General features: G+C 36.2%; 5 protein-coding genes across 6 annotated transcripts in view; 2 read left to right on the forward strand and 3 right to left on the reverse strand.

Annotated features, from left to right (window-relative positions):
- Positions 1-16,120: 16,120 nt before the first annotated feature.
- Positions 16,121-35,104, forward strand: LOC122023929 (DDB1- and CUL4-associated factor homolog 1-like). Of its 2 annotated transcripts, none has more exons than XM_042582369.1 (14): positions 16,121-16,457; positions 23,592-23,673; positions 23,781-23,897; positions 24,000-24,175; positions 24,262-25,132; positions 25,215-25,312; positions 25,417-25,837; positions 25,969-26,568; positions 26,655-26,834; positions 26,939-27,454; positions 27,654-27,764; positions 28,010-28,128; positions 28,210-29,827; positions 34,308-35,104. In XM_042582369.1, exons 1-14 carry the CDS (start codon positions 16,246-16,248, stop codon positions 35,007-35,009), a joined length of 5,823 nt encoding a protein of 1,940 aa, XP_042438303.1. In that variant the 5' UTR covers positions 16,121-16,245; the 3' UTR covers positions 35,010-35,104. The 2 variants fall into 2 exon arrangements, with proteins under 2 accessions (XP_042438303.1, XP_042438304.1); XM_042582370.1 differs by having other exon boundaries at positions 24,268-25,132.
- Positions 35,105-37,111: 2,007 nt separating this feature from the next.
- Positions 37,112-38,925, reverse strand: LOC122022587 (subtilisin-like protease SBT3.1). Its single transcript, XM_042580621.1, has 3 exons — positions 38,714-38,925; positions 38,485-38,582; positions 37,112-37,253 (listed from the first exon to the last, which is right to left on the reverse strand). Exons 1-3 carry the CDS (start codon positions 38,902-38,904, stop codon positions 37,162-37,164), a joined length of 381 nt encoding a protein of 126 aa, XP_042436555.1. The 5' UTR covers positions 38,905-38,925; the 3' UTR covers positions 37,112-37,161.
- A 2,801-nt stretch (positions 38,926-41,726) lies between these two features.
- LOC122022548 (ammonium transporter 3 member 1-like) lies at positions 41,727-43,434 on the reverse strand. The gene is made up of 2 exons (XM_042580579.1): positions 42,752-43,434; positions 41,727-42,684 (listed from the first exon to the last, which is right to left on the reverse strand). Exons 1-2 carry the CDS (start codon positions 43,403-43,405, stop codon positions 41,866-41,868), a joined length of 1,473 nt encoding a protein of 490 aa, XP_042436513.1. The 5' UTR covers positions 43,406-43,434; the 3' UTR covers positions 41,727-41,865.
- Positions 43,435-53,546: 10,112 nt separating this feature from the next.
- On the reverse strand, positions 53,547-54,702 carry LOC122024815. Its single transcript, XM_042583529.1, has 2 exons — positions 54,171-54,702; positions 53,547-54,003 (listed from the first exon to the last, which is right to left on the reverse strand). The coding sequence occupies exons 1-2, from the start codon at positions 54,472-54,474 to the stop codon at positions 53,669-53,671; spliced, it is 639 nt and encodes a 212-aa protein (XP_042439463.1). The 5' UTR covers positions 54,475-54,702; the 3' UTR covers positions 53,547-53,668.
- Positions 54,703-68,776: 14,074 nt separating this feature from the next.
- LOC122023294 (DNA mismatch repair protein MSH4-like) overlaps positions 68,777-72,089 on the forward strand; it is a 33,790-nt gene continuing 30,477 nt past the window's right edge. Inside the window, exon 1 of the mRNA XM_042581353.1 lies at positions 68,777-68,983. Coding sequence (XP_042437287.1) covers positions 68,918-68,983 — 66 coding nt within the window. The 5' untranslated portion in view covers positions 68,777-68,917. The remainder of the gene's footprint in view (positions 68,984-72,089) is intronic.

Raw genomic sequence — 72,089 nt, forward strand, 5'->3', positions numbered from 1 at the left:
GAGGGCATCCCTCTTCTAGTGATTCCGACATTAGCCCCTCCGCAACCGCTACAACCGTCGTCCACTCGCGAGTTTGGGTCAACCTCTTTGTGTGTGTTTATATATGTTTCTTGTTGGATTGTTTCTTAAGTATTGATTGTTCATTTGCGTGTTAATACTTGTGTTGAATTGATCTACCATGATTAATTTGTACACACTTTAGTTTATTTGATTTATACCCACAATGTGTTCGACAACATATCTCTTTACTTAGTTAGAATTTAATTGTTACAACTAGTCTAGTTTAATTTTGTGCAATGCTTTTCTTTTTAAATTTAGTTAGGATGTTTATTATTGTTCTTAATTTTGGAGCAATTATGTAAGATTTGATTAGATTTCGTTCCATGTCAAGTTCATGGCATGCTTACTTTATGTTTTTGTAAATTTTCTTACAATTATAGTTTAGGATATATTATATTTTACTTTTTTGGGGGGAAGATAAATATATTATACTCCCAAAATAATAAGATACAATCATATGATGTCTACAAAAGTGCATAACATATTTATGACTTTGTAAGACAATCATTAAACCAAACAACATATCCAAAACATCTCACATCAGGCCTCACCTTATGTCTACAAAGTACCAAACATGACTTGGACTATTTAAGACGTCCAAACATGTTATAAGCCATTGCTGCACTGTGCAGCCGAAACCTATTATAGCACAATCAAGCTCCAAAATGCCAAGCCAAAATGACACCTCACATTACAAAAAGGATCACTTGATATCTGCAAAGCGCCAAACATGAACTTGGACTGTGTGAAATATCTTGTCAAAATAAGATAAAATATTCTCAAATCGACTCGTATTATGTGCACTCCATACGAGATAAATCATGGAAGTTAGAGCAAGATTTCTTACTTTCATTTGCCACCCTCACCCTTATAGTGTTATCGAAATGTATCAATAAAAGAAGTCATGTTGGTGATCTCAAAAGTGAAGTTCATCCATGTCTTGACTTTATTAAATAGGGGCTCGACAGTGTCACAATCAAAGAAAATATGAGCATTGGATTCATCTTATTGACATCATAACACACATGCCTTGTTTAATTCATATGAGATGGTGTCCGCCGTTCTTAGTATTCCATGAGCAAATAATCAAGTTGTAAATCTATGTTTAGGCAGAATATATGATTTCCATATCACTGAAAACCATTTAACTTTGGGCATCCTTGGTCGGAAAAATTCGTATGCCAAAGCCGACCCTTTTTCTCCTCCGCAAACCAATTGATCATCTTCATGTTTGCCTCACCAATGAAAATTTTCATCACAAATATGTAGTAAACATTTAATAAGTGGAGAGTTCGAAGGCTTACTCCTCATTGCCAAATCCACATTCCAAAGGTAGTGCTGATGAACCCATTGCACCCAAAGAGACTCCCTTCGGTTTTGAAATATTCTATAGAATCCGAGAAAGGAGAGCCATATTCTATGTTTGCAAATCACGTAAACTATATCCTCCTTCCTCTTTGGGTAGACACATTATAGCCCAAGAGATCAGGAGATATTTTGTTAACCATACAAAAGAGCGGGAGATGCCATAAATTTTATCAATAGCCCCACTTGGTATCAGTAGGATAAACAACCAAAAACATTTAACTCCTTGAAGCACCGCTCTTACAAGTTCCAACCTTCTGCCATGAGAAAGAGTGTGATTCGGTCAAGATACAACCTTCCTTGTAATTGAGTCAAGAAGTGCCCCATAATTTGCAATCCTCAATTTTTTCGTTGCCAATGGAATACCAAGATGTCAAAAGGGAAAAGTGGCTGGTTGAAAATCGATTATGTGTACTAGCTTTTTCTTTAGTTGACCATTGATCCCGACCATGTAAATGTTGGATTTTATAGGATTTGCTCGAAGGTCCGTTTTATCACCAAAAATTGTTAGACAATCTATAATGAGGTTAAGAGTAGAAACATCCGTCCTCGCAAACAACAAAAGGTCATCAGCATATGCAAGATGTGTGAGTTCTACTTCTTGGCATTTTGGATGATAATAAAAAACATCTAACCGTGAGATATCTTTCATAGAGTGTGAGAAAACTTCTAAGCATAGTTCAAACAACAAAGGGGAAAGGGGGCCACCTTGTCTCAAGCCTCTTCTTTCGTTAAAGAAACCATGCAATCATGAAAGAAGAGGTTGCATTCGTTACTAACGGAGTAAGGAATTGTAGTTACACATTCCCTTATTCATCCATAAAATTGTTGGGGAAAACCAAAATCAACAAGTGTAGACATAAGAAAATCTCAATAAACTATATCAAAAGTCTTGCGTAAATCAACTTTGATCATACACCTTGGAGAAATCTGTTTGCGAGTATACTTTCTCAATAATTCTTGGGCTAGGAAAATGTTATCACCTATGGATCGGCCTTTATGAAAACCATTTGTGTCGGATCCAACAAGATATCTATAACTTTCGCTAATCTTGCCTCAATACTTTGGAGATGATCTTATAGAAAATCGTACAATATGAAATAGATCTAAAATATGTAACCCTTGGAGTATGATTAGATTTAGGGATGAAGGCTATCAACATATGATTCCATTGCTTGAGAAGATGACCATTAACAAAAAATTCCTTCACCGTTATGATGAAATCAGTCTCTATTGTGTCTCAAGCCGCCATGAAAAATTTTGCATTGTAGCCATTTAGACTGGAGGCTTTATCAGCACCAATATCAAATAAGGCCTTCTTTATTTCTTCCTCCATGATTGGGGACTCTAGGGTTGAGACTTGAGCTTGAGACAACTGATTTCCATTCAAGAAAGAAACATCAATGGGTGAGCTTCGACCAACCTCACCCAAGAGGTCTTGAAAAAATTCCACAAACTCTTTGGCAACTTCATCCAAACTAGTTGTTTGTTCCCTGGATTATTTAGTGAGTGTAATAATAGCATTTCTTTTGTTGTTGCACTTCACCAAGTCATGATAAAATTTGATGCATCGATCTCTATTTTTGAGGTAAATGCTCTTGGCACGTTGTTGATAGAAAAGTTTTTCCGCCTCCACTAGCATAATTACTTTTTTTTTCTTATTGTGTCATAATCACTTGGGGGCTCTTTGCCATTAAGAAGGGCTCTTTGAACATCCTCTAACACTGATTGCGAGTATACTTTCATAAAATCAATGGTTTCTTTAACGGAGTAAGGAATTGTAGTTACACATTCCCTTATTCATCCATAAAATTGTTGGGGAAAACCAAAATCAACAAGTGTAGACATAAGAAAATCTCAATAAACTATATCAAAAGTCTTGCGTAAATCAACTTTGATCATACACCTTGGAGAAATCCGTTTGCGAGTATACTTTCTCAATAATTCTTGGGCTAGGAAAATGTTATCACCTATGGATCGTCCTTTATGAAAACCATTTGTGTCGGATCCAACAAGATATCTATAACTTTCGCTAATCTTGCCTCAATACTTTGGAGATGATCTTATAGAAAATCGTACAATATGAAATAGATCTAAAATATGTAACCCTTGGAGTATGATTAGATTTAGGGATGAAGGCTATCAACATATGATTCCATTGCTTGAGAAGACGACCATTAACAAAAAATTCCTTCACCGTTATGATGAAATCAGTCTCTATTGTGTCTCAAGCCGTCATGAAATTTTTTGCATTGTAGCCATTTAGACTGGAGGCTTTATCAGCACCAATATCAAATAAGGCCTTCTTTATTTCTTCCTCCATGATTGGGGACTCTAGGGTTGAGACTTGAGCTTGAGACAACTGATTTCCATTCAAGAAAGAAACATCAATGGGTGAGCTTCGACCAACCTCACCCAAGAGGTCTTGAAAAAATTCCACAAACTCTTTGGCAACTTCATCCAAACTAGTTGTTTGTTCCCTGGATTATTTAGTGAGTGTAATAATAGCATTTCTTTTGTTGTTGCACTTCACCAAGTCATGATAAAATTTGATGCATCGATCTCTATTTTTGAGGTAAATGCTCTTGGCACGTTGTTGATAGAAAAGTTTTTCCGCCTCCACTAGCATAATTACTTTTTTTTCTTATTGTGTCATAATCACTTGGGGGCTCTTTGCCATTAAGAAGGGCTCTTTGAACATCCTCTAACACTGATTTTACTCTTGAGGCTTGCTCCTTAATATGTTGAAAGTGAAGCTTATCAAGTTCCCTTAGCTTATATTTCAATCGTGAAAGTTTTGTCTTGAGAGAGAATTGTGCATTGCCATAGGCCGGTTCCTCCTATGTATTTGTCACCAAGTCTTTAAAACCATCATATAATGTCCACATATTGTAAAATTTCAAAGACCTATTGGATCCTCTCTCCCTTGCATGTGTCAAAACTATGCTACAAGAGCGATTTGATAGACATCTGGGAGGAGTAAATTTCATATAACTGTCATAATCCGTAACAAGTCATTATGAATTCACCATAGCACGATCTAGCTTGCAAGAAATCCTTCCATTCGTCGATGTCAAACGATACTCAATAGAGCGAAGATCAACCAAACGACAAGTGTGAACAAAACACTCCAAGTCATATATCTCATAATTAGAAACCGATTTCCCATCTTCTTTGTCTTGAAGTGCAAAAGATGACTTAAAATCTCCCATAATGAGCTAAGGTTCTGTAATCATTTCTTCAAGGAGTGTGAGATAAGTCCATAAAGGTTGCCTTGTCATGATAGAATGAAAACCATATACAAATACCATCAAAGAAACCTAAGCGCAATAGAGCAACGAACATGACAATGTATATATTGATCCGTTGTAGCAAGAGTATCCAAAGTGGCTCTGTGCATATCCCATAGAAGCAAAATATGACATCTATTAGAATAAATGAAATTGTTTGTCATCCTCATACTTGAGAACTTTCTTTGTATGATGATATATAGAAAATCTTCATTGAGTTTGATTTTGATAAGTGTCATAACTTGAATATCTTTCTGTTTGAGGAGGTGATGCACCCCCTATGTTTTAGGGACTTGTAAAAGCCCCTAATGTTTTTATGTGGCTACCTTCATTTGACACCTCTCGGTCGGATTGCTAGGACCCATAATTATTGTCCACTTTGTAGGGGCATTGTGACACCAATCGCTTCCTTGATCTTCCCTTTATTGCTCAGAGAATCAGCCTGAGACGAAATTGAAGAACTCGATCCCAGTGTTAATGATGCAGTCGAAGATGATTGTGCCGAGGATCGAGTGACACCACTACTAGCTTTTTGGGATTGATGGTCCGTTGAAGAGGAAGAGACCTTCTTGCTACTTGAAACCTCTGGTATAGCAGACAACTCTTATGCATTTTGGCGCCTCTTCATGATGTACATGCTGTGTGTCCTCCTCTTCATGATCTAGGGGATGCTCAACCGTCACAGGCTTAGGACTATGCACCATCACCATTGTCAATCAATTCTGTGTCATCAGATCCTCCATATTCTACGATTGTTGATTGGTTCACCTTGCCCCACTTTTGTACCTCAATCTCGATCTCCTTCTCCCCCAGTAACTTGTTGATTTAGACCTCGACCTTCCTGCGTGAGGCACATTCATATTTGATTGAGACGTACCGCCACAATCTTCCTTTCAATGACCAATCTTCTTACAAATCTCACAATATTCGAGCACCATTTCATAAATAATTCTGAGATCAATCTGCACTCCAGTAGATAACGTAATTAGTACCTCATAAATTCTATCCCCATTGATTGAAACCTCTGCCAAAAGACGAGCATACTCTAGTCACTCCATTGATTGTGGTAAGCTATCAGTGTATACAGATTTCCCTACCTCCGAACCAATCAAACTCAATACTTTCTGTGACCAACAATCCGATGGTAAACTATAGATTTGGATCCAAGCTGGGATTAGTCAGCCATCCTCATAGAAGAAAAAACACCTTGACATAATCTTCAAAAAAATGGGAACTCCAAAAGTAAAATAAGACCCTCCTTATAAAACTCTATCTCGATCCTCTTTTATATCAAAATGATAGACCACCCATCCACTTTTCTGTATAAAAAATTAATAGTGAACCTTTCATTAATTTGCTATCACATAGACTTCGTTTCTTCTTTGATGTTGGCTCATGAAACAACCAATAAGACAAAAACCCATGGTGTCTTCAATGTCATTAATATCGTCAAAATCGAAAGATTGAAAAATAGTCTCTTGCCTGTAGCTTCATATTGTTCCAAAGACACTCCTGATGTTGGCTTCCGATTATCCAATAATAGGCTTGCCTAAGTCTTCTTTCGTGTTGGTTGTGCTGGTTGGGTAGGTGGAACATCAACCGACGACCCTTCCTTCTGATTATCACCTTCTTCGGCCACAGTCATTTGCTCCGGCATCACCACCTCCATTAGTGTAGTCTCGTTCACGTTGTTATTCTCACCAACAGTTTCTGGTTTGCCTTATTCGTCCACCTCAGCAACAGTTGTGGAATTAGATGTTTTATCATCAAACACATCCCGCATAGATTGAGTCGCCTCAACATTTCGGGAGTCCACTCCAACCCCGTCATCCTCTTGAGGAATTCCATTGGATGCCATTTTGACCGCCTCCAAATTGCTAAATCGGTGCTCTCCAAATGAAGCGCTTGAAATTATCATGCTTGGCTCAAGGGTGAGTACTTCAGTCCCTTCTTTTTTTCCCATTAGATGGAGGAGACCACGTATCAATCCACAATTGGAATGTTAACACCTAAGCACACTTCAAGAAAACTAGTTTCCTAATTAAAAGATTAGAATCAAAATAATTCAAAAGCCACCCAATGAAAAAAAAAACATGGAGAAGAATTTGCTATCCAAGCTAGAAATGTGGTTCCATCCAAGATTTCAAAAGCCACCCAAGCAAATAAAGGAACAGCTGGCCAATCAACGTAAAAATATTTGACAATTAATGTAATGAATGTAAATTAATGACCGATGAAACCTTCCTTCTTTGGGAAACTTGGCTAGAGAACTGCCATCCACCTGAGTTCACTGTCGAAAAATGGAAAACTGCTCCACTGAGAACCACTAGAAAGCACCAACCACTTTTAATATTGTCTGTAGAACTCGGAGAGGCCAACAAACTCAGAGAGAAAACCAAAAAGAGAAATGGGGGGGTGCAAACGAGGGAAAGACCTCCATTTTACACAAATGACGGAGGGAGAAAGAGGAGGGAGAAGACATGAAAGCGCCGACACAGGTCGTCAGAGAGTGAATCCGGTGTTCCTACGACCTCCAATCAACTTCTCTCTAGAATTTTAAAGAGAAGGGAGAGCTTCTCTCTCTAGACCAAAGGGGAGCAACATGACTGAGAGCTCGACTAAGAGCTCTTTCACAAAGACGATAACCCTCGTCCCCAGGGCCCCCGTCAGTCGGCCCCACGACCAACACGAAGCAGGTAAATCATGATAACTATTGAGGCAAATGGGTAGTGGGGACGAATGTTTCCACCACAGGGTGTAAGAGTATTATTCCTTGGCAACCATTTGAATTGAACCCACGACATGTTTTGGTATACTATCGACCCACTTCCCACAACAGTTGAACCCATAGGGGCGACTGATAGCTCTTTCACGGTGGCAATAAGGTGACTACGCTTGGCTCTAATGCCCCAGCTAACCCGTCCTAGGGCCAATACGGAAAAGGTAAATCACAGTTGCCTACAAGTATTTGGAATAGTGATTGGCGCATGAGGGAGACATTTATCTCGACTATGCCGAGATTCGAACCCTAGACCTCATGGTCATAACACCTCATGCGCTAGTCACTAGACCGTCCCGAGGGGACAACTGAGAGCTCTTTCACAAATGATAACTGCCACATCAGTGGCCCCCCTAAAGTTAGCCTGACGAATATGGAGTGAGGTAAATACATGTACACAATTGAAAGTGCATGACAGAGACGTTAACCCCAGGCCGTGACACCCCGAGGTTGAACCCTGGACCTCTCGACTACAAGACCATGCACCCCCAACTGTGTTACGCCTTAGGGACAACTGAGAACTCTATTCACAAAAATATGAAATCGTCACATCAGTGACCTTCTAGAGCCGGTCCCTCGAATATGAAGGGAGGTAAATGCAGGTACACAACTGAAAGCGACTGAAAACTCTTTCACAAAAATATGAAATCGCCACATCAGCGACCTCCTTAAAGCTAGTCCCACAGATATTGAGGGAGATAAATGCAGGTACATAATTGAAAGTGCATTACAGAGACGTTAACTCTAGGTCGTGACACCCCGAGCATCGAACCCTAGACCTCTCATCCACAAGATCATGCACCCTCAATTGTGCTATGCCCTGGGGACAACTGAGAGTTTTTTCACGAAAATAAATACATATGTATAAAAATTGGTTTGAGAGGTAAAGACTCTCAAACTGCATGTCAGTCTATACAAGCATCAAGAGTTTAATCCTCTGTAGTTGAGGTAAACTCCAAATCAAATCCTCTCCTTTGCCACAAGACCAACACCAAATGAGCACATGACACCCAATGTTGTGGACACACAACTCCCATGTAGGAAATTAAAAGACAAACTCACTCATGGCATTACATGAACATTAGCCCACACTTGGACTTTGCATTCACACTTACATCAAGCAATTACATTCACACTCACATTCAGCAAACCACATAAAAACGTACAATGTCAAACACCATGACCCTTACACAGCCATCCATAGATGCAAGCCAAGGCCACTAAGCCATCCTCGAACAGTAAGCCACGGTGAACTCCAAGCAACAACATCAGCAACCTTGGATAGACCAAGGTCACACGGACGCAACACATCAAAATCGAACAGCACTTGCAAAGCATCCTACCATAGATCATCGTCCAACTTTTAGCAAGTGGTCAACTATTAACAGATTTATCATGTCTTTATCGTTAGTCGTTTGCTATGGATTAGATAGATCCTTATAGTGGATCTATGAACCCTTTTGGACCTTTTGACAAAGTCTCAGCCATCAACGAATTTAGCGCTGTTCTTACCGCGAGCCGTTTACTACGGACTAGATAGATCATTATGGTGGATCTATTCATCCTCTTGGATTTTTTGGCAAAGTCCTAGCCATCAATGGATTTGGCGTTGTATTTATCGTGAACCGTTTGCTGCAGACTAGATAGATCAATTATGATGGATCTATTAATCATCCTCTCTCATGCCTCCCAACTCACATCCCCTCAACCATAGGAAATGTGTACAAAAGAAAAACCCTCACCACACACAGTAGGCTTCCTCACTGTACAAGTTCATCTCACCACCAATCACAAGACACACAAGTCCACATTTTGACTTGCATGCACACACCCAAGTCCACATCTTGATTTGCATGTACACACACAAGTCCACAATTGCATCACACAGACATAAAGAACACTGTGATGCTTACAAAAATTCAAACGGCCCGAAACCAATCAACACACGGAACCAATTCCAGCAAACAGACCTAAATCAAAACACGAGCAACAATTTCAACAATCGGACGTCAGTTAAAACACGGATAGCAATTTCAATAAATGGATAACAATCATCATGGAATGGATGAGTCGCAAACCGATGGACATAGATTTGAATCTTGCGAAACATTCTCCCAACATCAGGAGCTATCCTCTTATATCTGCATTTATTACGGGCTTCCCATAGAGTATAAATCATACAGGAAATGCCAAGATATTGAGCCTTCATTTTACGATTGCCTCCTTTATAATATTGTCCAAAAACTTACAGCAACTCCCCTACTGATATGAAATAATGTTGAAGCTCCAATTAAGGCTTTACCTTCCTCCATAGCTCACACGTTATGGGGCAGTCAAAGAACAAATGCCCATTTGACTCAACTTGTTGTTGCCAAAGCATATACTTCTTGTTTGATTCATAGAGCATCCTATCCGCAGTTCGTAACTTTTCATATACAAGTAGCCAAACAATGAATCGATGCTTTAGTAAAATTTTTGACCTCCAAATCAAGGATCCCCAAGTTACTGAAACCCCTCTCAGTCTAAAGAAATCATAGATATTTGCTACCCCTTTTTTCTTCACCGCAAACCACTCAATCAACTTCATATTTGCTACCCCATTTTCATTTATAGTGACTTGAATCTTATCCTGAATTTGCACAAGTCTCTTGATAAGTGGTAAATCTGAAGCCTTAGTCTTCCATTGCCAAAAATCAACCCCTTTAACATAGTGATGATGAATCCATCTTACCCAAAGTGAGTCCGTCTTTGATTGGATTTCCCAAAGGGTTTTGCTTAAAAGAGTTTCATTCCACGCACTTAGATCTCAGAGGTCATATTCACCATCATGCTTAGGAAGACAAAAAGTATCCCATGCAATTGGAGGGAACTTAGTAGACCATACAAACATCCGACATATTGCTTTAATTTTTTCAATAACTCCTTCAGGTATAGGAAGCAAAGAAAATCAATAACATCCCATACCTTGTAGCACCGATCTCACCAATTCAAGCTGCCTTGCATTTGATAATGTATGTTTTGACCAAGAGTTTATCTTCTTTGCAATAGCCTTAAGGAGGGGGTCATAGTTGGCAATCGACAATTTCTCTGCCGCTAGTGGAATACCCAAATACTGGAACTGAGAGCTCTTTCACGAAAATAGGTACATATATATTAAAACTAGTTTCAGAAGTAAAACTCTCAAACCACATAACAAACCATACAAACATCACGAGTTTTAATCCTCAACAGTGGAGGTAAAACTCCACAATCAGCTCTCTCTCATGTCACAAGACTAACACCACATGAGCACATGACACTCAATGTGGTGAACACACCTTTACACTTGTATACAATCAAACACAAATCTCACATGACATTACACGTTCTTTAAGCCCACATTGGACTTTGCATTCACACTTTATTAAGAAAAATTACAAAATCAAACACCATGTAATTACCAAGTCATGGACGGATGTAATCCACAGCCACAAGCAAAGTTTGGATAGTAAGCAAAAGCCATGGATGCAAGCCAAATCCAAATGCAATCTTCGGACAACATGCACAGTGAGCTCCAAAACAGCAACATCAGCATTGTAGCTTCCGTTTCCTTCATGTTCAGTCAACATTACACCTTCAAAACCATCCAACAGCGGCCTTCAGCCTGCAAATGATGAGCTCTAAGGAGGTTTCAAGTCCACAAACTGGTGAGTATGTATTTGGACCTTCCAAAATAGTAAATCCACATCCGGTGCAATGCCTTGGTAACGACACCTATTTCTAGCTTCCCATATATAATAGATTGAGCTAAAGATGGCAAGATGTAGGACATTCATCTTTCCACCACCACCCTTGTAATATCATCCAAAAATTTGATGCAACTCCTCAAAAGATTTGAAGTTGTGCTTGATCTCCAACTATTGCTTCACCTTGCACCAAAATTCACGAACCGTCGGGCATTCAAAGAAAACATGTTGATTTGGTTTTTCTTGTTGTTGACACATGACACAATCCTTGTTTGGCTCATACTCCATTCTATCCTTTGTTCTCAAGTTTCCATTTGTCAACATCCATAAGGTAAACCGGTGCTTTGGCATAATTTCTGGTCTCCACACTACCGAGTTCCAAGCCACCTCGGAATCCCTTGGCGTGAAAAATTGATAAGCATTCCCAACACCTTTTGTTTTATCAACTAACCAATCCATAAATGACATGTTTGCTCTTCCGACTCCATTTGAAGTTCTCAAGATCTTGTTTCGAATTTCTATAAGCTTCTTGATCAACAGGGAGTCTGAAGCTTTGCTTTCCCATGCCCAAAAAATTGCACCTTTTACATAAAGAATATGTTTTGAACTTTATATCCCCTAAGATTTTACTCAACAATGTCTCATTCCATATAAGTAAGTCTCTAAGGCCATATGCCCCATCTTGCTTTAGTAGACAAATTTTTCTCCAAAATATAGGAGGGTATTTGGAGGACCAAACAAACATACGACAAGTGACTTTAATTTTATCTACAACTCTACTAGGAATTAGAAGTATTGAAAGCCAAAAACATTCCATGCCTTGTAGAACTGTACCTATCAATTCCAATCTTCTGGCATATGACAAAGTATACTTGGGTCAAACATTTATCTTTCTTGTAATATCATCTAGGAGCGACCTATAATTAGCAATTCTCAATTTTTCCGCCGCTAATGGAATGTCCAAATATCGGAAAGGGAAAAAACATTCTCGAAAACCTAAAAGATCAAGAATTTGAGCCTTCACTCTTGCTTCTACACCGACCATGAAAATCTACATTTTTTGTAGATTTGCCTTTAGTCCCGAAGTCTTTCCAAAGAAATCCAAGCAATCCGTAAGTGTTGTGTAGAAGATGTATCCGCTCAGTAAAATAACATAAGATCATCCGCATAAAAAAAGTGTGTGATGCCCACCTCCTTGCACATTCGATGAAAATGAAATGATGGCAATCTAGAGGTGGCTTTGAGTTTTCTTGATAACACCTAATACATAATCCAAACAATAGGGGAAAAAGTGAATCCCCTTGCATAAGCCCTCTTTGTCCATTGAAGAAACCATAAACTCCACCATTAAGAGAGATTGAGTAAGAGACCGTTGTGACACATTTCTTGATCCAATTGCAATATCGTTGGGAAAAACCAAAACCAACGAGTGCTGACATTAGGAAATCCTAATCCAATATGTTAAAGGTTTTTTTCAAATCAACTTTGATCATGCATCTAGGAGAAACCCTTTTCCTTGCATACTTCCGGAGTAGTTCTTGGGTCAAATATATATTGTCACCTATGGAACGCCCTTTATGAACGCTACTTGAGTCAGATCTAATAAGAAATCCATAACTTCCGATAATCGACCAGCAAGTATCTTCGAAATAACTTTATAGAATACATTAATGTATGAAATTGGCCTATAATCCGCTACCCCTACCGCATGGCCTCCTTTCAACACAAGTGAGATTAAAAGTGGTTCCATTTCTTTAGTAGCTTGCCACTTTGAAAAAAAATATCTGCAATAAAATTGTTACCAATAATATCCCAAGATGAGGTAAAGAATTTTGAACCGTAGCCATCCGAACCCGTGACTTTTCCACACCCAATATCATGCAAACGACTTTTATTTCTTCTAGCATGACCAACTTGCTTAGATTCTCAGTTACCCCAAGGTGAGGTTCCTTTCGATGATCTGATTGTTATCCAAAAATGTGAATGTCTCTTTTTTACCAAGTAAGTTATGAAAGTAGTCAACAAATTCCTCCGTTACTTCACCTACACTTGTGATCTGGTCCCCATTCCATTTCTTGAGTGTGATGATTGCATTCCTCTTGTTGTTCCTCTTCACCATATCATGGAAAAACTTTGCGCATTTATCTGCACTCTTCATGTATACATTTTTGGCTCTTTGTTGGTAGAATTGTTTTTCCGCTTCAGCTAATAGATTGACTTTCTTCCTTATGTGAGTGTACTCTATAGGAGTTGGGCCACCATCTAGAATGCTTCTTTGGACCTCCTCTACTTCTTCTTTTGCTCTCTTTGCCTTCTTCGAGATGTGCCCAAAGTTATTCTTGTTTAGCTCCCTCAAGCACCTTGTCAAGAAGAACATCTTTGCCTTGAGAACATATTGAGCGTTTCCTTGTATAGGGGTTACCTATGAGTCCTTCACAATCTTCTCAAAGTCTTGATGCAATGCCCACATGTTGATAAATTTAAAAACTCTATTTGGAGGTCGGTCTTTGGACAATGTGTGCACAATAGTACATGAATGGTCAGAGAGACAACCCGGTGTCGTAAACTCCGCATATGCATCAAATTCTGCCATTAACCAAAAAGAATTAACTAAAGCTCTATCTAGCTTACAAGAAACGTTACCATTAAATCATGTAAAGTGACATCCAATGGAATGGAGACCCAACCAATCCACAAGCTTGTGTAAAAATCTGCATATCTCTCATCTCATGATTTGTGATCGAAGAACCACCTTTCTTTTAATCAATAGTCAAGAATGAGTTGAAATCACTCATAACTATCTAAGCATCAGTAGTATTATTTCCCAAATCTGCAAGTGTCTCCCATAAAGATCTTCTTGTAACAATTGAATGGAGTCCATAGGTAAAAGTTACAAAAAAGCTCCTGCTAGAGATGCGACGTCGAATATGGCAATGTATATATTGATTGGTAATCATAATAATATCCAAATCAACCTTATGCAAATCCCAAAGTAGTATACGACCATGATTAGAAAGATTAAAATTATGTGCATGCCTCATTCCTGAGAACCTCCTTTGTAATATAAAACTTAGTGACTCTTCCTTGAGTTTTATTTCCATTAATGTCATGACTTGAATGTCTTTTTGTTGAAGGAGATGTTGCACCCCTCCATGCTTTAGGGGCTTGTACCAATTGTAGGGGCAGGTGTACTACTTCTTGTATCCTCACTTGTAGATGATGTGGCTGTGGGCAATGAGGAAGATATTGATGCTTCCGACACTGTATGAATAGTCTCACTTGCTGCCATATCTTCTTATGATGCCGTGGAGGAAGAAGTAGAGGAGGAGGTAAGGTTTCAACTATTTGAGCTATTTTACTATTCGTTGTCCTCCCCTTTGCCAACGTAAACATGGCTTGAGTGTTGGCGAGGTTTTATAGAGATTCCCCTTACACCCCTCCCCTCTCTAATATTTCTTATAAGTGTAATATTCTGGTTGTTAAGGCTGAGCAATCGATTAATAACAACCGAACTGATTAAATTGAAATCATTTTTTTTTTGAAAAACTGAACCGATCATACTCCCCTATGAAAATCAAACAAATCGAATTGATTAAAAAAATCAACTAATTTGATAAAAAAATATCAAAATAATCAAATTTTCAAACGATCAAATTCACCATTGAGCTACTTTTCAGGCGTGATTAATGAGCGTGAGTTATGAATTTAAATTCCGGTTCAAGTATAATGTCAATTGCTATGTATTTATCAATCAACTGTTAATAACATAGCAGTAGATTGATATATTCGATTTAATTGAATTTAAAATTTTAAAATCAAGACTGACCCAATTAAATTGAACGTAGCCAATTTTATTTTATTTTTTAAAATGAACTTCTGAATTAAATGAATTAAAATTTCAAATTTGATCAGTTTGGTCGGTTAATTCTATTTAACCGATTTTTTACTCATCTTATTTATTGTCCATCCATTCCCATACGACTAAGGAGAAGACTCAACTCGACCACGACAACCACTGCCAACCCGTTCGACAACAATTTGATAAGACATCCTATTCGATACTAGACTGACTGATAGACATCCAATCCGCATACCCACCGACATGCGACAAGTTCTCTTTCTGGAGTCAGTCCGTTGCCTGATCTCAGCCGGATCACACAAGATCGATAATGATGATCAACAAGTGGAGGAGGACGAGAAAATTTAGGAAAAGACGATGGGTACATAAAAAGTGGCAAAAGGCGAAGTGTTCGTCCCAACGCTCCTGTCAGAACATCTCAAGATCAATACGAAGAAAGTAAATCATAATAATTGAGGAAACAAGTGGATGAGGGTAAGTTATAGAGATTGCAAGCAATGACGGAGCTCAGAATTATAACTCGTTCATGCTAAAAATGTCCTCCGAATGGGTGCTCAGGCTGAAAGATATGTCTATTTTATTTGGAAATTCAAAGTCAATAGGATTACATTTTGCGTAGTTGGGCCCGGGCTACAGCCCGGATAAACTTATACCCGACTCTACCATTGGGTGCAAAAATTTATACCCTGTCAACTCCAAAATTTAATCCTTCCAGCTACCCATCTTCATTTATTTACCATGTCTGTTATACCCTGGAGGCTGGAGCTACGGGTATAAAAAAAGGGTAGAGCACAGGGGGTTGCAACGTACTGTCCAACGGCGCAACCTCATTGTTAATTTTTCAAAACTATTCCAGTAAAGTGGTCGACAAGCTACGTTCGAAGCTTGATCCGGTTCAACCAGATCGATCTCAGCCTTCCGTTCCAACCGGTGAGTCCCAAACTAAATCTGAACCACTCGCAGCCGGGTACCTGCTTTGCCCTGGCGAACGGTTTGGGAAAACTAGGTTTTATAAATTCGTAAGCCAGAGGAAATCGACCCTTTCGGATTCTCCCCGACACCTCGCTCTAGTGTCTTCGCTCTGCTGTAGACAGGCTCCTGCTGCGCGCAATTCCTCCCCGTCTCTCGCCATCTCTGACGTCCGCGGTGGAAGGGGGAATCGCATCGATGGCGGAGGAGCGGGCGGCAGCGGCTGCGGTCGCGGTTGCGGCGGCAGCAGCGGATACGCCTGCGGAAGCGCCTAAGGTGGACGGGAAGGAGGACGAGGCGATCCTCGCTCGAGCGCAGAAGCTGATATCCAAGATTGTCGAGACGCAGGTCAACCCCAACCCTAGGCACCTCCATGCGCTGGCCACGATTCTCGAGGCCCAGGAATCCAGGTGCCCTTTCGTCTTTTGTTCTAGCTTCGCCTTTTGTTCACCGGCTCGTTTATAGGTAGCCATTCAATAAGCATGTTATAAAACTGCCCTTGCAAGTATTTATTTTATACTAAGAAGTTTGCAGGAGCTGTTTCGTCGTTGAGTATAATCTCAGTTTTACAGAATTAATCCGTTCTTTTCATCTAGTTTTGAGAAAGGAAAACCACCACTTTTACTGTCGCTGGGACTTTGAAGTTTTATATTAAATATTTCTCCTATTTAGTGCGCTGAAACACAATGTGCTGTTTCCTCATACCAAGCACATGTAATGACTTCTAATCACCCATCTGTATAATCAGACAAATACTTAATTCCAAGAAGCAAGTGCTTGTTCAATTTAATTCCACAATGCACTTAATGAGGTTCTCATGATAAATGATGTTTCCATAGGATGCTTGAAATTATAGTCAAATTACAATTTTTTTTTTGTCCTGTGCGAAGCCAACAAGCGGATGCTACAGGAACGTTAGATCTAAGTGATATGTAGCTATGGAAACAATAAAAATTATGGATTTGAGCTGTTGGTGATTTGGATAATTGACCTATAGCTAATCTTAAAAAAGTAACTAAAATGAAAAATGAATTATGTTAATTCTGATATAATGTAAAACAACACTGAAGCCAAAGACTGGAAACACATTCACATTCTATGCGCCTTTCTCTTACCTATACATATCACTCCATGAATTTTTGGTTGAAACAATATGCTGTGCTTTTGGCACATGATTCTTATTAGCATTTAATAATGAAACTGTAAAGAATATTGACATTTAATAATAGAATTGTAAATCATATTGTTGTAATTTCAGTATATAACTGCAGGCATATTAAGACAGAATATGCCCATAAACATTCTCCGTTGATTCTTACTGGACAAAAAATCTTTCTTGATAATCTGAAGAATGTAAATCAAAATTTCAAGTGAGTTATCTCAATTCTGAAATTAGGTAATTCATCACTGACAAAGATGCCCTAGGGTTTATAATACTTGTACTTACAGGCTATGCTCTTTTCTTGACCACTGTACATCAACAACAATAGATCCGAGTCCCAACTATTTGTGGTTTGTTATATAGATCTTATTCTACCTCTAATAGCTCTCTTCCGTGCAAATGGTATCTTCAGCTCTCCTCTTAGTATGGACTTCTACATTAACCTGACATTTTAACCATCTGAGATTTACTTGCAATGTTTGAATTCTGATAAGAAACATATTAAAATTTCTAATCTTATTGGATTTGACATTTGTTTTGAGTAACTAGCACAACAACAACAACCAAGCCTTTTCTCACTAGGTGGGGTCGGCTGTATGAATCCTTTTACGCCATTGAGCTCTTTTTCCTATTATGTCATCATCTATATTTAAATAAATTTTATCTTGTTTTATTATTGCTAACCAAGTCTTTTTTGGTCTTCCTCTTCCTCGTTTGATATGTATGTTTATCATAGTTTCACATCGCCTAACTGGAGCATTTATTAGTCGTCTAAGTACATGTTCGTACCATCTTAAACGTCTCTCGGAGTTTTTCCTCAATAGATGCAACTCCGATTTTTTCTCTAATACTTTCATTTCTTATTTTATCCATCCTCGTATGTCTACACATCCACCTTAACATCCTCATCTCTACAACTCTCATCTTCTACTCATGTGCTCGAGTCATAGCCCAACATTCAGCTCCATATAACATAGTAGATCTAACTGCGATTTATAAAACTTACCTTTAAGTTTAAGAGGTATTTTGCAGTCGCATAAAACACTTGATGCTCCTCTCTATTTCACCCATCTTGCTTGTATTCTATGTAAGACATCTCTCTCAATCCCTTCATTGTTTTGCAAAAATTATCCTAAATATTTAAATCTCTCGGTTCCGGGCAACTCGTCCTCCTATCTTAACAATTGTTTCATTACTTCTAATATTGCTAAACTTAAATTTCATATATTTTGTCTTTAATCTACTAAACTTAAAACCTTTCCCTTCTTCTAGTGTTTCCCTCCAAGATTCTAGTTTAACATTTACTCCTTCACGTATTTCATCTACCAAAATAATGTCATCTGCAAACAACATGCACCACAGTATTGTATTTTGAGTAACTAGCATTAAACAAAATTAATTTTGCTCAAGCTTCAATAGTCACAACCACATGTTTGACATAGCAGAAATTTGTGGAATAAACTGTGTCTTAGGAATTGTTCTTAGGTGAAATGTTTAGTATCAACATTGTGGCCTAGCTCTGCTTCCAAGTTCAATTTCAAATATTATAATTTACTGTGGATCTTTCCCTTTTCTAATACAATATACTTGGATAACTTTTGAAATTTTGGGATTATAAGAATTGCAGATTATTCATCGTCCAGTTTAGGTGCATTTCTTTCTGGAATAATGAATTTTGAATTTTCTAGATGTTTATTGCCTATAATAGGCCGAATGCATTTGTAATTTAAATTTCGACCTGATTCAGGACCACTAGTAGAATTCATCCAGTTGTTGCCATAACAACTATTATGGTTGTTGTTTGATTGAAGTTCTAGGAACTGACTTCACTAAAGTAAGTGAAGGCGTCTTTAATGGGTTAGAAATTGCCTTCGACACTGTTCATGGAAGACGCCTTCCAAAACATTGTAGACGCCTTCCTTGAGGTAGATTAACTCTTTAGCTGATCTTCTTTGCATGGGTGATGCTCCTACCAACCGGAGTTGAGTTCACCAGAACCCAACTCTGACCTTTTCCTTGAGCAGCCTTCTTCCACGGCTTCTCGCCCCTCAGACTGCCGTGCGTGTCCTTCTCGTCAGCCGGTGTACTCTTCTGTAACACCTCACCCTTCAGATGCACTGAGCCCATCGACTCCCTTCCCGTGCCATCCTTCTCGTTGGCTGTGCCTTTCGCTCGACTTCTTGTGTTCCTAAGCTCCTATACACTTAGACACAAGGATCAAATACATATGACCTAACTTAACCTGGTTGATCACATCAAAACTAACTTGGGGTACTTGCAATCTCTCTCTTTTTGATGTGCATAATCCAAGTTAAGTTAGGGTTAAATTATAATGAAATAACATAGAAATTGCAATTATAACAAAAATTTGCAATGAAATGAGTTAATTAAGTTAATAAAATTGCAAAATAAGTACAAGAATAAAAAGTTTCAATTATCCTATCCCCCTTAACTTTTACCTATGTCTCCCCCTTTGATCATATAAAAAAACTCGGGAAAAATATAAAAAGTAGTTATAAAAATTTGAGAAATTCTCTTAGGGTTTATTAAGAGAATATCCACTAAAGTAACATTTTCAGAAATTATTTTCAAAAATATTTGAATTGTACCTATTAATCTTTTGTTTTGACTAAAATAATGTTAAAAATTACTTCTCGGTTTTTAAAAATCCTGAAAAATTTAGTTATACTCAATTAGAGAACGTCAGATCTGAATGAAATTTTCATGAAAAAAATATTTTGTACTTTAACAGAAATAAATCATTTTAGTACAGCAACCTGTTTTTAGAAAACTAATATTTAAAAATATATTTTTATGTCTAAAAATTTTGTTAATTTGAGTAGAGCGGTTGGAAAAATTAAAATTCTTAAATTTCATTTTTTCGTGAATTTTTAGTATTAAAAATAACTTTTTGGTAATTAATTCATAATAAATTTATTATAGATCAAACAAATTTGAAAATATTTAGTTTAACTAAAAGTTTACTATTTTATCAGTATAAAAATTTTGAATAAGTAATTCGAACAGAAAAATTACTTGATAAATATTTTTCTAATTGAAACAATTTTTATTAAAAAATTTTGGGAACTTTAGTCTAAAAAAGATTTAGGAACCCAATATAGGTAGGAACCTACTGGATTTACTAAAAACTTCAGAGGTACATAATTCCTAGGGAGGTGATTTCTAATGTACTAGTTGATTCTATTATAATTTTTAAATTTTGATTTTTGAAAAATATTTGAATTCAAACATGCATAATCATTTTCTAGTTTCTCTATTTGTGATTTGAGTTTTTCATTTTCTATTCTTAGATTATCATTAGCTAAATTCATTTTTATCTTAGCATTTTCTTTTTCTAGTTTTACTATATTCTTAGATAACATCTTGATAAATTCAAAAGATTGTTCAAGGGTAATACATGTACCTCACTTACCTTGTGGTGTGATGCTCCTCCTTCATCGTAGTTTTCTTCTGAAGATCCTTCTTCTTTATCGATGCTCATCTCTGAGCTGCTTTTATCTTCTCCTTGGTTATCTGCCAATAGGGCTAGTCCGGCGTATTCTTCAACTTCTGATTCTGATGACGATGATTCATCCCATGTCACCTTTAGGGTTTTGAGTTTCGATTTTGTTGGTATTTTACTATTGTTCTTTAGTTTAGGGCAGTCGTCCTTGTTGTGCTATTCTTCTTGGTAGTTGTAACATTGGACCTTTCTTTTGCTCCGATATTATTTCTTAGCCCGCATCTTAAATTTATTAGATTTAATAAACTTACTAAATTTTTTTATCATTAGGGCAACTTCATCTTCATCGATTGATGTTTCGGAGTCTAGTTCTTCCTTCTTGACTTTCAAGGCAAGATTGTTGCTCGATTTTTTGGTTTCTTTAGGATCTGCACATCGAGTTCCGTGAAGTTCAAAAGTAGAAAATAAATTTTCTAGCGTACTTACCTCAAAGTCTTTAGAGATGTAGTATGGTGGCAAAAGGCGAATACGCTCGCCTCTGCCAACCCGTCCCAAGGCCAACACGGAGGAGGTAAATCACGGGCGGCTAGTAGTCTTTGGAATAGTGACTAGCACATAAGGGAGACATTTATCTCGATTTTGTCGAGATTCGAACCCCAGACCTCATGGTGACAACACCTCATGCGCTAGCCACTAGACCCATCCGAGGGGACTCTTTAGAGATGTAGTATGCATCTACTAAAGATGACCATTCTGAAGTTCGGGAAGGCGTTGAGCGCGTACCGGATTGAATCGCGGTTTATTACCGATTCTCCGAGATTGTTGAGTTGAGTGATAAGTTCTTTGATCCGTGCTTGGAGTTGCGTTACCTTCTCTCTATTGTTCATCCGAAGATTCATTAGCTGGGTTCGGAGGATGTCCTGCCTTGCTAACTTAGCTTCCGAAGTCCCTTTGTGGAGTTCCAGCTCCCAGAGCTCTTTATGACCTCCTAGAACGGAAGAACGTTCCACAGATGAAACTCTGCTTTGTCGTTCACCATGAAATCGACTTGTTCGTTCTTTGTCCATGAATACTCTTTTTTTCCGCTCCTTGTTGGTCCGGGGCTACAAAACCATATTTCATAATTAAAAGAATTTCAAAATTCTTTTAAAAAAATACTTTCATTCGGCGTTCCCATTGCACAAAGTCTCCTTCGAATTTCGGTGGATGAATACTTGCACTGACCATCGTTTCGTCGCTTTAGTGGCGGTTAGTCTTTTCTGAAGCGTTCTGGCTCTAATACTATTTGTTGGTGCAGCGGGGGTCGACAACCTTGTGTCGAAGGTGCCTTATAGCCCATTGAAGGCGCCTTTAAATGACCGTTAGCTGAAGATAAAGTTTTATCTTCAGCGGTAAACTTAACCAATTGAAGGCGCCTTGAACAGGGTTCAAGGCGCCATCCACCCTCAGATAAGATTTTCAAGAGCTATAAAAAGACCTCTGAAGTGAGGAAATATTTAATAACTTGAACAACAAGTCTTGTACTCTTTCCTAGTTCTTTTGAGCTGTCAACTTCGGTAGGAGGCTTTTCCGCCTACAACGAAGGAGAATTCTAGTGGAGCACTTTCAAACCCTTGGATTTATAACCACCTAGGTTGTAACTGGGTAAATTTTGGCCTTCTTACTTCTTTCATTTAGTTGTTCATTTTTATGTTTAAATTTATTGTGCCTACTAATCTAAGTTGAAAGAAAGAGAGGAGGTTAATTTCATTTGACAGGCAATTCACCTTCTTTTACTGCTCCCGTTGCACCAACAGTAATTGCTAGGGAGTCTCATATTGAATATCTAAAAGTGTGTCATAAAGAGCGTAAAGGGAAATTGAGAATGGATGAGGTATAAAGGTTGCTTAAAACTTTTACTTCCTATGGCACGAAGAACACGAAGAATACATTTGTACTTTAGACTTCCATTAGATTCAAGACAACTAGTTAGAATTAACTTTCATGTTGCAATAGCAACTTTTATGATTGTCGTCTTGACTAAAGTTCTAGGATTTGACTTCTCTGAAGTAATAGCTATGGAGTCTCAGACTCCTTATCTAGAAAAGAATGACAAAGAGGGTAATGATAAATTTGATGATGAGTGAAGAGTGTAAAGACATGGGTATGATTTTTGCCTTTATGAGAAACTTATATCTCGACATGTGAGTAGATTTGTAGAAATTTTGAAAACATTTCCATGGTTTTCAAATTGATAAAAAGAAAGGATCAATTTCTAAGCATTCAGTCTTATGAAATTAAGACCAAAGAATGAGTGCAACTTTAATTAATGTTAAAGTCATCTTATAAATGAGGGTAATTGTAATATTTTTGATTCATATAAAACAATTAAATATAAGGTAAATGAAATAGAAGGATCAGTTGGCATCGAGTTTTCCTTTTTTGTTCCTTGCTAAGATATTTATAATTTGCCATTTATTGACTAAGTTATTCATTAAACAAAACAACTCAAATCATACCCTGTAGTCCCAACACAGATTCTAATAACTTCGGTAATTTCTTTTTATCATGACAACTCAAGGACAGATTAAGGATAAGATATACATCTGCTATACCTTTAATCCTTTTGTCCTTGCTTCTGTACAGGCACACCATCTTCTTACCTTAATTACAGAATCTTAATTGGTTATGACCAGTTGACTATTATACTCTATTTGTTATTGTGGCCTTTGAAGATATCCCGAAGCGCTAAAAATAAGTTCAACTACGAGTTGATGGTAGAGATCAGCCAAGAGCTTATCTTTGATGAAAATAGATACATAAGACAAAGCAGCTATTTTTCATATTGGCGGGAGCTTCGTGCACTGGAATACCCTTTTATTGTTTTCTTTGTATTTCTCTTTTGTATTTTACTCATTCTATTGCCTGCTCTTTATTTAGATATCTTGAGGAAACTGCAAATTCACCTTTCAACAACATTAGGTCATCTCACAACATTGGAAGGTTGGGTAACTTAGTTCAGGCAAGTATTAGTCTTTTTCTCGTTCTTCTAGACTGTTTTGCCTGTGGAGAAGGGTAAAAAATATTTTTCTATTTTGGGATTAGTATTTTGCTGTCATTTTGTTTCAGGAGAGTGATGAATTTTATGACTTAATATCAACCAAATTCTTAACGGAAAGTGTATATTCGCTGAGTATACGTGCTGCTGCTGCTAGGTTGTTAATTAGCTGTTCTTCCTGTTGGATGGTGAGCTTGTTATTCCGTTTTGTGAAACTTATCTGTTTGAGTCAGATTGAATTAGGACAACCTTGCTTACTTTATTTTTGAATTGCTTTTCTATGAGTCCAGTATCCACATGTTTTTGAGGATGCAGTGCTTGACAATGTCAAAAGTTGGGTCATTTTGGATATGGTAGTTTCTGATGATAACTGCATTTGGAAACGTGAACTGGGAGAGGATAAGCCAACTGATTCTGAGATGCTGAGGACTTATTCTACTGGACTTCTTGCTTTATCTTTGGCTAGGTAGGTCACTTTCTCCCACATGTCCCTCCCTCCTTATGCTCCTCTTACTCTGGAGTTTGATGTGATTGTTTTTTTTTTTTGAGCAGTAGCAGTCAGGTAGTGGAAGATATGCTGACATCGGAATTGTCAACAAAGCTCATGCGATATCTGCGCACGCGACACTTTGGCGACTCTAACTCTTGTACTGCTGAGACTAACCATCCTTCATCTTCTAGTTCCATCAGAGCAAGAGATGAAGCTAGAGGTAGATCTCGCTTGGGGAGTTCAAGGATTGGTGACCGGAGGCTATCAGCTAATCCAGATACTGATAGGGACGATGTTATTAAACAAGGTCAAGGAGATCATTCTTGGGGAGATGGAAGTGAGTCACAGAAATCTGTACTAACTGATTCTTCATCAGAGTTGGTCAGTGCAAACAATTTGATTGAGGAATCTCCAGGTGCTACTGCTGATGGAAGGCAGAAGATAAATTCAGGGCCTATAAATTCAAAATCTGAGTGTTCTCCTGGATCATCTGCCCTATGCGTTGATGCTGATGATAAGGGGGTGAATGGAACTTGTATAGTAAACCATGGATTGCCAAAGAGCGAAGTTAATGCAAGGATTACTGAAGTTACTCCAGAAAATGAAAACAGTCCATCTCCATCTTGTGGAGCACACTTAGAAGGAATGAGTCGACCTTCTAGGGAAAGAAACTTCAGTCAACAGGATGACAATGGAAATGTAGTTATTGCAAAAGATAACTCAGACATGCTTGACTGCAATGATTCCATCATTGAAGAGGATAATGATGAACGATTACAAGATTGTATTGTTGGCAAAAGGGACATATCTAACATGGTGAAAAAAGCATTAAGAGCTGCTGAAGCTGAAGCCAGAACGGCTAATGCTCCTATAGAAGCTATAAAAGCAGCTGGTGATGCAGCGGCTGAACTTGTCAAGACTGCTGCTATGGAGGTAAGTAAATTCATGCATTCTCATTCATTTCCTTATCCTATTTATGGTAACAGCTACAGATTGTTGACATGCTGCCATTTAGGCGTGGAAAAGCACAAATGATGAAGAAGCTGCAGTTCTGGCTGCATCTCAAGCTGCATCTACTGTTGTTGAAGCTGCTTTGACGACTGAGATTTCACGGTATGCATTAATCCATACTCATCCAACACACTGGCAAATATACACAGAGGAAAACCTTTATTCTCTCTTTCTTTTTCCTAATTTATTTGCTTTTCCAATCTTAGGAATGCGAGTCGAGTAACCAATGAAATTATGGAAAAGCCTCTTGAAGCCAAAGAGGAGGTTGATAGAGAAAATTTCACTATATGGGAGACTGAGCATCTTGCAAGGCTGAGAGACAAATACTCCATTCAGTGCCTTGAATATTTGGGGGAATATGTTGAAGCTCTAGGACCCATTCTACATGAAAAGGGTGTAGATGTCTGCCTTGCACTCTTACAACGCAGCTGTAGAGATCGTGAAGCTTCTTCTGAACTCCTATTGCTGCCTGAAGTCCTCAAGCTGATATGTGCCTTGGCTGCACACAGGAAATTTGCTGCCTTATTTGTTGATCGGGGAGGAATACAGAAACTTCTCTCTGTTCGCAGGGATATACATACATTTTTTGGTCTTTCTTCATGTTTGTTTACCATTGGTTCCCTTCAGGTGATAAGAATATATTCGAATAGTAATAAAATATTTTTAAGTAGCAAATAAAATTATTGTGGTTCTAATGAGAATTTCACATTGCTAAGAAATATGAAATTTTTACAATGCTTATTGGGATGTGTTTGTAGGCTATTATGGAACGTGTTTGTGCTCTGCCGTCCGCTGTGGTGCATCAGGTGGTTGAGTTAGCTCTTCAGCTACTGGAATGTGCTCAAGATCTAGCAAGGAAAAATGCAGCTATATTTTTTGCTGCTGCATTTGTCTTCAGAGCAATTCTGGATTCCTTTGATTCACAAGAAGGCCTTCAGAAAATGTTAAATATTTTGCATACTGCATCGTCTGTTAGATCTGGTGGGAACTCTGGTGCTTTAGGTGTACCTAATGCATCTGCAAGAAATGATCGATCACCTGGTGAAGTACTGACTTCATCAGAAAAGCAGATTGCTTATCACACTTGTGTTGCACTGCGTCAGTATTTTAGGGCCCATCTTATTCTTCTTGTGGATTCACTTCGCCCAAATAAAAGTAGTCGAGGTATAGCCAGAAGTAACTCAAATGCGAGGGCTGCTTATAAGCCACTTGACATCAGCAACGAAGCCATGGATTCTGTTTTTCTTCAAATACAGCGTGACAGAAAGCTTGGCCCTACATTTGTTAGGACCCGTTGGGCAGTTGTGGATAAGTTCTTAGCCTTTAATGGCCATATAACAATGTTAGAGTTGTGTCTGGTAATAATAATCATCTTTCTGCACATAGTACACAATCTATCCCTAGCTATACAAATAAAATTCTGATATTTTGCATATTTCTACAGGCCCCATCTGTTGATCGGTATCTTCATGATTTGGCTCAATATGCATTAGGTGTTCTCCATATTGTCACTTTGGTAAAAGATAGTCGTAAACTAATCATAAATGCTTCTTTGAACAATAACCGAGTGGGCATGTCAGTTATTCTTGATGCAGCTAATGGTGTTGGTTATGTTGATCCTGAGGTATAACTATCTCTATTCCAGAATTCTTTTTCAATGTGATTCCTTTTGTGTACCATACTTTGATGAGAACGAACATTTTCTTGATTCTGATGTTTGTTTTTCAGGTGATTCATCCAGCCTTGAATGTGTTAGTAAATCTTGTATGTCCACCTCCTTCAATCAGCAACAAACCTTCTGTGGCAGCCCAAGGTCAGCAGCCTGTTTCAGTTCAAACATGGAATGGTCCTTCAGAAAATAGAGAGAAACATTATGAAAGAAATAACTCAGACAATGTTGCTGCATTTGCTGTCCAGAATGAGACGCGGGAGAGAAATGCAGAACCTGGTTCTAGCTCAAACACCCCTGCACCTTCTATGTCCGCAGGAGTGGTTGGTGACCGAAGGATATCTTTAGGATCTGGATATGGGTCTGCTGGCCTTGCTGCTCAGTTGGAACAAGGATATCATCAGGCTAGGGAGGCTGTTCGAGCCAACAATGGCATCAAAATTCTGTTGCATCTTCTGAACCCTCGGATGATTACACCTGCGGCTGCTCTTGACTGCATCAGAGCTTTAGCATGTCGTGTATTGCTTGGTTTAGCAAGAGATGAATCAATTGCACACATATTAACAAATCTGCAGGTTGTGAACTTGCTATCTGAAATTTATTTTGTGGTGCTTGAAATAAAAATTGATGCCCTTGATGCACCTCTAATGTGTTTAAAGATTCATTCTTCGTTAGCAGCACTTTGAATGATCATTTTTCTTTTGGTTTTATTATCTAGACTAGACAGAAATTTACCACTCTTCAAGCCGTTCTCAACCATCCTTTATATTTCAGGTCGGTAAGAAGCTTTCAGAACTTATTCGAGATTTGAGCAGCCAAGTATCCGGAACTGGACAATCAAGGTGGCAGTCTGAGTTGATTCAAGTTTCTGTTGAGTTGATTGCAGTAAGTTACTGATGACAGTTTTTTTTCTCTCTCTTAACATCTTCATGCTAGCAATATCCCTAGTTTCTATTATTATTTTTCATAATGTGCTAACTCAGGACTTCAAAGAAATGCATGGAGCTTGGGCTACTTTAATGAATCCTTGAAGTTGATATTAGTCACTTTGCTTAGTGTTGTGTTTCATAGACCATGATTTCGTTGTGATATCTCTGATTCTAATTTGTTTTATTTGCAAATAATGGTAGATTGTAACAAATTCTGGGCGTGCAAGCACCTTGGCAGCCACTGATGCTGCTGCTCCTACACTTAGGCGCTTTGAAAGAGCAGCAATAGCTGCAGCAACTCCTATAACTTATCACTCCAGGTTTTCAATTTAGACATGCATGCTTATTTAAGAATCTGCTTTATATATATATATTTAATCATATGACCTAGTTGTGTGCAGAGAGCTGTTATTGCTGATACATGAGCATCTACTGGCATCTGGTTTAACTGCTACGGCTGCCTTGCTACAGAAGGAAGCTGACTTGACACCTTTGCCATCATTAGGAGCACCAGCACCACCATTACATCAAACAAATATCCAGGAAACTATGTCTGTGCAATTTCTGTGGCCATCTGGTCGTGCACCTGGTGGATTCCTAGTTGATTTTACAAAGATAGCTTCTCAAGATGATGAAAGTTGTTTAAAGTCCAATTTAGCTTTTAGTTCTTTGAAAAGGAAACAGTCCAGGTATGCTTCCAAGTCCTCCCATGGGAAAGGCCAACTTTCATCACATGCATCATCCAATGCTAGAGCATCTAGTCTTTCAAAAGCAACTGCACTTTGCAGTGGAGCAGAAACACCATCTGTATCATTTCCCAAAGCTACTTCAGAAACAGAAGTGCCACTTAGAACACCAATTTGTTTACCAATGAAAAGGAAACATTTGGAGTTGAAGAACTCTTCAGATGCAACACCAGCTAAACGTCTTGCAATAATGGACCCATCTTCTCAATCTCCATTATTTCAGACACCATATTCTTGTAGGAAGAATTTTCTGCCAATGGACACTGGAAGCTTGTCCCCCTTTGTATATCAGAGTCCAGGAGAACCATTCAGCAGAACATCATTCAACAACATTATTGGAGATACACCAGATGACATTCGATGTCAGATCACACCTGGAATGCCATTGACATCTATTCCTCAACCTGGCCCGCTTGGTAACTCACAATTAGGAAACACTGAAAGGATGACACTTGACTCATTGGTGGTGCAATATTTGAAGCATCAACATCGACAGTGCCCAGCTCCTATTACCACTTTGCCTCCACTTCCTCTTTTGCAACCACACATCTGCCCAGAACCTAGCCATAGCTTGCGTGCACCTGCAAATGTAACAGCACGTGTTAGTAATCGAGAGTTCAGGAAGCAATATGGTGGGGTTTATGCTCATCGTAATGACCGTCAATATATATACAGCAGATACAGGCATTGTCGCACTTGCCGTGATGAAACTACACTTCTAACATCTCTTACTTTCCTTGGGGACTCTTCACGTATTGCAACAGGGAGCCATTCCGGTGAATTAAAGATATTTGATTCAAACAGTGGCAATTTATTAGAGTCTCAGACCTGCCACCAGAGTTCTATTACACTGCTTCAATCAGCCTTGTCTGGTGGAAACCACTTGGTTCTCTCTTCTTCCTTTCATGATGTCAAGCTGTGGGATGCTTCATCCATATTAGGAGATCCTTTGCATACATTTGCAAGTTGCAAAGCTGCTCGCTTTAGTCATTTAGGTACCAGCTTTGCAGCCTTATCATCAGAAGCATCGCGCCGAGAGGTTTTTCTATATGATGTGCAAACTTTCACACAAGAGTTGAAACTTTCTGATAACCGAAGTTTCCAGTCAGGCACAGTTCGAGGGCATGCCCAATCACTTATACACTTTAGCCCTATGGATACAATGTTACTATGGAATGGAACTTTGTGGGATAGGAGAACTTCACATGCAATTCATCGGTTTGAACAGTTTACTGATTATGGTGGAGGTGGATTTCATCCTGCTGGAAATGAGGTAACGGTCAATATTCAATACGTTGGATTGGCCCTTTAACAATTTCTGGTGCTAATCATTTCAAGACACTTATCAAATTAGATAACAAGAAATGCTCTTATAATCCCTGCATTGATTTCTTTTTTCATTATATCGTCATCATATTGGTTATCCTAACTATTTGGGCTAGCTATATATGAAACATATCCATTTATTGAGCTCTATGCAAGGAAATATTATATTTTCTTTGGCCTTTCTTTACCCTTTATACTTTTCACTCTAATAAATTCAATCCTTTCACTATAGTATCTTTTTATTGTCTTTCAACATTCCATACAATCTCAGCCAATTTTCTCATTTTTTCATCAATTAGAGTTAATTGCTGTCAAGTGTTAATATATTTTTTTTGTTTTATTGTTTCTGCTATAGTTTATGATTGCCATCTTTGTTACATCAACTTTTTGATTTGTCATTTTCTAACAGTCTAATACTGTGATCCTTAAAAGTAGAACTAGTTTTAGCATAGTCATAATATTTCCTTTTAACTTAAAAGGGACAAGGTGATCACACAAGACTCTAGGAGCTCCTTCCCATTTCACCTACACATTGTTTATCCTAGTATCTTATTAAATAATAAATTCAAGATGCTCTTTAATCATAGGGTTTCATATTCATCCACCTTAACTATTCTCTAATTTTTTTTTCTGGTTACCAAAATCACATTTCATTTGTTTTGTTATACTTAACCTAAAACATAAACCTTTAGTTTCTTAAGTATTTTGTATGTTAAGTTTCAAATTCAATTTACTTACTCTGGTTGATTGACACAATTTTGTTTGCAAATAACATACAACATTTGCCTTCAATATTTGGTTGGTTCATCCATTATTAATGTAAAAGGTAGGAATTTAGAGTTAGCCCTTTGTGTAAATCTACTGCTAGGAAAATCATTTATCACACTTTTTATAGCTCTTTTACTAGTAATAACATTTTAATTCATGTATTTTATCATACCAACATAAATACTAGCTATTTCTTTTTTCACCCCCAATAGTTTTCACGTATTTTATCAAAAAAAATCTCTAAATTGATAAAAAAATTATATGCAATTTTTTTTTATTTCTCTATTTTTTCATTACTGGTTTTACCAAATAAATAACACCAATGTTTGATGCCTTGATGTTTGGCGCACACTGAAGTGTGTGAATGGCAGGGCATGCATATTAAATTGAATCAATAGAGTTGTGGAATGTAAAGTTGAAACAGTTGTATTCCACCATACACCACAAGCTTAATAGGTGCAATAATTTCCATCAAGTTTAAGTTAAATTTGAAGGAGATGTTCTCTATATTGGGTATTGTATTTGTTACATTCAGAGATTCTTTTATGTTTCTGTTTCATTTGTATTCTCTACTGTATGAAATTTTTAAGCCCGTATATGTAAAACCTTAGTAATATTTTCTATTCTTAATAACTTATTTTATGCTAGTATATATATAAATTCTAGGAAGAAATGGTATTGTTGTCAACTTTTTTGATAGTCTCCCCTGCTAGTGAAAATTTGGATGGATGTGTTTAATTAATGATCCTATGATCCTTCAGCCTTGCTATATCTCCTGCCAATTCACTTTTCATTTATCTGAAATTGTTTTCCATTTTGATTGCAAGGATAACTTCTTTTATATTTTTTTTATCTTGATTTCTAATTTATGAAAGAGCCATTAACTTTATAATTGCATGCCAATGATTTTTGGTAAATTTTGTTTAATGAAAATGGTGTATGCTACGCCAATTGTTTCTTTTTTCCTTTTCTTCATTGTTAATTACTGAATCCTCCTTTTTTTCAATACAATCACTTATTATCTCGCTAAGCCAGAGTTGATGTGAAGAGCACTAATGGCTGCCTACGGAAATAATGATATTATTGTTCTTGTAATATATTATGGAAATAAATATAACTATATATGAATAATGTGAATCACTTACAATGTGAGAGAAATCTCCTCAAGAAAAGATAATTAAGAGTGTCTAGTACATGTGTGCATTTAAGTGTCTAATATCATTATTTCGTCTTTTATATATGATCAATATGTTCAACAGGGGTCAATGCACATGGTATAGAATAGTAGTTGTAGAGTTGAAGTATTGGACTAAAAGGCTAAGATTCCAGATTCTTGCAAGTCCTAATGCTTAGGTAGGGATATGGGTGGGAGCAAATGGTTTCTGGTCTGGTTTTAAGAAAAACCCTATCCGAATCGATTCCAATGAGAGTACAAAAAAACCTCACTACTCAAACCTAGTTTTATCAATAATCCTCCATCCCAAAACTCGTGTCATGTTTTGGGTTTCACTTTTTTCTGACCTTTTGGATCTTTTAGTTTTTTTGTTGAGTCATTTTATAATGTTAAAATACACTAGATATTTGAATAATTTTATATTTTTATCTTCTTGTTGTCGCTAAGACATTGGGTTCAAATTCACCATCAAATGGGAGTGCTTGAGGACTCTCATGGCTAGCTTTTCTCGAAAAAAAAGTATATAATAAACTCCTATGTAGTATTAATTACCCACCAGTTTGGGTTAAGCTTTTGGGGTATAAGAATCAAAAGAATCCAGCACTGCTTATCTAAAAGAGAGAATTTCACATGCTTGATACTCGACCTAAAACTCAAAAATCAAAATTTTCGCTTGGTTCCGTTCAATTTTCTTGTTTGAGTCAACTATGTTGTTTTTCCAGTCTACCTTTATGCAGGGTACACTTGTTATTTTCATCATTTGACCATATATGTCTCATGTTTGAAGGTGACTATATAAATGTCATCTCTCTATTAAGTTTTATGTGAAGGAGAGCTTTGGCGTAACGATAAAGTTGCTGCCTGTGATCTAGTGGTCACGGATTCGAGTCTCAGAAATAACTTTTTACAAAGTAGGGTAAGACTGTGTATAATATACCTTTCCTCGGGACCCCTTAACTATTGTTTTCTTTTTGTTTCCCTCTAACTATTACACCTTCACCTTCCATTCTAATGGTTTCAACTCTTCTAACTATTAAGTCTGTTGCTCTCCTTTAAAAATATCCATGACCTCTCAACCTATGTTCTTATGATCTGAAGCTATAATATTTGTGTGGGGATATTTGTATTTTTTATTTTATTTTATCCTTTTTAGTAACTCTTCATATCCATCTTATCATTTTAATATTTGCTACATTAACTTTAAGTGTTACTTATAAACACCTACTATTCTGTTCCAGATCTACAATGTTGTGTTTCCTAAATGAAGTGAAGTGAAGCAATTAATGAATTGCATTATATCATTTCCACTATTTCATTTTTATTTTTTTCTTTGATGGAAGTAGTATCATTCACTTAGTCATTTATTTGCACTTATGGGATGCTTAAACTCAACTTCCCTCCATTTTCTCTGGATTTTGGCATAAATAAATTAAAGGAATTTGAGGGAATCAAGTTTCTTCTTTCTTTTTATTTTTTCCATGTAAACAAGAGAGCTTAATGGTTTTATATCTTGTATTTTCTTTTCCCGCATACTTCTTTCCAAGTAAGCTTAACTTTATAAATTTGATATTATACCATAACTTTATAAAAATTGTTCTTTTTTGCTTACGAGGCACACACAATGAAAACCCAAGATTGCAGAAGTTATTTTGTTAATGATATCTTTTTCAACAACTTCTAGTTGAATAATAAATTTGATATATTTAAAGCTTTTTTACTTACAAGGTGGTAATTCTATTGATTCTTTTCTTGTTAATCTAATCACATCGTAATATCATATATAATTCCTCTCTATTGATTCCTTTCTTATTATTGTAACCACATCTTATACATTTTATTTCAGTTCTACTTGTGGTAAAACCTCTATTGTTTTTGCCTTTTTTAAGACAAATTAAAAATTTGAATTTAATTTTATTGTGCACATCCATCGAAAAAATAATTGTCTGCAAATAACATTATAACATATAATGCCAAAGAGCTTTATTTTTATCAATATCAACAGAATTAGATTGGATGCTTGATGTAAACTTATGGCTATCAAAAAATTGTTTGTCAAACTTCTTGTAGCTCTAACATAATATCCATACCTTTTACCACAATTGAAATATATATATTCTTTTGCTATCCTAAACCACTGTAATTGTTGCCTATCGACTTTACCATACCCATTTGCATGTAGCCGATACAAAATTCCATTTTGGATGGGCTAGCATCTGGTACGATTTCTCTAGCCTGTGCAATTGAGACTGTTAGTAAGATGGTCTTTTCCAGCATCCAGGGTGGAACCTGCAGGATTTTTTATTTGTTAGTGCAAGATACAACAGAACCATCACCTCAGATATGAAGTAGGAATTTAGGCATCTCTTTGATGATTATGGTTCATTTGCTGTTATTGCTGAATTGTGCTCTTGAGCATGCATGACCTATTTATTACATTCTTTTATTCTGTTAGAGTATGACATTCTTGTTTTTCTAATTTGTTCAGGTTATCATAAATTCAGAGGTGTGGGATCTCCGGAAGTTCAAGCTTCTGAGAACAGTACCATCATTGGACCAGACGGTGATTACTTTTAATGGTGGTGGGGATGTCATTTATGCAATCCTGAGGCGCAACGTGGAAGAGATTACTTCAGCCATCAACGCACGTCGCGTTCGGCACCCACTGTTTCCTGCCTTCCGCACCATTGACGCTGTGAATTACTTAGACATTGCGACTGTCCAGGTTGACCGATGCGTCCTAGACTTTGCCACCGATCCTACAGACTCTTTTGTTGGTGTCATTGCCATGGATGACCATGAAGAGATGTTCTCATCTGCTAGGGTCTACGAGGTTGGAAGGAAGCGTGCCACCGATGATGATTCAGACCCAGATGATGGTGGTGAGTCAGACGAGGATGAAGATGAAAACGAGGAATCGGATGATGTGGATATAGATTCAATCTTTGAGGCTGATTTGGCCGGTGAAGGTGACTCCTCAGATGATCTGAGTAATGAGGATGATGAAGATGGCGACAGTGCAGATGATCTCGACGAAGATGGTGATGTCAACTACGATGATCTTGATGATTTTGAGGCGGCTCAAGGAATGCTTGAGATCATGGCCGTGGGGGATGAGGATGCAGACGTGGACGACGACAGTGAGGTTCTTGAGTCCCTCAGTAGCTATGAGGAAGGGGATTTTGCCTGATAAGTTTCTGAGACGGTGTAAATTTTTAGTTTTTTTTTTTGGTCTTCTCGATCGGAAAAATTAGACGTTTTCTTTAAAAGCTAGGGAAAGGTAGATGGAAGAAAAATGGTGGGGGTCGTTGATATGAGATAACAATAAGCGGTCATCTGTTTTATATGTTTATTCTTTATTTTATGCTTTGAAACAAATATATGTTTCTACTATAATGTTAATTTTATATAGCCCTCAATTTTTGTCGAGGATTAAAAAATATCCAGTTCGCCTGCTGATCGATTTGAAAGATTCTCTCTCGCTCTTTTTTTTTTAATGAAGTTTGAAATAAGATTGAGATTTTGCTGTACATGTCGTAATATCTTATTAATTGTGTGGAGCCAGATTAATCACCACTGAGATGTGGTTGATGATCTTTAGAATTAGTTGGACATGGCAATTAAAAAAAAATATTAGTTTAATAGTTCATTTGATCGTGTACGGATGTGGCAAAAATTTCAAAACTTTTTTATTTTTAAATTTAAATTAAAAAGATAATATTTATGTCTTATTTTCTTCTGAACATCGCTCATAGCCAATACTGCTCTCAACTTTTTTTTTTAATGTTTTAACAAATATTTTTTAATTTATTTTAAATGGATAGAATTTAATTTTAAGATATTTAGATTTGTTAAAAGTAAAATTATTATTTTTAAATAAATAAATAAACATTTAATTAACGAAAAAAATAAGGGTAAAAATTAGGAAGACATTTTTTCTCAAATCTGATAAAATATCCTACTTTGATTTTTTTTTTTTTTTTTTTTAATCAAAAGAGTGCTTTATCCATGTAAAATGGTATAATTATCTTTCAATCCTGTTCCTGTTATTATCCCGCCTAGATCTTGAACCAATAATATAGATGTCAGACGGGTCAACTTATAATGGGACAGGCTAACTCGTTATCTAAGTAACCCAACCCAATTTAAAGTGGGATTTTTGCACTTTGATTTTTTTTATCGAGAGGGTACTTTATCCCAGGTAAAATGACATAATTATCCTCTAATCTTGTTCCTGTTATTATCCCACCTAGATCTTGTACGTCATAAAGTTGTCAGACAGGTCAACCCATAATGGGACGGGCTTTGTCATCTAAGCAACCCAACCCAATTCAAAATGAATGTGAATGTGAATTAAGTGAGCTAACCCATGGAGCCATCAAAAATAAAATTATATATAAAAATTAACATTGATAAATTTGATTACTAATTACATGGGTCAAATCCATGATTTGACACACAAATGTGACGATATCTAAAGTTTAGTTAGGAGTGTAAATAATTTATCTTTTAAAGCATTTGTTTTTCTTTCTTTTTAACAAGTGTTCTTTATTTGATTCAAGTATAAAATTTTGCAGAGTCCGATCCGATTCAAGTTTAAGTAAATTCTTAAATTTTTTATTTTAAGTTTTGGGGATTTTTTTCCTAACCCGTGGATCAACCTAAACTCATTGTGGGCCAATCCATGCGGGTTGCGAGCCCAAGAGGGTCAGCCCACCTCGACCTACGTTTAAATAAATTGATAAAATTTCAACTAAATCCACTTAAATTGTTCGATAGAACGAGTCAATCTAAATTGTAAACTCTAACTAGTCGGGTGCATTGTAATAGATACGAAATTGTAGTTACTACACATGTTATAGCAACTACGATTTTGTAACTACTATAATATAGAAAATAATCTTAATAATGAGAATTAAAATTCTTCGGAACCTCCAAAATGACTTTAAACAACGCTTTTTGAGCCTAAGACTGGATCATTACGGATTAAATTCGATAACAAATATCGATCTCTAAATGAATTTCAATTTATTATATGATACATTTTATGATTCAATCCGAGTAAAAAGTTAGAGTGTTTCAAAACTTATTTAACATTCACATTATTTAAAGCACCACAACAAACTAAGACTGGCATGAAAATTAATATTCATCAAATTGCCCCCACGAAATTATTTTTAGCTCATTAATTTTCAGAATTGTAAAAAATGTACCTCTCCGATCGAACCGATTAAGGAAATGTGTGATTAATAGAATAACACAAATGTGAAATTTTATTCACTTATTCGGATGTCTGACATCGACAAGTTAAGAAGAAAACGAACTTAAGCATCCTCCAGTTATCAAATAACACTCAACTGAGCACTAGCAGAGGTTGTTGGATCGTGAATGCTATAAGTCCGACTCGGCATAACTTCGAGAACACCCGGTTGCTCTGCAAAATGGTTCGATGATACAGATTAGAAACTTTAAAAAAATCACAAGACAAGATGTTTCTTGTTTACTAGAATGCTGTTGATAGAGGAATTCAGATAGGGTGACTAATTTTTTTTTCTAAATGGCGCTGTTCAAGTTTCTAAACATTGTCTATCGAGAGAGACGAACAATCCCTCGCGCGACTTCGACATTCTAAATGAGGATGTTGAAAACTCTAGAAGAAGGGAAGGACTTATTGTCGGAAATTAGCAATTAAAAAATGATAAAGACAAAATGTGCCAGACATATATTGTTGTTGATGTGGTGACAATGATAAAAGAAGGGAGTTCCAGCAACCATTAGTCAGAAACAATCAAAAGGGTGATGGTGATGAATGCAAAGACACTTCTCGCTGGCACGAAACATCGATTGCATATGTTGTTCGATTCGAAAGAGAAAATTGAATATTGTTACAAAGTGAGAGTAAGAAGCAACATTTATTGCCTAGAAAATTGTATATTGTTACAGGAAGTGAGGGTATGTATGAAGCAATATTCATTGTTGTACAAATCTTGGTTCAAGCACTGATCGCTAGCTGAATTTAAGAGACTCCCATGTAGGCCTAACTAAGAATTGAATCTAAGGGATGACTGAGGGGAAAAATCTCTAAAGGAGGATGATCTTTATCCCCAAAACTCTTTACTGACCCTAAACTGGTTAGATTTCTCTATGCCCTTATCAGCTGAGCAAACTAGTTCCTTGAAATTTAGATTATTTCAATGATTTGGTTCATTTTAGGCTCAACTTGGCTTGACTTGGTTATCTTATCAAACAAGATTGAACACTAAACTTGGCTTAATTAGGGGTCATTTACAGCCCTAATTATCAGCTGAGCAAACTAGTGCCTTGAAATCTAGATTATTTCCATTACTAAGCACACAAATACACATGGTATCATGAGCCCAAAACCCCAATCGTATTCATTAAAACAACAATATCCAAAAAGATCCCTTGAGGTCTACAGAATCATGAATTGTGCGCCCAGAGCCCAGAGCATAATTTGACATCTGAAACTTGTTGATAAAAAATGGAAGAATTGCAATCCGCATGGTAAATGAGCTATCGAATAGTTAGAGTACAGCAGGTGTTCTGATAAAATGAACTAGGTATGATCCAAGGATTAGCAAGCAAACTAGAACATCGAAGCACAATAATCTCTTGGAAAAAAAGGGATGGGGAAATGAACTCACTCTTTAACTTCTCGGCCTGTTTCGGAGTCAGCTTGGCAGCGAACCCGTACGCCGCGTGCGTGTAATGGAAGAGGATCGCCTGCTCCGCCGCTTCCTCACTACACCACGAAATCGAATCAAAATTAACATCTTCACCGCTGATATTGAAACCCTAACACTAGAGAGGGCCAAAGGAGAAGATCCCGTAGAAGCCCTCAAGGGTAGGGTGGGAATAAGGACAGAGAACGACCTCCCGAGGACGGCAGCGAGGGTTCGGATATGGAAAGCCTCGGGCTCCTCGCCCGCTGGCTCCTCGACGAAGACGATGTATACGGATGCGTCTTCCTTCTCCTCCGCCGCCGTTTCCGAGGCCGATAGAGAGGAGAGGAAGAGGAGGAGGAGGAGGGCGAAGGCGATGGGGAAAAGCGTTGGTTTCGCCATGGTCGATGCTTCGAAAGTCCGATAACTGAAAGCTAAGCGAAGCGCCTTCTTTAATTATAAAAAAAACTTGCATGCGAACTAGGGAAGCGCCACGTGCACATATTCCAGTACGGTTTTTTTTCAGTTCCTCTCTCCCCATTTCTCTCTCCCTCTCTTTAATAAAACGATCTTAAAATTTTCATATTTCTAATTTTTATCCTTATAATGTTTTATTTTTCATATATTTATCATTTCTAAAATACCTCTATCCTCCTCGTCTCCCTCTTCTTCGAATAAATTTTAATAAAATTTTTTATTAAATATTAGAGCTATGATATTTATCTAAAAAATTTATCTAGAAAATTTTTAAGGATATACACATAAATAATAAAATCCACCACTTAAAAATTTTCTAGATGAATTTTCTAGATAAATATTATTTCTCTAAATATTATAATATTACACAATGAATACTTCAAAGCATCCAAGCAAATTATCAATTCCTCGTACAAATATAAAATAAATTTAAAAAAAAAAACACTACTCGTGAATTAGTCGGATGTGCATGCAGCGCGGCTGTGAGTGAAATATGACACCTCTTAAATATTATATCTTAAATTTTAAATTTTTTAAAAAATTAAAAATAATATACCCTAAACCTAAAATTAAAAAAATATTATCCACCCTAAATACTAAGACCTAAATCCTAAATTAAAAAAAAATAAAAAATAATTACACACAATTTATATATCCTAAATATTAAATCCTAAACTATATATAAGTAAAATATGATACCGTCATATTATCACTATCCCACATCATTAAGAGAGAATTTAATAGGAATTTAAATTGACAAATATATCGATAGAAACTTACATCTAGATGATGAAATTCTCTATCAAATTTTAACTTCCGATTATTATAATTATTATCTCATATATTTATAACATGAAGGTCTTAATCATTATTATTGTAGCTTTGTAGCTTTAACCAAAGTTACTCTAACATATTCAAAATTACATAAATTATTTAATATTAATTTAAAAGTACTTAATATTAATTAAAATTGATTAAATATTATTGAAACAATTTTAATCAAAATAGTCGATAAAAACAACCAAAATTACTTAAAATACTTGCTTCGGTAATCAGTATAAAATACCTTTGACAAAGCTTTGTGAGAGCTATTATAATAGTATAACCATTTTTTAATATATATATATATATATATATATATATATATATATATAGTTTTGATTTTTCTTTTACATTTTATTTAAATTTTTTATGTATAGGATTTCATACACTTTTTTTATCAGATATTTAAATCGTATAATCCATTTAATCACCGTCCAACCTCACATTCCTTCTGCCAATTAAATCTAGACGGTGACTCTTAGGGTGATTTGGTTCGGAGTTATTCTTGATAACCTTGGTTATTCATCTAAGGTTATCAACAAAAATCTTATTTGGTTTAGGTATTCGATGATTCCCAAGTAATGTTCCATGCCCGACACGTCAGCAAAAGGGTCATGCAGTCCGGAATCAAAAAACCTCAGAAAACTAAGGTTTTTGTTGATTCCGGGGTTAACAAATTTTTTTTACCAAAAATACCCTCCGATAAGAAAAAACATGAAAAAAAGAGAAAAAAATGTAAAAAAATATAAAAAAAAATGTTTTAAAAATTTTAAAAATTTATTTTTTTTAAAAAATAAATAATTAAAAAAAATAAAAAAAAATTTAAAAATAAAAAATAAAATTTTTAAAAATGTTAAAAAAATTTAAATTTTTTTTTTAAAAAAAAAATTATAAAAATTTAAAAGTTTTTTAAAATTTAAAAAAATTTAAAATATATATATAAATTTTAAAATTAAAAATAAAATAAATAAATTAAAATTAAAATTTAAAAAATGTAAAAAACTAAAAAAAATATAAATATAAATAATATAAAAATATAAAAACATTAAAAAATAAAAAAACACATAAAAAATAAAAAAAATATACAGAAAAAAAAAATAAAAAAACATTAAAAAATAAATAAATAAATAATAATAATAATAATAATAATAATATTATGTATAGTTGGTTTTGTAACTGAGGGTAATACGGTACAATATTAAATTAGGGTATTCATTAAACCTTCAAACAAACAAGTTTTTGTTGCATTACCTAAGTTGAACCAAACAACATTTGGTTATGTTTTATTTTCTATAACCTTGGTTATGTGATTATTTGATAATCACATAACCAAGGTTATACATGATGACTTGATTAAATGTACCCTTAAGGTAACGCTAGAGCTTATAGTTCAATTGTCATATCCCACATGGAAATTAAACGCTGATTGTTTGACAAATGCACTTTGTTTTGTATCATCACACCAAGCCTCAGGCTGACCGAATTTTGTACATGCAAACTATACTCCGATGGTAAAACATAAAATCGTCACCTCCGTACCGTTTGAAAGGGATAAATCATATAGACTTATTTAACCTTATTCAAGGAGATTTTCTAAACAGGGACTAGAATCATGACTCCGAAGTAATATTTACACATGTGAACAATATAATCATGGCTCTCAGATGACTACACCTGTGTCCCCAGGCTATGATGCCGGTATGATATTTAAATTGCTATATAGACATTCACGATTTCGATCTTTAATTATAGTATATTTATAAAAAATTTCTTCGGATGTAATTCAAGGATATTAAATTTCTAGATTGATCATCGTATGTACTCTCTCATTTATCTTGATAATTGATAAAAAAAAATTTATAGGATCGAAACAATAGGTAAATAGTGAATAAAATTAATTGGAATTATCATGACTACAGCTGCGAAGGCGGTTCTCAAAGTCATAATCAAAGAAAAAGCTCCACTTTACTTTATTTGGTTGCCAATTTAATTATGAAACCACTGTAAAGTCAACACAACACAAAGCCCTTCTCAACACATTTTAATTTATAAATGTTGCTTATTTTAGAAGTTGATTCCTCCGACTCCGGTCGCCGGCTTCGACGTCTCCAACATCTCGTTGCCGTACGAGCCGTTGCCGTGCCTGTTGACATCGTACTTCTCGCCGTCTCCCCATAGCGCGTAGGCCTCCTCCCCGTGCACCGCGTCGTCGCCGATGGCTAGCTGTTCCTCCGGCATCCGCAGCGGCATCACCATCCCGATGACCACGCAGATGACGGAGGTCACGATGACGTTCCACGCCATGATGAACAGAGCGCCGACGATCTGCTTGAACACCTGCGCCCCGCCTACGCCGCCGTAGAAGGCCCCGCGCGAGTTGGTGACCGGGAGGAAGAGGTTGCAGAGGGTGGGCTCGGCGAACAGCCCCGTGGAGACGCCGCCGATGAATCCCGCCACCGCGTGGGTGTGGAAGACGCCGAGGGTGTCGTCCACCTTCTGCAGGAGCCGCGACCGCTTGTGCACCACCATCATGGTGAACCAAGGGATGCTCCCCGAGAGCACGCCCATCAAGATGGCCGCCCAACCTTGGACCAACCCAGCGGCGGGAGTGATGCAGACCAGGCCGGTGATCATCCCCTGCACCGCGCCGATCACCGAAGGCTTCTTGAAGAAGATGACGTCGAGGCAGGTCCAGACGAGGAGACTGGTGGCGGCGCAGATGTTCGTGTTCAGCACCGCCATCGACGAGTCGATGTTAGCCGAGTAGGGGTCTCCGCCGTTGAACCCGGCCCACCCCATCCACAGCAGCCCCGCGCCGGCGAGCATCAGCAACACGTTGTTAGGCGGAAACCTCTCCCTGTCCTTAGTCGAGCGAGGCCCTACCTGCGTTCATTTCGACGCTTGAGCACAATAGCTGTTTGTTCAAATGCGGAAGTCAATAGTTTTGTACCCAGTAGGCAGCGGTGAAGCCGGCGATGCCGGAGGAGAGGTGGATGACATAGCCGCCGGAGTAGTCCATGACGCCCCATTGGAAAAGGAAGCCGCCGCCCCATAGAGAGAAGGCGCCGACGGTGTAGGAGAAGGTGAGCCAGAGGGGGACGAACATCATCCAGGCGCGGATGTTCATCCGTCCGAGGAGCGAGCCGGCAAGGAGGATGAGCGTGATGGCGGCGAAGACGCACTGGAAGTAGACCATGGTGGCCATGGGGTAGAAAGGAGTGATCATGGCCGACTCCACGGTGCCGTCGTGGAAATTGTGAGTGGTGGTGGGCAGTTTCGCCTGCTGGATGAGGAACTTCTGGCCCAGCGCCGGCATGGCCTTGCCCCAGAAAGGAAGCATCTGGTGGCCGAAGGACATGCTGTAGCCCCAGGTGACCCAACAGAGGACCACGGCCGCGAAGGCGTAGAGCGCCATGAACGCCGAGTTCACCGCCCATTTCTTTTTCACGATGCTGCCGTAGAGGATCACCAGCCCCGGCACGGACTGCAGCCCCACCAGAGTCGCCGAGATCATCTGCCACGCGTTGTCTCCCTTGTTCAGCCATTCCGGCACCGCCAACGAAGTGTACGCCTGGTACGCGAGCGGCACGGTAGTATTCGACATTGTTGAACGGTCTACCTCTGAGCTCAATTTGACGGAGGGAGAAGAAGAGATCGAGGAGATTTATACACTGATGCTTATGGATGCAGAAAAAAAAAGTGTGTTGTTGATGATTTGGCGCCACTGGGATTGGGGGTTAGGATTCCAAGGCTTGGATTGGAATCATCAACCAGCTTGTGAAATTTGGATTTGTCTGATTCCTTGTTCATCGGCGACTGGATTTGTCTGATTCTTTCACCTAGTTTTTTCAAATCCTAGACTTCTTTTGTTTTCTCTTTTTCTTCTCTTGGTTTGCCCTGCACTTACTTTGTTGGGATCTGAATCTAACTTCTCCAGTATCTTTCACGAACATTGTGAAATCCTGTTCCTTCTTGCGCTTAATGGTTGTTAGAGTATCTATGGGCATTGAAACCACCACTTTCAAGTTGAAACTGTTTTTCCTATAATTTAGTTGGATACAGCCTACTCCATATCAGCAAGATGCGTCTACGTGATCCGTCCCCCAACTAATCCAGTCATCTTGCTGAGCCATTATTATCTAGATCACACTTAGTCAAGCTATTGAGTTGAGCTGATCTGACTAACTGACATGTTAACTTGCCCACCTGCGATCTAGCCTGACCTATCAGGCTGCCAACTTTTAAGCCCACTAAGCTAGTCTAACTTGCCAACCTAATCCGACCTAGTTTGACCATTAGGCCGGTCCCTTCCGGCTGTCTGAACTCATTTAGTTGCTCAGCAGACTAAAGGGTGGCATAGTCATGATGTGTTTTCTATTTTCTTTCTCTTATTGTTTATTTTCTTTCTATTATACTATTTAGGATATTAGGATGACTTGGGTATGGAGGGATCTCGCCGAGGTAACTCTCGATGAATCATTTGATGTCTATTATTTCTTGTGGAGTTGACTATTTAAAAAAAAAATTAATAATATAAAAAGAAGTCAAAATATGTCCTTCATTATCATATTGAAAATATAAATCAGAATTAAAGTTATTTAATATTAGAAGATTCATGAATGACTCTTTGGATAATGCATGTACCTCATTTAATATTGATTCATGTATTTATGTAAATACATCTTGGGTACTCCCTATAAATATCCTATGTATTTAACAATTTAGATATGAAGAAAGAAGAAGAGGTAGTTTCCTCCCATCTTGAGTGTTATTGTTTTTTTTATGCTCTTCGTCTGCTAACAAATTGGTATTAGAGTTGCCATTTGTGTTTGGAGACAAAGCTTGAAGGAAAATGTCGAATGGAACCTCATTTGTTGTTCTATCTCTCACCAAGGAAAATTATGATAATTGGTGCATAAGAATGAAGGCTTTGCTTGGATCATATGAAGCTTGAGATCCTGTGGAGAATGACGTTGATGAAAATGTGGCATCCGCAAAGAAGAAGGACCAAAAGGCGCTCACCCTCATCCATCAAAGTTTGGATGAAAAGATGTTTGAGAAAGTTGCTGTGGCAACTACTTCCAAGCAAGCATGGGAAACTCTTCAAGCTTCATTTAAAGGTATTGATAAACTGAAAAAAAGGTACGTCTCCAAACATTGAGAGGAGAGTTTGAATCTCTGCACATGAAGGATTCCGAATCTATTTCGGATTATCTCTCAAGAGTATTGGTTGTCACAAATCAATTGAAAAGATACGGAGATGATATGAAAGATGATCGTATTGTTGGGAAGATTTTGAGATCTTTGGATCCAAGATTTAATTATATCGTGGTTGTCATCGAAGAGTCTAAAGATCTAGACACCATGACCGTTGATGAACTTGTCGGATCTTTACAAGCACACGAAGAAAGATTGATAAAATCGGTTCAAAAATCGATTGAACAAGGCTTTGAAAGCAAAGCTATCATTGAAGGACACAAACCAAGGCACATCCCAAAGAGGTCGCGGACGTGGAGGATCTCGAGGGCAGGGCCAAGGTTGAGGTCGTGGTTATGGAAGAGGTGGACGATGTGACAAAAACACCTCATATAATAATGAGAGGAGTCAAAACTTCAATCAAAGAAGAAGTCGTGGAAGAGGTAGAAGTCATGGAGGTCATCAAATGAGGTATGACAAATCTGAAGTTGAGTGTTTTAATTGTCATCGTCTTGGCCACTATTTTTGAGAATGCAGAAATAATATGGAGGAGACAAATAATTATGTGGAGAGCAATGATGCAAAAGAAGATTTGGGCTCTACTTTGCTTCTAGCTTGCAAAAATGATAAAGATGAGAATGAGAGTACATAGTATCTTGATTCCGGCGCAAGTAGCCACATTTGCGGAAGGAGAAATTTGTTCGTGGAACTTGATGAATCAACCGATGGAGATATAACTTTTGGTGACTCTTCGAAAGTTCAAGTGAAAGGAAAAGGTACGATTTTGATTCGTTCAAAAGATGGAAATCATCAATTAATTTCCAATGTATTTTATGTGTCAGCCATGAAACATTTTGAGTTTGGGCCAATTATTGGAAAAGAATTATCATATTCACCTAAAAGATAAATACTTGACATTGAAAGATGATAGTGGAAGATTGCTTGCTAAGATGCCCATGACAAAGAACCAAATTCTTCGCTACATCAAAGGTACAATCAATTATGGTATCGTGTATACTTTCTTGGAAGACTTTATGCTTGTTGGCTATTGTGATAGTGATTGGGTCGGTGATATTGATAGTCGAAAAAGTACTATTGAGTTTCTTTTCTTTATGGGAAATTCAGCTTTTACTTGGAGTAATAAATCTGGTTTAAGAGAGGATGTTGAAAATATAAACCAGAATTAAAGTTATTTAATATTATGTGCATGAATATTGGAAGATTCATGAATGACTTTTTGGATAATGCATGTACCTCATTTAATATTGATTCATGTATTTATGTAGATACATCTTGGATACTTCCTATAAATACCCTATGTATTTAACAATTTAGATATGAAGAAAGAAGAAGAAGTAGTTTCCTCCCATCTTGAGTGTTATAGTTTTTTTTATGCTCTTCATCTGCTAACAAAAGATTACCAATATTGCTCAAAAGGATTAGAAAGTACAAGATTTTGTACCAATTGACACGGGCCTATAACTTCGTGTAGGAGACTAAGAACTGAGATTTCTTGCCATATATCCCTTTTACATACTCCGCACTTCCATCTTATTGTTAAATTTCTAAAAATTCGAGTCTCCTAGGTCCATTCAATCAAAACTCATTGATGGACCTAGAGAGCTCCGATCAGATTCATTCGAACTCCTATAACTTTACTAGGTGAATCTCAGTCCAAATAAGACTTCATTTACTCTTTTAAATCCCTCCCAGCTATGCTCAAAATGATTTGAAACCTTCAAAATAATGCGTTGTTGGTTTCTAAAGACTAGTATCACTATGATGCTGCTTTTCAAAAACCAACACCACAATATGTGATTAGAACTAATATTATGGTGTTGGGTTCTGAAGATCAGCACCACTGTGGTGTTGATCTTCGAAAACTAGCACCAACATCTGTTCTAGCTAGCACACAACCATAATTTTACTTACATGTCCTAGGACCAATATTGGACACCACATATACCTTCTATACACTAACCTTTCTCTCATCTCATTACAAGTTTTTGGAAATTCAAGTCTCCTAGGTCCGTAATGAATTTTGATCAAAATTCATTGATGGACTTAGAGAACTCTGATCAGGCTCATTCTAACTCATGTAGGTTTCTGCAATGCTCAGGAGTCCAAATGTGCCCTCCCTTATCATCATAAAGGATCCCCAACATTACTCAAAAGATTTAGAAAGTTTCAGACTTTGTGTCTATTGACACAGGCTTATTACTTCGTGTAGGAGACTCGGGACTAGGAATTCTCGCTATATATCTCTTCCACATACTCCACGTTTCCATCTCATTGTAAATTTTCAGAAATCTAACTCCCCTAGATTCATCAATGAGAGGATTAGGATTTCTCACCATATTCTTCTACATACTCCACCCTTCCATCTCATTGTAAAATTTTAGATATTCGAGTCTCCTAGGTCCATCAATGGATTTCAGTCAAAATCCATTGATAGACCTAGAGAGCACTGATCGAACTCATTCTAACATCTATAGGTTTATTAGGTGAACATGAGTTCAAATAAGTCATCGTTTACTCTTTTAAATCCCTCCCAGTAGTGCTCAAAACTATTTGAAACCTTTAGAATACTATGATGATGGTTTCTAAAGACCAACACCACTATGGTGCTTGTCTTCAGAAACCAACACCACAGTGTGTGATCAGAACATACAATATGATGCTAATCTTTGAAAATTAACACCACAACGAGTGATATGTTATATTTAAGTTGTAAAAACTAACACTAAAGTGATTTTTTATTTTATTTTTAAATTATTTTTGTTAATAAAATTAATTCATATTATTCATTTATTTTTTATAATTGGATATTAAAAAATTGAAAAAAAAATAATTTTAATATTTCATTAACCCTTGAAAAAAATAAATTTAGAGGATAATATAATTTAAAAGAAAAGAAAAGAGAGAAAATGGTAAGAAAGGTGATTATGGTTACCCAGGTACCTTTACAACTTGTCCCAGGTTATGTGAATGGAGGTAAATCATGGGATTAACTTATAGCCGAAAGAGAAAAGATATTGTATGTAAAGGTGAGAGGAAAGAAAAAAGAATAGATGTTGCATGCAAATGAGAAATGCAAAAGAAAGAGATTGTTGAATGCAAAGGAGAGAGAGGAAAGAAAAGAGAAAAGAATCAATAGTTGTCAAAGGGGTAAAATTGAAATCAGGTGTGCCTTTTGAGAATTCTAAAATTTGGGTGCGTCTTTGGGGTAAAACCAAACTTAAAGTGTGCTATTTCAAAAATTACCAATTCATCTTTCTTGAGTAGATTAATCTTTCCCGAGTACCATTTCAAACCTTTCCTGAGTAAATTTCCAATCCTGCAGACTTAGTCAAAAATAACCATAACTTCTCGTAAGAATATTATTTTTGAGTACTGTTTGTTTTGTTGGAAATTAGACATCCATAGTTTTCCAAAATATATGGTTTGCCTTATAATTTGTTCCCAATAAAAATAGATTAATCTTTGAAGTTGCCATTAAAATTTGAGATGTCTTTTAAAATGTTTCTGTGTCATTTTGAGTCACAGTTTGGGATGATCAATCGATTGATAAAATATAATAGTTGATTGGTAACACCTGGATCAGTTTATTCGGTTAAACTTATATCTTAAATTCTAAATATAAAATTAAACAAAACTAATGGAATTAATCGATATTTTAATAAAATAAAAATAAAATTTTGAATTAACCGAACCAAACTTTCGATTTCAGTCGGTTAATTCGATTTAATTAATATTTGCTCATTCCCTAATCTTGACTAATATTTGGCTTGATTTACGAGGTCTAATGTTTGATTGTAGAACCAATGCCTGAGTTCAGCTGTTGCTGATCCTGATCTAACTTTCCCCAGATATCTTTCTCTTCTTTTACATCTTTTTCCCCAAATTTCTCCTTATTGTGTTCTTAGAAAACCATTACCTGGCCTTTAAGTTAGTGTTTTATCCTTATGACATACAAACACAATAATTGGATATTTAATTCAAAGATGTGAACGTGATCCAGATTAAATCATCTCACCAATCCATATGATTTCTTATTCACATACACTAATTGGTTCAAAACTAATTCTCCAACAATATGATCATAACTTCTTATAGGAATATTATTTTTGAACACCATTTTTTATTAGAAAGTAGATATCCATGACTTTCCAATGATATATGAGTTGCCCTATAATTTGCTTCCAATAAAAGAAAATTAATCTTTGAGTCGTTGTCCGTGGTCATCAGAATATTGATAAAATATAACAGTTGACTGATGATCTCTAGTTCAGTTTATTTGGCTAAATTGATATCTTAAATTCTAAATCCTATATTGAACTAATCAAATTAATCAATATTTTTTTTAAAAAAAAATATAAATAAAATTTTGAATTAACCGAACCGAACTTCCGATTTCAATTTGTTAATTTGATTTAACTATTATTTTACTCATCCCCAATATTGACCAATATCTAGCTTGATTTACAAGGTCTAATGTTCAATTGTAGAACACAATGCTGAGTTTGATTGCTGCTGATCCCGATCTAACTTTTGCTGCATATCTTTCTCTTCTTTTACCTTTCTTTCCCAAAATTTCTCCTTGTTTTGTTCTTAGAAAACCATTACCTTTGAGTTAGTGTTATTATCCTTATGACATACAAACACAATAATTGGATATTTAATTCAAAGAGGTGAACATGAGTCCAGAAAAAGTTTGAGATTTGAAAAATAATTCAGTGTCTTCATTATAATGTTTTTGTTTTCATAATAGTTTTCGGTCTTAATTACTCTACCATATTAATGTATGTCTCCATTTCCACCATCTTTGCCTATGTTACAACTTGATACATTACCCTGCCAGTGTCTTATCTCCCTATGCAATTTTTTGTGATTCAGAATAGGTTAAATTAGCTACATATTGTTCAACAACTTCATCTTGATGATGTGTATGATGACAAAGATTTATACTTGGAATGTATAGTGCTGACTGTAATAGTATAGAAACATTTTCTGCTTATAATATATATAGAAAATCTGACAATATTTTCACTTTATTCTTTGGATACAACCGCTGCAATACCACATAACTTCAATTTGTTTTACTTCTCTCCTTTGTTGCAATAGCTATAGTTGACAAGTGGTGTATTGATACTGTTTTCATGTCTTCTTTTGGTACATGCATTTTTCTTTTCAGTGAATCAGAAAATTGTTTTCCTTTTTGGTATAATGCAGACTTGACAGAGATAATTTTTTTTTTTTGGAATTTCTATTGGACAAAATAATAAGTTGCCAGAGATTTTAAAAATCAGATAAATTTAAATATACTAAATTAAATTAAATTTATCTATCGAGATGATTTGAACAGATAATCTTAGACTGTCAACAGGGGTTGATTTCTGCTAAGTGTTGAACGCAGACGAGTGACCAGCTGGGCGAGCGAGCGGACAGCCAAGCAGACTAAGCGAGCGGTCGGGCAAGTGACTGACTGAGTGAGTGAGCGGCCCAACGAGCAAAGAGGCCGAGCAAGCCGCAGACCAAGTGACCGGGCAGTCGAGTGAGCAAGCGAACGAGCGGCCGAGCGAACTGATCGAGTGAGCTGAGGCGCAATGGGCATGTAGTTGAGCGAAGAAGGGGCCCAGCGAGCTGCGGCCAGACAGGGGTGCAATGGAGCGAAGAAGAGGCAGGGCGAGCAGAGGTCGAACCGACATGCAACCGAGCGAAGAAGAGGCTGAACGAGTTGCGGCCGGACGAGCATACAGCCAAGCGAAAAAGAGGCAAGGCGAGTAGAGGGCCGAGTGAATGCAGAATTTGAGCAAGCTGATATACTAAGGCCTGCGAGGGTCGTAGTTTCCTTGAAACAGATTCAGTACCCGACTGTTAGCATGTGCACTGCACTCCGCTGAGAAAGGATGTACGACAGAAGAGAAGGGGAACGTAGGTGGAGAGTTTCAACTTTTTAAGCATGTAACCTTTTGCCTGTGGTCTCAGGCAACGTCAAAATGTTGGTTGTTCCACTTGGACAAATTTTATCCCAACCGGTCCGGCATTCGGCGTGCACAAGTCATGCTTGCACATGAGTCAACTTAATTCAATGTAATCCGAGCCTTGGATTTGTACTCCCTACACACCCACACGTGAGAGAGAGTCTCTCACCATGCATTTGTTCATATCATCAATGCATGTGAATCAATATAAACCAATCAATATGTCTTGAAACTCCCAATATGAGACTAAAGTCTCATTCACAATGAAATTTCATACCTCTTCTACCTTTTAGCCATTCACATATATCTAACAATTACATCTTCAATTGACTTTGAAATTCTTCATTGACAAATCAAAGTCATTTCTATATTAACGGAAAAAAAGTTAGCAGCATGCAAAATAAGAAGTATCATTCTCAATAGGCAGTTATTTTAGAATCTTTTTCTAGTTTCTTTACACGCTTATATAAGTTATAAATGGTTGTGGCTCACTTGAAAGAAAGAATATTACTGCTTTCAACTTGTCCATTAACTGTAGGAGATAGGGTTGTAAATTAATCAAATATTCGTGAATAAATTTGGTATTCGATTTGGTTTATATTCATTCAATACACATATTAAAATCAATTAAATGAATAAACTTGAACAACTCATTAAACTGAGCGAACAACTGGAACAAACTTGAACACAAATGTGTTTAGCTCGTTAATATTCGTGAACAACATATGTGAACAACGTTCTTAAATAATATTTGTGAATAACGTTCATGAACAATATTCATGAATCATGCTCATCAATAAAACTCTTATGCTAAATAAATAAAGAAACTTTCAAATGAACAAAAAAAGTTTATATTATCAAGTTCAATAACCAATCAAACAATGCTTAAAATGTAAAAGTTTCAAACTATCTAACAAATTTGAATTGAGAACTCGAGAACATCTAAACGAACCAAGCTCAAACCAAGCTTGAACCAAGGTCAAACTCATAAAAAGGGAATCAAGCCAAGCTTGAACAATAATTTTAACAGCTTGGCGTATTTTAGGCTTGTCTCGATTATCTTATCAAACAAATTTGAACACTATAAAACTTGGTTCGGTTTGACTCGTTTATAGCCCTAGTAGGACATGGAAATTTTATGACTTCCTTTCTTTATGCAGATGATAAAACAGCCGATACAATTAGCTCAAATTATTATCGTGATGCATCTCTTTTGACATCGATTTAGGTCTCACAGTCTCACATAGTATGTTGATTACATGGTAGCTAATTTACTTCTTGGAAGTATTTCACTCTAGTGACAGTAAACATGGCACCTCTTCCTTTTGAGAGCATCCCTTTACATATAATTTCTGCTAATTTTATTTTTCTAAAATATATCTTTCGTGGGGGATCGACTTAGTTGCTTGATAGAACATGGGAGCTGAATGCAATTCCAACTTTTAATAGCTGATGCATCAAGCTATTAATTGTGATGTGCTATATGCTCGTATTCCTGTTCACTTATTTCATGATATGTATTCGTTGACGAAAATTTCATTTCTTAATTGTGATTATTTTGTGGTTCAGGAATGGGCATTTTAGGTTCAGAAAACTTCCACAAGTTTTGCATTGTTTTCTCTGTTCCAATGGTGATTGAATTGATGAGTATTTTTGGAGAACTCTTGATGATTGTATTCACTTTTCTTGAACATTTTATAAAATTATTCAGAAAACAACCACAGTTTATGCCACTGTTTTTTCTTTCTGTCTTTCTTTCCTTTCCAAAACATATAATTAATGTTGCAAAGCGTTTAACAACTCGACCAAATCTACACCCAGTAACACATTGAAAGACTCCAGCCACCTAATCGGGACCCAACATTTCCCTTTGCATCACTGTAATCCACATGCCATAACACATCAGAATGTGACTATTTCTCTATAATTTTCCCTCTTTGAATTGACTTGTGACATGAAATCTAATTGCTTCACAATAATTGACAACAATGACAGCTTTCTAATCTTAAAAATCTTGCAGAAAGCCATGCAAGTTCTGTGATCCTTAAACCTTGAAGGACAACTCGGTGCGCTTTCGCCCATGCTGAATTTCGAAGAAGGATCATATTATATGATTTATTATACATAATCTTACCTTGTAATATTTGTAAGAGTCTATTTCTATGATTCAAATCCGTAACTTCAAAGTTACATGATAGTTATTTTACAGAACAAACCCATTAAGTAATTTAATTAAAATTTATTAGGAGTTGTATTTTAGATGTGAGTTTATATACGTAGAATCCCGTTAACCTGATCCGTTATTAATGATAAGTTGATAACGGATTCGGTTCCATTGTTATATATATATGGATGTGGATTCCGTAGTTTGAGATCTCCCTGCTACCCATCACCTAAATCCCAACGGAAGATTACCACCTATTGCTTCTCCGCGGGATCACTGGATCAAGAGGATATACAAAGAACAATAACAATTCCGCTGCATTTATAAGTTTATATAATTTCCTTTTCTATTACTAGATTTAGGTATAAAATCTTGATTTAGAACTCATGATTCGGCTAGAATCTATCAGAGATCATCAACACCATTTGAAAGTTTACTAGTTTGCAGTATACAGATATGATCTTCTGTGTCCACAAAACATGCACACACATTTTGCACAACAAGCTGATGAAAATATAACTCTTTAAGGTCTTGACTGCCTCTTGGTGGTCTTCCTCCTTATTAGGCTCCTGATTACCCACCCTCTCCTCCCCTTGGATCCTTCCACCTTGCTGCCGAAGCCTAAATGCGAGCGGATCTTGTCGTTCGCCTTCTTCGGTTGCGTCAGCTGTAGGAGTTGCCTGAGCCTCTTCTTCCACTTGAAAGTGTTGCTCTTCTTAGCTTTTGCCACCACCATGTGCTTGTTTCTGTTTGTTTCACTTCTGATGTTGGTGACAGTAGAAGTTCCAGTTGAATGGGATTCCTTGGTGTCCCACCGAGCACACCCGTTATCGTCAAATTTTACAGAGATAAATGAGTCTATCAAAGCAAGGGCTAATTTTATCAGAATTTTTAAAGAACTTGATCTCAAAGCATATATCATGATCATTAGAAGCTAAACATTATCTACTTTTGTCTGACTAATGAAATAGCAAATCATTCAAGTCCTTGTTTTCATTGAAATAAGCAACAGAGTGGTAGATTACCTTCATTACTATCATCTGAACCTTCCTCATCATTCTCAGAATCATCCTTGCTTCTCCGGTACCGCGAATCGAGCCGATACAGGAAGGGTCCGGCCAGAGCGAGGACTTTAGGAATTCTAATGATGTGCTTCCTCCTCATGGCTCTGGAAGAGAATTTGATGGCCTTCTTGGGCACACTAGCAAGTTGGCCTTGCTTTGAGGCCAGCACAAGAAGCCTCTTCTTCAAACAATGAGCACACACCCCTATAACTATTTCCTCCGGATGGAAATCACAGCACACTTTTCCTTCTCCGTGATCATTCATGGCTGCTGAGGAGGAGGTGAGCGAGTTGCCGATAAAATTGGATTCTTATTATGGAAATAAAAGAGCTCGACAGGCTTCTGAAGAGAAGTGAAGCCACACACGACAAGAGGAAGACAGGAGAGGCTTAGAATGCACACAAAGGAAGGACCACCAGGGTGTGCAGTGCAACTGATGTAGCAAAAATGCTGCGCAATCTTGTATTCATCAACAGGGCCCAATTCTCCCCACGGATTGTCCAGTTGTTACTCGTGTGGTAGATTATCATATGAAAGTCCATGATTTATCTTCCTTCCAATTTCCTTAGGACGGATATAGAGGGACATCTAGGATGAGCGAGACATCTTATGCCACAGCGATAGGGTCCAATAAAAAAAGGAAAATACTGATTCTTGTTGGTCATGGTGCCTTAAAGAACTTTTGCTTCTTCTGATGGTGACATGTGAGTCAAGTTGGTGGAGAAAGGATGTTAAAATACTCGAATCACCAAAGAGAAGTTCTAGCTTGATGCTAACATGCGTGGAGACAGACTGAAGACAGTAGTGCAACACCATGCATAGGAATGATACATGGGTTTCTTAATATAATATTTTACTGTAAAGCAACCAAACTAGAATGAGAGATCTTAGATGGAAGAAAAAAAACCAACTCTTTCTGTCAATCATTGTGGATGATGTAGAACTTTTCCTCATGCATTTATTCACATTATTAATACATATGAATCAATATAAATCAATCAATATATCTTGAAACTTCCAATGTGAGATAAAAATCTCATTCACAAAAAAATTTCATGTCTCTTCCACCTCTTCTCCATTCATTCACATGTATCCAACACTATTTTCCAGACTGTTTTGATTATAGTAGAGATCTCATTGCCACATAACACCACAAACAATGAGAGGAAAGTTTGTAAAGTTTTAATCAAACCTAATTATGTTGGGCCCATGTATGTTGGGTTGGACCACTGATTTTCACTGTCCATTTCAATTTTGGAAGCTCGAACTTGAGATTCTACGGTGGAGTCAATACAAAGTTGTCTTCAGCGTGCCAAGAGGTTCATGTGAATCTTTTCTCATATTGCTTTCAACCACTAAATCTTACCATTAGGAGCTTTTTTACTTCCTAATAATTCTCAAACTTCCCCTTTCTTAAGGGGCAGATATGCTGAGCTAGATACTCACTCGATGACTTAAGCTTTCTAGTTGACCGTCTAATTTGAGATTACTGATACGATGATGATGGTGATGATGATGATGATACATTTTTTCTATAAAAGTATTACCATGCTCATATGTATTTTTTTAATTGGTATTAGATATTCAGCTTACATCAACTAATCTTAGAGTGATCGGTCCAGTTTTATGGAAGTTTCTTAATATGTCGAAAATCATAAGTGCACAGTTATCGTCAAATAATAAAAAAAATCAATTATAGGAACAGTAAAACCAAATACCAACTGAATTTACGAAGCATATTATCTGGAAAATCAAAAATTACATGCAAGAGTTGAGTAAGAATGAAATTGAGTCGAGAGCACATGTAAGAAGTTGTTGAAGAAATCCAAATTGGGGGAAAACAATTCTAAGACTTTGGTTTCGTCATGATGATTGTTAATACCCTAGTTCTATTTATTCTCCTACCTCTATGTTTATTTACATGAAGGTGATTTATCTCGAGGTATCGATATAGACTTTTATAATTAGACCGACGTGCCTATCTAAATTCGACGCCTGCTTTCAAAGCGACCTTACTAGAGTGACTGTTTTCTCAGGGAGGCTCCTATCACAATGTCTCACGGTCCTTTAGGTGTCATCCTCTATTTCATGACGATAAATCGGGATAAACCCATTAAACTCTGTGATAGCTAATAGTGTCTTCATGAGGTTTTAGACTACTTTCGTGATCAATCCCTCATATCTTGGTTCTTTATGGATCGGAGATTTGAGTTCACTTTTCAGTCCTTCCCTGTGTCCTGTGAGATACGAAAGTGCATAGTTAGTGTCACAAACGTTTATGCACAATAAAGTCGGATCAAGAAATAAACATATCATGCAGTAGAAAAATGATAAATAGACTTATAAAAAGCATTGTTAACAATACATTAGGCTATTCCCTTATCCTAGAATCTAGAAAACTACTCTATAGAGATGGAGTTACAACCGAAAGACATAGAATTAGGCATTCTACAACTCCAAATAGAGAAAGGGGAGAAGAGAAAAGCTTACTGAGCTGGTGACGGTGTCTTTAGAAGGATCTCCAAGCTCCTAGGGTAGACGGATGACTTTGACGGCTCCTTGGAAGACGCTCCTATAGTTCCTTGTCACAGGGAAAACCCTCCTCCCCAATTTAGTGGCCTTCTAGAGCTTTTTATTACCCTTGGAACCGACCAAAATAGTTGAAATTTTCATAATCGTCAGGGCTAAATTACCACGCCACGACCTTGCTTGAGAGGCACAGCTAGGTCATGCCCCACCAAAGGTTGCAGTCGGGGGCTAGACACGGTCGTGCAATGAGTCACAACCAGATCGTGTTTAGCCCTATGATGAAGGACACGGTCGTGCCAAGGGAGCACAATCGAACCGTGTCAGCCATGGAGCTAAGAGACACGACCATGATAGGGGGTACGACTAGACCATGTCTCTTATTGTGGAGAAAAACACGGCCTTGCCAAAGGGCATGAGCAGACCATGTCAATCATGTTGTAGTTGTATGGGCACAACTAGCCCTTGTCAAGTGTTGAAAGCCTCGTTTTCACTCGTTCCTAGTCTAACTTCAGTCGGAGGAATATGTCCGTGTCATGGGAGATGACCAAAGCCTATTCCTTGCTTTGAGTCCATGTTCCAAGGTTTTTATGCTCAAATTGTGTCCTTTGGTCTTTTACAAATATTGCATCACTTTCTTCATAGCTTTCTAGTGCGACAATTCTAGGTTAATTAAGTACTTGCTTAATGTTTCATTATGTATGTTATATCCGAGTGCGTACAAACTTATGCATACATAAGACTTCCTACAACTGAATTGATCTATCTCCTTTATTTCAAGTTCATGTCATAGACACTGCTGCAAACTGAATATGTCACCTCTAGACACAAGTGTGTTATTAGGTGGACAAAATTTGTATTTCATATCGAACAAACACTTTTTTAATATAGGCCTTTTGTGAAAGTTCAAGAAAGTCTCTTAAATATTCATAACATATTTGTATGTCTAAAACAAAGGATGCTTACTAAGATCTTTCATTTCAAAATTACCAGATAAAATTAATTTGGTTTTATGCAACAAACCTTTATTATTACTTGTAAGTAATTTGTCTTCCATATATAGGATAAATATAACAAATTTGCTCCTACTTGATATATATGCATTTATAAATAAGGTTCTCTTTAAAACGAAAGGCCATCTTAAGGTTTTGTGAGGTTGTTGGCAAAACATTGTTTTTAGGCCTTTAATATATTTTTTAAAAAAATAAATTTTCTCTCATCATTTTCATTTGGATTTGGGACCCACAATGACGGGTTTAATTTTTTAAAAAAATTATTAAAATATTAATTTTAAAAATATTTTTATATAAAATTTAGTTTTCTAGATTTTTGAGATGTAAACTTATTAATTAAATTTTTATAACAAGTATAAGATGGACTTTGAAATAAAAAAGTGATTGTAGGCATGTAAGAAAATAAGAAAAGACAGAAAAATGAAACAAAAAGTACTAAAAATAGCACAATCAAAGCTAACAATGTGATTAAGACTTCACGAAAATAAATAAAAAAAATAGCATTTTACTTTGTATTGCATGGATAAAAAAACCCCTAATTCATGTTCTTATCAACAAATGAGAAGAAAGAACAAGGAAGGAGAAGGGAGACCTATGAGAGTATTACCAGTGAGGGAGGAGAAAGAAATAAAATCACCGATGAGGAAGAAAAAGAGTATAGAGTATCAACGAAAGACGGAAAAGTTACCTGATCATCGACAGCTTGGAATTTTGAGAGATATTCAAAAAGAAAATTAATTAGGTCTTATAGCATATAATTAAAAATAATAATTATAAAAATTCTATGAAATAATTTAATATTATAAATTAATCGATACCAATAATTGAATAAAAGTGAACGACACCAATATCTTTTTATTAAAAATTTAGATGGTTGTTCTTTTTAAAAAATTAAACAAAACTAAAATTAAAATATTAAAAATATTGGGCCCCCAATAAATTTAGGGTCTTAGGCATAGACCTTAATGACATATGCCTTAAATCATCCCTGAGATAACCATCTGATCAAATTTTTAGAACTATTAGGGGTGTAATCGAGCCGAGCCGAGCCGAGCCAAACTCTTAGATGTTTGAGTTTGACTCGTTTATAATCGAGGCGAGCTCAAACTTTATTTAACGAATATATTGATGACTCACGAGCTCATTCGAACTTTTATCGAGCCTAAACGAGCTTAATAAATATAAATTATAAATTTAAATATTCATTAAAAACTAAATTATATATTTTAAAAAAATTATAATATTCTTGCTAAAATTTATAATTTTATTACAATAAATAAATTTAATATATTTGTCCATGTTTTTCATAAGTAGAGTGTAAAATCTATAAATTTAATATCAAAACTATTATTTTTTGTATTTAAAAGTTAATTTATGAGCTTAACGAACATGTTCACGAGCTAACGAGCCGAATATTGTAAAGCTTGAGCTTGGTTTGTTTATCTTAACGAGCTCAAACGAGCTTTTATCGAATCGAGCTTCGAATAGCTCACGAGCGGCTTGACTCATTTACACCCCTAAGAACTATTGACGAGATTCTTATTTCAAACAGTAAATGAACTTTTTTAATTTACATACTAAGTGCTTTAAATTCTCAGACTAAAAGGTTTTTATTTGCACCATGTATATTATTTCCTCAATATCAACATTGAAGAATGCAATTTCTATGTCCATTTAATGTAACTCTAAATTAGAATAAACTATAACTGTCATGATTGCCCTAAGGGAGTCTTTCGTTGACAAATGTGAGAAAGTTTCCTTGTAATTAATGTATTCCTTTTGAATGATTTCCTTGCCAAAAAGACAAACTTTATACTTTTCAACATTGCCCCTTGAGTCTCGTTTAATTTTAAATATTCATTTACAACCAACGGGATTTGTATCTTCAAGCAATTTGACATGTTTCCAAATATTATTTTCTACCATAAACTTCAACTCTTGTTGCACGACGTTAATCCACGTTTAGGGAATAGAGCATTGTTTGACTTATAGGAAAGAAGTAGGATCACTTTCCAACCCAATGTCAAATTCATGCTTTTGGAAAAAAAATATAATCATGAGAAACCGTGGATCTCCTATCCCTAATGGAAGACACTTATGCTTCAAGTGGTTAAAGTACTTGATCATCAATATGAGATAATATCTCAATTTAAGTGGAAGAATCTGTTGGATTGAAATATGCGATAGAGGGGGGCGACACGGGAGGGGGGGAGATTACTCACTTAAACCTTTTCTTTTTGTCTTTGTAAAACTGATTCAAAGTATAGTAGCAGCGGAATAAAAGAGAAGACAAAAACACGATTGGTTTTACTTTATTCTAGTCCAACAACTACTACTCTAAGGCTCACGATCTTTTATCGCTTTCAATGAACAATCTAATATAGTTTTTCTCTACGAAAACTATCAGAGAAGAAGTAGATTTGTACAATTATGAATATAATGAAATGTGCAAGTACAATAAAAATACCGACAATAAATATGTGAAGTAAAGCGTAAGTTGTTGGAGGCCTTTTAACATCATAATAGTTGTAGCTTGCACGAGTAGTAGCAGAGACATGGATGAGCTCAGTAAAAGATCAAATGAATTAATGAATGAATACTCGGCTTGGACCTCGAGGTCTTCTTTTATAAACACTATTGGTCGATTAATCTACCGTTTCATTGACTGAACCCCGTGCCTTTCCTTCTTTGCTCTGATCTATTCCGTCTGATCCCGTAAATCAAATTGTTTGGTCGATTGATCCCGCTTATCCGTCGACAAAACTCGAAACTTCCTTTCCTGTGTGATTTGATCTAATCGTCTGCCATTATCATATTTGGATTGGTCGACCGATGAAAGTTATCCATTAACTGGTAAAACTTTAATACCATGTTTATAAACTCAGATCGGATCTGTACCACACTGGATGATCGGTCAACTGAACCACACATTCTGTTAAATGAACCCTCGGTCAATACGAAACTTTATTTATCTATAAAACAAAGTTAGAACATCAATAATATAATAGTAGTCCTGTAAACAGAGTTAGATAGATATTAAATACATAAGTATAACATTTAGTATTATCTTGATCTCAACTTAGAGACTTCCGTTCATTTCTTCAGTTGGATCAACGCCTAAGGTTTATACCTATCAAGATACGACCTCATCACACTCCCTCCAGGAGCTTACCTTAACTCACTTGCCAAACATCGGGTCCTTCAGATCTGTTTGAATTTTCTCTGTTCAGTGTCTGATCGACCGATCCACTAAGACTTTCTTGTACAACTAAGTTAGCACAATAACAATAATAGTAATGCAAATAGTGTTACCAACATTATACTTAAGTTTATCAAAATTTGTCGGTCCGCGCGATCGACGTGAAGCCTTTCGGTCACACTTGCTTGGAGTTAACTCCTCTAATATTTATCATTACCTAGAGTTACCTTCCTTTAAGATTTTCCCTTGTCTAACCTTAGCTAAAACCTTTCCACTTGCCTAACTTTAGTTAGGACTTCCTATTTACTTAACCTCAACTAGGATTTTCCACTTACTTAATCTAAGCTAGGACTTTATATTTGACTAACCTTAGATAGAACTAATCACTCGGTAGACTTCTCACCCCTACCAAGCCTCTAGTCACTTTGACTTTTCTCTTTATTAGTCTTCCAGTCAACCTTGACCTAACTAGACTTCATTAAATATATTTTTAAATAAACATTAAAACCCTAGAGATCGATTACAACAACAGAACTCTTCAATTATATTAGATATGTCATAAGAATATCTTGATTCACTACTTCCACTTGACGTGCAATATCCATAATATAGGATATGGTAACCGTACCGCTAAATATACTAGTAGTGATCATAGAAGGATTGTTAATGCTTTTCTCAAAAATACTTTCCTTCCCTTAATGTTGTCATTGTCCTCAATGAATTTAATATTTTTCATTTCAAAAAAGGATCGATCATTAAATTTATAGCCCTCGGACTTCTCAGAGTATCTCATAAAATAACAGCCATAATTCTTGAATCCAATTTTTTTTTTTCATTAGGCCTATAAGACCTAGCCTCAATTGGATAACCTCATACGTGTAAATACATAATGCTAGGTTACATCTGTCCACATATCATTTGAAGTTTTATACTATCTTACCGGGTACTTTATTAAATAGATAAATTATAATCTTGAATGCTTCAACTCTACGAAGACTCCGATAAAGAGGTAAAAATCATCATATTTTTCACCAAATCTTAAATATTGTGCTTCTTACTTACTTTTCACTTGTTTCTATTTATTGTGAGAAGAATCTTGTATGATATTTTTTTCATCTCAGAAGAATTTAAGGAGAGAAAATTATAGTGAGAACTGAGAGCTGCTCATCGGAGAGTTATAAACGTAAGTAAGAGCCACTAATTCTGAACCATATAAATTACTTTTTTATTAGTGGTTTATATTTTTTTCCCGTTGTATTTAATATGACTTAACTGGCCTTCCTAAAATATTAGTAAAAGTAAGAATTATAGTTTATATTTTCAATCATAGTCGGTATTTGGAGTTAAAATCCGATCGATCGAATTGGATCCTAGAAACGTACTATCCTAAAAAAAATACTTTTAAAATTAAATTTAATATTTAATAGGATCATCAAACAGATCAAATAAAGACTAAATTAATTCTTTGATTAAATTTTTCTTTAAATAAATCAAATTAAATTAATAATAATATTAATCATATTAATGGGATGAAAATATATAGAATAAATAAATAAAATTAATCTATAATTTTTAAAATTTAAAATAAATTTATATATTTAATGAGATAATTCGAATAGGGTTTGAGTATTTAGCCTCTTCATTCTCATTGCCCGTCGACGAGGATGCTGCCTACTTGTTCATTGTTCCGGTCGTGAGTGAAACGTGCGTTCTACGATTTCATCGATTCTATATGATTTCAACGATTATATTTCGATTTTACTACAAAATCTAATTTCAATCGATCTCGGATTAACTTACTGCTTCTGGATTGTAGGATCGTGCAATCCTGATCTTATGATCTGAATCATAATTTTGCAAACCCACGTGTTCAATGCTATTTATCCTTCTCTATCCATCTGACCAGTGCAATAACATAATGCCTTTTTAGTTTCCTAAGTATCTAAGGACCAAGTTTCAATTTCGACAAATTAATTGATGAATTTCCCTTAATAGAAAATTGACCTAAAAAAGAGGGTGGATTTACTTTGACCGCGCGCTGCGAGAGCTTCTCGATTTACAAGGTCGTCTCTAGAAAATTGGAGGCCCTAGGCTAATTTTTAGATGACATCCTATATAATATTTTTTAATTAAATATAAAAATATTACATATGAGATGATAATTAAATGCACATGATTATCATCAATATTCAATATGTCGATAATTAAATGCACATGATTATCATCAATATTCAATATGCTACGTCAATTTATTAAATTAAAACAATGATATATATAAACTAAATCTAATAACAAAATATTCATATTTTCCGTACTTTTTGTCATACAAAATTGTCAACTAAATCATCATAATCAAGTTTAGCTACCATCTTTTTTTTCAATAGATAATATGACCAAAATCATTCAATCTATCCTGTGACATAGTTGATCGAAGATAGTTCTTTATCAACTTTAAGAGAGAATCAAAGAATTGAAAAGGAAAAGTGAATCGATTTTTTTTTTCACACAAATTGATTTTTAATGGTCGAATATAATGAATTGTGGATGCAAAAGGTTTAGTCAAAATGTGTCTCATGGTCCATGGGCAATTGCAAAATAGGTGGAATGTTATAAATAACAAGGTAAGGATAAATATAAAATACGAAGTAAAAAATAATACGTTAAAAAATAGGATAAATTTGAATAATTTCAAATTGTGAATTGATTAAAATTAACAAAAAGAGATATTAATAATAAAAAAAGGCTTGTTTAAGTTTTTTTTTGCCAAACCGGTTAAAAATAAAATATTTTTTAATCTATCAAAAAAATTGATCGATTATCAAATTTAATAAAACCCTCAAATATAAATATAAAATCTTAATAATATAGAGGCTCCTAGAATAGGGAGGCCCTAGGCAGCTGCCTAGGCTGCCCCCCCCTGAAGTCGACCCTGTCAATTTACTTTGGTGACCGGTAGAAAACTTCCATAGAACCAGATCGATCAACCCTAGAATTAGTCAACGTAAGTTGGATAGGTGCAAATTAAATAAATAAATTCCTCAACTTTGCTCCTGGGACTACGATGTAGTGGTTAGGCCTGTCAAATAATTAATTAGACATTTAAGATTTAAATTCTAACAATGAGAGACTGTAGGATTTTTTTCTCTGATGGATGATAAATCTAAGAATACTAATTGCTTGAATGGATCTTCGCAAGTACTTCTCGATTTACCCTAATGTTCGGTAAAAAATTTTCATGAGGCCAGATTTTAGTGAGCTCTCTCTCTCTCTCTCTCTCTCTATATATATATATATATATATATATATATACACACACACGCACACACCTAAAATAACTTACTTTCATAAAAAATAAGTCTTACTAAATATTGGAGAATATAATGATCCACAACTTTATAATACCTATTTAGAACAATGGATAATCTCAGTGAAAAGAGATTATCAAGTCAAACATGAACTAGATATAAAAATAGGTGAAGTCATGATAAGAGCAGGAGAAAATTACCTAGGCAATGTTGCTATACATGGGAAGCCTATAAAACCACTTATCCTAAGGAAGTTACAAGGATTGCTTCACAAAGAAATAACATACTTAATTTTTACTATACAATTCATAGGTTATTTACTATCAGAGATGTTAATACTAGATTAGATATAAGACAAAGAGAAACTATGAGAGATTTACAACAATTATAACTTTTTAGTTGGAATTGGATTAAACCTTTTTATAATGACTTCTTAGCATTAACAATAGTCTCAGGAAATTATTGTGACCCAGAATTAGGAGAAAGACTCTTTAGCAAACTTCTAGGAGATTTAGGAAAAGAAATACATAAAGTCTAGACAGATATGAAAGTAGCATCATAATATGATAATATTGGAATAAGAATCTAACATATTATTTCCATACTTAAAGAAAAATGTACCTACATCCACATACAGAAGCAACTAAAAAATCAATAATATAGATTTTATAACCAAATATATACTCCTTAACAATATGATCTCACCCGACCTAGACCAAAAATAAATCATAGAGATAGACAGTTCATCCAGAATACCAAAACAATCAGTATCAAAACCCAAAACAATAATGTTAGGGTCGAAATGTGCTAGAGGGGGGGGGGGGGGGGGGAATAGCTCATCGCGCTCGTCGTTGCTTGCTTCTTGGTGATGATATGCAGCGAAAAGAACAAGAAACAAAAATACAACGCTAACACAAAGGATTTACTTGGTATCCACCTCAAGAAGAGGTGACTAATTCAAGGATCCACACACACGAGCACTCTCGACTATGAAAACACTCATTTACGGTAACTACTGAAGGCAGAGAAGCCTTATAACACTCTTAGTACAAGAAGGAAGAAAGGGTAGCAAATATAAGTAAGATCTTACAGATTTACAACATAAAACCCTAACCCTAGCTTCTTCTTCTTGTGTTGAACGCCTCTTGATCTTGGAAGGACAGCAAACCTTGCTCCAAGAATACTTCAAGAACTGGTGTGAGTCTCTGTGAAGAAATCATTGTGATCGTGTGAAGAGAGTCCAAGAACACTACAGAAAATCGCTCGCCAACGGTTATAACCTACGCAACGGTAGGATCCCAATCGATTGAATTGCTCTCAATCGATTGGGGAGGTTTTAAATCGATCGGTTGATCGATTCAGAGTGCCTCTATGCTCTCTGAAAAGAGCTTGAATCGATCACTCGATTGATTCAAGGCTCTCGTGCGATTTCCAGCCTCTCAATCGATCACCCGATCGATTGGAGGCTCCCAATCGATCGGCTGATCTATTGGGAGGACTTCTGTGCGACAGTGTCACCTTCCCAATCGATTAATCGATCGATTGGGAGGTCCTTTTGTCGCGACATCTCACCCAATCGATCAACCGATCGATTGAGCATGAGTCAATCAATTAGTTGATCTATTTGGCCCATTAGTGACTTGCCAAATCAAGTCCAAAGTCCCTAGAACTAATATCCGGTCAACCATGATATGTTGAAATATCATGCCTAGCATCCGGTCACCCTCGACCTGTCAGGACTTCCTCACCAAGTGTCCGGTCAATCCCTTTGACCCACTTGGACTATTTTCTCCTCATGCCAAGTGTCCGGTCAACGTTGACCCACTTGGACTTATCGATACTAGGTGTCCGGTCAACCTTGACCCACCTGGATTTTCACGTGCTTGACTTCAATTACTAGGACTTCCCTTCTGCTAGCTTCACTCACTAGGATTTTTCATCTGTCTGGCTTCACTCACCAGGACTTTCACCTAACTTCACTCACTAGGATTTTTCATCTGCTTGGCTTCACTCACCAGGACTTTCACCTAACTTCACTCACTAGGATTTCCTATCTGCCTGGCTTCACTCACCAGGACTTTCACCTAACTTCACTCACTAGGATTTCTCATCTGCCTGGCTTCACTCACCAGGACTTGCACCTAGCTTCACTTACTAGGACTTTCTCAGTCAAGTATCCGATCAACCCTTTGACCTACTTGACTCTTCTTCATTTTTAATTGGTCAACCTTGACCAGAGGGGAATTGCACCAGCAATCTCCCAAAACGGACGATTGTATCTGCAATCTCCATGCATTATTAAACATCGAAACTCAAACATCAAGACTCAAACTTGAGCTAACTCAAGCTTAGTCAACCTGGTCAACCTTGACCTAGGGGATATTGCACCAACAAATAAGACCCCAAAAAACCTACTATGTTAGAAAGAGTAGAGAAAAGAAATCATACCTAAATAAGAAAAAACATGTGCAAAATTCAAATCAAAGAAAACTTATGCTAATACCATTACATATTTTGCTTGTAATGAACTAGGACATCTATCTTCTGCCTGCCCAAATAAAAAACTCTATATACAAGAGAAGCAAAGCTAGTTACCTATACCAATTTTGATTTAGTAGAAGTACAATCAAATATCTATGATACATCCTCAATATACTATATTATTTTGGTAGATGATATGAAAAAGTATCTCCTTCTTCTGACTATAGCCTTGTAAACTCATTTTTGCAGCCTTCATATCTGCAGTATAACCTTCATCTTGATATATAAAAGTACATGTCATTAGATAATCTAGATAATCTAGATAATCTAGAAGAATTATGGGAAGAGTTTTCAAATACAAATCTAATATTTAAACAACTTATCTCTAAAACTATTGAAGAACATAATTGTCTACATGATTGGATACTAAAAACAGGTACTGATAACATTTCTTATTTTTTTTGTAGTTATTATTCATCTCTAGATAGAAGAGGTACTTGTAAGTTATGTAAAAAATAAGCTTGTAATATTTACCTTCAACAACTATTTTCCATTACAATACCCATAAGTCAGCCATCTAAGGAAGTACTCAAAACTTTTTATTAGAAACAAGATTCTCTATATCAGAAACATATATTAATCAACTGGAAACAGAACTAGAAATCTTGGATAAAAAATGACAAAAAGTCTTCCTTCACTTTCTTCTCAGGCTTCTCCTGATAAAGGTAAAGACTTACAACTTACACCAACAGGTATAAATAAAGATCTAGTCTTTATAAAAGTCTCTAGTATATGCAATATGGGAAAGACTCTAGACATTAGAGTCAACTGTTTAGTAGACATCCATGGTCATGAGTTTACTTTACATGCCATTCAAGATAGTGGAGCTACTAATTCCATAATAGATGAAAATACACTTCTTTCAGTTTTGTCAAAAACCTTTATAAAAATAGCATCACAACCGTTACTCGGTAAATAATTTGATAGTCAACAATTAACTTGTACACAATTTGTCACTAATGTTCATCTTAGATTTTATGATAATTGTAGAAAATATAGCACACCACTCTCACTCTCTAAGCTTTGGATTAAACTATTATTATATCCTAATATTCACTTAATCTTAGGTTTAAATTTCCTTTTAGCACCATATAAAACTTTCCTTCTAACTAAGGATTATGCACTTTTTTTCCTCACCGATAGCATAACATATAGTTTCATACTATCTATCTATTGTCTATTCTTTAGCCACCAAACCATAACTAGAAATTATGTCACTTGATACTATGAATAATACTTCATCTTGTCAATGTTCTCCTAAAAATACCTGTAATTAGGCAAGTAAGCCAACATAATCTAGTATTAGCCAAATTTGTGCCATAGCTCTTTCTGACTACCAAGATTAGGAAAACTAGCCTTACTTGGCCGGTCAAGCCCTATATCTAATTTTGATGACACCAGGATTCCACCTAATTTAGTACTCCCAAAACAGTTACTTCAAATAAGAAATACCCATAAACTAGATTTAGACTCCCTCATTTCTAGATTAGAGAAACTAAAAATTATTAGAGACAATCATACTAAATATTGGGACCAAGATAAAATTTACTGTAAACTATCAATAATTAATCTAGATCTCACAATCAAAATCCAAGACTTAAGATATATAAATTAAGAAACTGAAGATTGTAAAATGTATATCAATCAACTACTAACTTTAAGAGTCATTCAAAGATCCATATTTTAATATCGAAGTCCAATTTTCAGAATTAATAAATGGAAGTCCAATTTTCATAATTAAAAAAGAAGTAGAATAGAAACATCAATCAATCTAGAATGATATTTAATCCCTCACCTTTCTAATAAAATGGGGGTGAATAGATAATGCACTCAAATAATTACAGGAAATAAAATAATTCAGCTACTTAGCATCGCTTGGGGTCAAACTTAGAAATTTTGAAGGACAAATATCGAATTAGAGTTTATATGAGGGGCAGCTCTCTTATTCCATAATAAAATTTATGATTCTTTTTCTTTGTTTTTCGTTTGAATTAAGATTGCTCATAACCAGGGACTCAGCCCGACTGGACTAAATTCAAATCTTCGTCTTCTGCTTCTCATTTGGGCGTCGATGCTCCTATAAATACCCCGCTAACAGCGCCTGGTGATATACTTTTGGAGGGCATGGACAAGGACGGAGGGGAGCGATCAAGCTTCGTGTTGGGGCTGATCGAGAATCGAGCAAAGGAGGTATTCCTCGACCTATCTCTTCTCGTCTTTCCTCTGGTTCCTGATCTCTCTCATTCGTAGCAGACATCATTATGTCGGTACTTCCCTTGTTGCTGCCTGCATTTTGGAATCTGTAACTGAACGTTCAGTGAGTCGCTATGTCCTCTTCTTCGTCTGTTCTTCTTCGATTATTTCGAGAGGTTTTGAGTGAAGAAAATCAAATCAGTTCGAGTTTATGCGATCTATGCGTTCTAAATTTTTTCTAGGGTTTTTGTTGTACTAAATAGAAGGTTGGCCTTAGGTTCATAGATTCCCGGAGGCAGTCTAAAACTTGGTTGCTGTCATTTTAGGTTTCTATTTTATTTTATTATTATCATTATTTTTTAAGAAACATGGTCGGGTCTTTTTCCGTGATCTGATGCGATCTGTGCTTCTGCTTTTAAGACATCTTCCACCAATGAGCACAACTGTGAGAAAGAATACCTTGGAGAGGATATCATGAATTCACATGAAGCTCATGTCAGGGTACGAAAATATATGATGCCCTCCTCTGTTTAGGAATCGGTCCTTTGTTGATCACGGTTGCCATTAGAGAATAACACATGCATGCTTTCCATTTGTGAATGATCTATCCATCCCTGGCATTTTGAGCATGTGTGCAAATTGTCATTTTGGAGAACGTGATGTTATAACTACTTTCATAAGTAATGGGCATCAGGATTAGGCCTCACCAGGGAGCTATCACATGTTCTCATATCATACATTTTCCTATGAAGCAATCATTAAGAAAGAAACCTGAAAAATGATATGCAATTCTTTCTTGTTTATTTATGTTGAACTTAGATTGATGTCCAAAGAAAACTTCAGTCATTTTTCTTCAGCATTATTGTTTGTTCCTCCTTTAAGTAATTTAAGTACAAGATCAAATCATATTCTTCGTTCACATTTATGTTTGGATACAATTAATTGCAACTTCTCTTTTGGGCTCTCTTGTGTGCAGAGAAATATAATAAATAAGTATAAAAGTTGATGCTATGTTTCTCTTTCTTATTGTTTTTTTTTTTCTTTTTCAAGCAATGTAAAGCTTAGACAGAGTTTGTGGAGATTTTCTAAGTCATTGGTTGTTTCTTAGATGTTGTAAGACTAGGATTGGCAGATTTTGGTGTATCTTGATTTCCCCCCATTTTTATTTTCTAGCATCAAGAAACAACACTTAACTAATTATATAGTACAATTGAATCTAGGTTCTTACTCTGGGACCTATGGAATTAAGAACAAAATAATGGAATATCATTTTATCTTCTGTTATCTCCAAATCAATTTGTATAATCATTCTGTTTTTCATTTGTACCCCTGATTTTGAATGTGCATCAGAGACTCGAGGGAATCCAAACACCATAATAGATCTGAGAAATGGACGAATCAATTTGTATAATCATTCTGTTTTTCATTTGTACCCCTGGTTTTGAATGTGCATCAGAGACTCGAGGGAATCCAAACACCATAACAAAGCTGAGAATTGGACGAACATTTTATGGTATACTTTGTAGTGTCTCTTAGTTTTAGAGGAATCATAATTGAGGTATAGTGCATAGCAAAGAAAGATAGCCATACTAGGTGATCTATTCATTGATTTGCTTGGGCTGGTGAAAGTTGAACTTCTATCTAAAACCATTGATGTTTGAGAGTTGAGTGAACTTTCATGAGTTCTTCTATGGTTTCCAAATTTGAGTTGTCATTCTTTTAAGTATCTGAGATTATTTTAAGATTGCATATGTCAAGATTGATGACTGAGTAATGGATCTGATATTTTATTGTCTCTGTTAGTATATTTCTTCTGGAAGTTATATTGTGGCTGCATTCACTTCTAAAATATTTAATGTATTAAAGGAAAGCTGACTCAATTATGTATCCACCATGAACCTCCCACTGTCATTTGTAGAATTATAAATATTAGCTACTTAGAGTGGGGTTTAACTATTTATTTGCCTATTATGTTTGGAAAATGATGTTAGAGTTTGGTTACTTAGGTTTATCTATTGTTGTCTACTCATTTCTGTCTCACACAAAAAATCATTAGAATCCTAACCATTTCTGTCCAATTTGTCCATCTTTATGCCATTTTTAACACATCTATTTGATTGCTGGTTTGTGCTGCTTGCTTATACAAATTGCTAATGTTTGTTTAGAAAAATATTGCTATATGTATAATACTCCATGAGTTGGTTTTTTAGTTAAAGGATATTATGACCATTTTTCCGCCACAAACTTATTCTATTTTAGTTAACACAATGTTCATGCAGAGATCAAACTAAGGCATTGGGTAGAGGTGTGAAATAGGTTTGACCACCTGGTACTTGGCCCTACCCGGCACAATCTCTGCTATGCTTGACGCCACTAACCAAAAATTGGGTTTTGCCGGGTCAGGCTTGCTTGGACTCTATGTTGGGCCGAGTAGTATGAGCTTGACCTATGTGCCAAGTCAAAATTGGGGTAGAGGCAATTAACATGAAAAAATAGAGAAAAAAGGCCTAAGTAACCTCTATTTTAAATACATAGGCTAGTTTGGAGTATTTTGGTCAATTTTGCCTAAAGTTACCAAATTGGCTAAAAAAAAAAGGAAAATCCCAAAATTTTAAAAAACCTAATTTTCTTTTCTATAATTTTTCCCTTATTTTTTTCTTTCTATTTTTTTTTTTTTTATGTTTTTGATATTTTTATCATTATTTTTATTAATTTATGATTTAGTGGGCTTTAGCCCAAGTCGATATTTGTATGGATCAACCAAGCTCGAGTTAGGTGAGAGATTGTGACCTCACATGACCTGTGATGAAGCATGGTGTGCTTTGTCTGAATATGACTCTTTGACATACCACTATTTACATGTCTATGTCAAATCTTAGCTTTCTTGTTTCTACTTGCTTGTGTATATTGTCAAGTTATTTCAAAAATTATGTTTTTATCTTTGTTTGTTCATAATGGCTGTACATCTTATAAATAAGTTCCATCTAACTTTTTGTTAATTTCCTCATACTTCTCTTGATTTTATCCAAATGTTATACATAAAACATTCACTTTTCTTGAACTCAAGGAAACCAAGTATTAGTTATTGATTACTTTTTCCATA

The sequence above is a fragment of the Zingiber officinale genome, chromosome 9B, assembly GCF_018446385.1.
Source record: "Zingiber officinale cultivar Zhangliang chromosome 9B, Zo_v1.1, whole genome shotgun sequence".
Lineage (NCBI taxonomy): Eukaryota > Viridiplantae > Streptophyta > Magnoliopsida > Zingiberales > Zingiberaceae > Zingiber > Zingiber officinale.

Excerpts from the sequence above, each read along its gene's own strand:
- LOC122023929 (XM_042582369.1), top strand. The coding sequence starts at position 16,246 with ATGGCGGAGGAGCGGGCGGCAGCGGCTGCGGTCGCGGTTGCGGCGGCA. Across the intron at positions 25,838-25,968 it reads TTACCATTGGTTCCCTTCAG|GCTATTATGGAACGTGTTTG; the intron begins GTGATAAGAATA and ends ATGTGTTTGTAG. Across the intron at positions 29,828-34,307 it reads TTCATCCTGCTGGAAATGAG|GTTATCATAAATTCAGAGGT; the intron begins GTAACGGTCAAT and ends TAATTTGTTCAG.
- LOC122022587 (XM_042580621.1), bottom strand. The coding sequence starts at position 38,904 with ATGGCGAAACCAACGCTTTTCCCCATCGCCTTCGCCCTCCTCCTCCTC. Across the intron at positions 38,583-38,713 it reads CTCGCTGCCGTCCTCGGGAG|TGAGGAAGCGGCGGAGCAGG; the intron begins GTCGTTCTCTGT and ends TTCGTGGTGTAG. Across the intron at positions 37,254-38,484 it reads ACAGGCCGAGAAGTTAAAGA|AGCAACCGGGTGTTCTCGAA; the intron begins GTGAGTTCATTT and ends ACCATTTTGCAG.
- LOC122022548 (XM_042580579.1), bottom strand. The coding sequence starts at position 43,405 with ATGTCGAATACTACCGTGCCGCTCGCGTACCAGGCGTACACTTCGTTG. Across the intron at positions 42,685-42,751 it reads GCTTCACCGCTGCCTACTGG|GTAGGGCCTCGCTCGACTAA; the intron begins GTACAAAACTAT and ends AAATGAACGCAG.
- LOC122024815 (XM_042583529.1), bottom strand. The coding sequence starts at position 54,474 with ATGAATGATCACGGAGAAGGAAAAGTGTGCTGTGATTTCCATCCGGAG. Across the intron at positions 54,004-54,170 it reads TTCAGATGATAGTAATGAAG|ACTCATTTATCTCTGTAAAA; the intron begins GTAATCTACCAC and ends TTGCTTTGATAG.